Source organism: Triticum urartu, chromosome 3 (genome assembly GCF_003073215.2).
Source record: "Triticum urartu cultivar G1812 chromosome 3, Tu2.1, whole genome shotgun sequence".
NCBI lineage: Eukaryota > Viridiplantae > Streptophyta > Magnoliopsida > Poales > Poaceae > Triticum > Triticum urartu.
In genome coordinates this window covers 71,554,940-71,627,028 of record NC_053024.1, presented here as the reverse complement: position 1 = coordinate 71,627,028, position 72,089 = coordinate 71,554,940, and positions in this window count along the sequence as shown.

Sequence of the window (72,089 nt, the reverse complement as noted above, 5' to 3'; positions counted from 1 at the left end):
GAGTAGGCCAGCAATACGTCCAGCCATAGAAGGAGTCGATAGCGTAAATGAAGCCCTTGTGTTCAATGGCATCAGAGAACCATGGAGGATGTATGATCCTGCGATGGACGTGCAGATTTATCCACTTACCGCAGTGACCTGTCAGATAGGCGAGACCGCGGTTGAAGAACGCAATTAGCCTGGAGTCTTTATAATTCACAGATCTTGTGGGCACTTGGCAGATTACAACCTTGAGCAAATCAAACTTGGTATCATGTTGGCTACTGTAAGATTCTGAGTATTCTAGCTGCGGTGCCAAAGCAGTACAGTGTTAATCGAAGGAAGGGGGATCAATCGCCGGGTGTAGACCTCCACGAGCATCCAGCTTCCGCGACCGTCGATGAGCACCATCCAAGACATGTTCATGCCGACCCAGTACATACCGTTAATGTAGTTGAGGGTGACGGGGATCGGATCACAGTCAATGGGGTTGATGCTCGCCACCCTACGATCATTATGCTGCGTGACACGCCGTTTCTGAAGATCAGGCGGCATCAGCAAGCAAGGAGCTAGCTTAAAAAGCTCCGGCCTAAGGGCTTTGAGTAAACGGTACAGCCCCGACGAGCACGTGGCGAGCGGCATGGTATTGAGATTGTCCACACGCGAAACAATGAGCTTGATTACCTCTGTGGGGAACGAATTCCAGCCACTCTTTCGGAGACGCTGCTCGGTTATGCCATTGTTAGTGCTTGGGTTTCGGACGAGGGGGAGGCGCCTTAGCGGGGATGGAAGAGCGGACAAAGATGGAGAAGCGAATATGTGCTACGGGAAGTGGACAGGTGATGATGACTACAACACGCTGCTTGACTTACGAGACACATACCAGCAGCGTAGGGTCATATCGAAGTCAGAGAACTTACTTGAGTGATCACAGTACTGGTACTCCATATAGTACCTACTACTATGCCCTAACTTGCTTGCTTGAGTAGAGTAGTAGTGGAGTAGGACTCTGCTCTACTACTAGCACCAGAGGAGTAGTATATTCTAATCTAAAATAGTTACAAACTTCAATGCCCGGCATGGAACGACTATGAACCGCCATCGGTGCTAACTCCAATCCCCAGTAAACGTTCGCTGGGAGACATGGCAGTTGCAAACGCCCGCGATGCAATTACAGTATGTGTGTAAGGGTGGAGGTTTTGTCAAATACTATGGCTTAAAAATAGGCCACCGTTGGATGGAAATCTGACGGTTATGTGGGATTCGCCAGGATTGAGCTCGTGCCGAACAATCGCCAGATATCATTACTAAAAAAAGGTTAAAACACCCAGGGCTATAACTTGCACCGGCTGACCACTAATAATGACACTAACATAGTTGTAAAATGGTCAAAGACCATGTCTACGTGGTGTTTGGAATTATATGCAAAAAATAGCAAGATGCCCATGCATTGCACGTCACACCATCATCACCAACTCGGTTTTTTCTCTACTCCTACTCCTATAAAACACTCAGTTGGTGATGATTGAGGCGAGGAGGCGTGTTCAGCCGGGCGTGCAGCGGACGGTGCAATACTATTCAATTTGTTATAAAAACAAAGAAAAGTAGTAGAGATAGAGATAAGAGTAGAGATAGAGACTTAGTCCTTCCACTATGTAGGCCAAAAGCGGTGCTAAATTTTCTTTTTGGGTATTTGGCACCGATGCCCTACATTGCCCAAGCGATGCCAAAAAAAATTTCTGGGCACCGGAGCACCATCTACTGCTTCGTGTGCTACTCCTACGCTCCATTCGGCGGCTGCAACATCCCCTACAGCCACACCCTCCTGCGCTCCATTCGGCGGGCGTTGTTGAAATTTGGGGAGCGCACTCTCGCGACTGCTAGCAGCCACGACTTCACCGACGACGAATTCTTCCCCGACCTCGGCAACCTGTTCCTCAATGACATGGGCGACAACCTCTGCGCCGACGGTACTGCTCCCGTTGCACCGTATGTGTTTTTGTCCTTCCTGTTCGAAATCGTTGTAGAATTCATGTTTCTACTCTGTATCCTACTAGATTCTATCTGTTCATCTACTATGCTAGTCCACATGATTAGTTTAATCTCTATTATAGCCGTTATGATTTAATTTGTGCTTATTCGGATTAAATCTCGTAGTAACTTGGTCATATATTCAACTGGCGCAATGTCCCCTAAAACCACTCCTGTTTCATGGACGGCCTGGTCGATGCCTCCAAGGAGCCCTTCGTCTACTGCTATGAGTGCCCGATGCCATTTTGGGGCTCGCCGGCGGACATCGTGCATCACCTCACGGATGCGTGCAGCGGTCACTACTGGCCCTTGGCGGAGAACATCAAGTACGAGATGTGCTACCCGTTCACCATGGTGGAGTCGCTGGAGGATGACCGCCGCCTGCTAGTCTCGGAGGAGGACGACAGCGTCTTCCTCTCTTGATTGTGGGCACCGGCGAGGCCCACGTAGGCCGCCGCCCCATATCTGTAGTGTGAGTCAGGGGCGACGCCGCTGACGCTGACACTGACACAAGGCCGATGTATGGGTGCGTGCTTACTATTACTACCCCTCCGAGGTACGTGGGCGGCGACACCGACTCCATCATGCTGACTAGGACTGTGTAGAGCTGGGACCTTCCCACCGATGTGGACATGGAAGACGCATGGTATGATTTACCCCCCAACGCGGTGCACGGGGACTCCAAGGAGGTTCACCTGGACATACGCATTATCAAGTTAAATGTTGATCATTAGTCTTCACTCAGTGTAATCCGCTGTCTAAGCATGTGGAGACTTCCATGCATGATCTTGCTCTATTGGAGTATCGCGCATGAATAAAAGTGTATCCATATATAGTTTAGTCTAGAATCTTCCTTGTATGAATTTTTACTACAGTACTGGTGAAAGACTTACTATGAACCATTTCTTACATCTCCTCTGCCCCTTCCAAGTCATCCTGATTTAATCCCTCTGTCTAGGTGTATAAAGGCATGGTTAATACTTAATAGTATAGCCAACTGTTGACTATAAGAAAGTGCCATGTCATCTGTAGCCAACATGTATAACAATTGATACTCAAAAACTAATTCTTAAAGATCATTTCTTGCAAAGCACAATAAGTATTATTTCTTCACAAGTTTTGGATGTAGGTTGAACAGTTGAATGCTTTTGTTTGCAAAAGATACCTTTTTATCTATTTCACCTGGATGTTTGTGAGCTCTAGAGATGACCCCCACATCCTTTGTCAAAATAAATAACTCCCCGATCATTGCATTTCACTCTTCCGCGCAATGCACGGGCACCTTACTACTATAGATTAGTTCGGCAAAAAATTGAACTAACATTATATATAGTACGATAAATACTGATGCATGTCACCTAAAATTATATCATTGAAAACTATGTTCAAATATGAATCCAACGATATAGTTTTTGTTGACATGCACTAACATTTTGTCAGTTAAATCTTGAGTCAAATTCAATGGGGGACTAATAAACCACGACCGATGTAGTACAAGTGTAGAGGGCGGTGCTGCATGGGAGTCTTACTCTCACCCCGCTCGTGGCGCGGCAGTAAAGCCGTCATATCACAAAACCCAACCACTGCTAGTAATAAGTGGCCTGGTAAAATAAACGGACAAGCAACCATCACATCCCTCCGTCTTTTTTGCATTTCATCTCTCTGCATTTACTTTCTCTGGTTCATCTCGCACACTCGATCCCTAGCTACTACTCCTAGTATCCATAGCTACTACTCCTAGGGCCAGTTCTTTTGGCGGCTTAAAAAATAAGCCGTCTCTTCCCCAGCTTTTCCCATAAGACTAGTCACAGTGTAGAGTAACATTAAGGCGCCTCACTCATTTATTTGGGATTCTAAACTACTACTAGTACCTCCGTCCTGGTGTATTCGTCACCATTGTAATTTGTGGTAAATTTTGACCAAAGATTTAACTGATAAAATGTTAGTGCATGTGACATGCACAAACATTTCATTAGTTAAATTTATAATCAAAATTTGACACAGATTACAATGGGGACCAATAAACCAGGACGAAGCTAGTAGTAATGGGATTACTACTAATCTAGGAGCCTAAACAAACTGGCCCCATGGTACTCCTACTAGTAGTACTAGTACTCAAGTTGAATTCCAATTGCACGGCACAACTTGTTAGGCAAAAAAATCGATATAGGGTGTAGGAAGCGGTTTGGGAATTTGCATGCCTTTCCGACCAGTCAGATACTCCGTACAAAGTATGACAGAGAAATAACCACAGAGAAGGAAGCTAAAGGTAAATAATCAAACGAACATTTTTGCATTGAATCGTTTCACAAGCTTGAGTAGTGCTGTTTTTTCTACTTTTACAAAAACCGCATCATAATGTTAAAACGTGCATTTGCACGTACATAAGTAATAGTAGTACTCCCTCCGTCTAGGTGTATAAAGCCTTCCCTCCTTCTTGGTCACAGTGCACAACCAAAGATGACTTATTCACCTGGACGGAGGGAGTAGCATAGTCTGCAAGCATATATAGAGAGAGACGTGTAGTGCGATAGTATATAGTAAAGTTTGTGCTATATGCACCTATTTACAAAATGCGTACGGATACACAAGGTTTCCAAACTTTCCCTCTTACATACTTAATTAAGGACGCTAATAATTCCTGAACGTTCGAGATTTATCATTTGCATCCCAAAACTAATGAGATCACCTTACAAAACTAAATTATAGTCCTACTAAAAGCCACGACGGTCGCATGAGTGCTTGTGGCACGCCACGAGTGCCCTGGTGCGCGGCCGTTTCCAGCGCGCTGACACAACGCTTGTTCCTCAGCCTCGCAACTCACGAGGTGATGATTGGCGGCTTGCCGGCAGGCGAGCGTGATCTCACCGGTGTGGTGATCCGGCGCCAATAGGTACTCCTCCTTGCTGGAAGTGTGCACCCGGTCCACGTACCGCCAAGCGTAGATGAGGCGCTTGGGCCCGACTACACTCAGGGCTTTGGCACGGGCGTCCTCCGCCACCCTCACGGCCCTTGCACGAGCCTTTTGCCAAAGAGCCAAATGCCTGACTCTCTCGGACGCGACATACACCTGCCAGGCAGCTTGCCCCGTGGCGCGGTTCTCTTCCTTGGCCTTATTTTCTGCCTCTATTTTGGCTTTCTCTGTCGGCGGCAAAGCCTCCCACATGGCGACATCCATTTCTTTCCAAAGCTCCTCAAGGCTGGGGGGGCTCGGCGGGCGGCGCGACATTCTCCTCGTAGCGGGGAGTCGATGCGAACTCCGATGCGCATGCTAGCGAGATTGGGAACACCGACGCGTCAACCCCGACGCGTCACGGCGAGGAGTGGAACACCAATGCGTCCTCCTCGACTAGTGGCGGCGGGGAACGGAACAGCGACGCGTGACCGTCTAGGCGGTGCAGCGAGGGGCGCCTAGGGCTTGGGAGGGGCGATTCCATGATGGTCGACGTGAGAGGGAGGGGGAGGAGATAGTGATGAACGTGAGCGTTCTTCCGAATGCCGTGGGAGGCACAATATTTATAGCAAGCAATGGCACACCTACGTAAGATATGGACTGAGCTGCACTAACTTAACTACAGGCCCAGTTGCGTCACTGACATGTGGGCCAGACCCCTGTTGGGCCCATATGTTAGTGACCCGATGCACCTGCAGTTAAGTAACTGAAGCAACGTCCTGGAAGATATGTTGCGTGATTAACGTAACTGCTACTCCCATCACATGCTCAGATTTCAAGGTGCATTAATTCATTGCATGCGAGGATTATGAGAAACTTGACCAATGCATGTACTTCATGCATGCATGCATGCATTGCAATTAATGCATTGGTAAACACAATTCTTTTAGAAAAACGAGCGAATTAATTGAGTGCTTTTATAAACCATGAAAATTATTCCACCACTCATCATCTACCTTGGTTGGTGAGATTTTTGAATTGAGCCCTATAAACCGGAAAGGAGGTAGTACGTGGGCATATTTGTTGGAGTAAATTATGGGGGAGGGAAGGGGTGGAAATATTGCTGGTCACAACGGATTGGACGAGCGCGGGGGGAGGAGAGTCATGCATGCAGATTTTTTCCACATGGGGTGGAGTGGTGGGACCGCTGTAGGGAGAAGGAGAGTCTGGCTGGCATATTGTTTCCACACATGGAGAGGAAAAGATTTGGAGACGAACGGGCTTCTTGCAGGTATGGGGAACGGTGCATAATAAGTCTCATCTTGCATGCCGGGCTAGGTATAGTCTCAACTCATTAAAAACATACACGCCCCACACATGTTCATATTTCAAGGTGCACTAAATTATTGCATGCGATGATTAGGGCTAGCCATAATGGTGGTATCTTAGCTGGTATCATGCACACGGGAATAGCAAACATGCTGATGTGGCAAAGAATTAAAGAAGAGAGGGGGGTTAGAGTAACTAGTGTTCATGCATGCATTGGTAAACACATTTTTTTGTGAAGAACGACAACATTAGTTGAGTACTTCTGCAGACTACAAAAACTATTCCACCTCCTCTATCTTGCTAAGAGTAGGTGAAATTTTTGAATCGAGCCCTTTAAACTAGAAGGGAGGTAGTATTACTGTAATAGCTCTTGTTGTGATGACAAGATAGGACATGGCACGCACCTGGATGGAGGAACCAGTCTGCATTGTGCATTTAAGTTTTGTCTGAAGTCAATGTACCTCTATTTTGACCAAACTTATAGAAAAATGTATCAACATTCACAATGTCAAATCAATATTTTTATACTCATTATAAAACATAGTTCTTATATTCATTATAATCAGTATTGTAGATATTGATATTTTTAGTATAAATTTGGTCAAACACTTTGCAAACGATTGATGGAAGTAAAAAGGACCAGAGGGAGTATCATGCATGAGGAGTAGGCAAAAAAATTGCTCATTTATAGCCGGTCGAAGTCTCAAAGGGTGCGACCGTGCGAGGGAGGCGAAGGTCGTGGGAGGCGTGACGGTTGATGGAATTAAGTGAAGTTACCCACGCGCCGGCATGGCATGCGATCAGGCAGAAGCTATACCGTCAGGCCTACGATATGGGTCTAGTAGACATGACATCTAGTGGGTCCCACATAGTTCTCGAGAACTCTTTGGGGGCTTGCAGCCGTTTATCCACCGGGCAAGCCAGCAACCCCACGCCGTTCGCACACCCTACTCATCCCCGTATTTTACTAGTACAGTACCTTACAATAGTTCGCTCCCAGTCGTCCCGTCCTTTAACATTACACCAGTTCAACTTCTCCTAACCCTCCTCCAAAATCCATGGCCTCCCAAATCTCCTTGGTCGCCGCTGAGTACCAGGTTAGATCCATCACCGGCGATGAGTTCATCGTCATCTACACACATGGATCCGCGAAGGTGAAAGCATGCCTTGCTCGCTTCCTACGCATGTTCAACAGTTCAACGGATGAGTTGGTCGCTGGGCTAGATGTTGAGTACACCACAGTCCTGCAAAGAGAGAAGATTCTAAAGGAGATAGAGAAGAAGAAGCCCACTGTGATCCAGGTTTGCGTACATAACGTGTGCTTGGTCTACCACATATACCATGCCGACGTTGAGTGGCAGGATTTTAAGAACTTCCTCAAGGACGAAAGAGTGAAATTCGTTGCTGTAGACTTTAGGAACGACAGGGATGTCCTGGGTCGGTGATACGTCTCCGCCGTATCTACTTTTCCAAACACTTTTGCCCTTGTTTTGGACTCTAACTTGCATGATTTGAATGGAACTAACCCGGACTGACGCTGTTTTAGTAGAATTGCCATGGTGTTATTTTTGTGCAGAAATAAAAGTTCTCGGAATGACCTGAAAATCAACGGAGATTATTTTTGGAATATATAAAAAATACTGGAAGAAGAATCCACGTCAGGGGGCCCACACCCTGTCCACGAGGGTGGGGGGCACGCCTACCCCCTGGGCGTGCCCCCTGCCTCGTGGGCCCCCTGACGCTCCACCGACCTCAACTCCAACTCCATATATTCGTGTTCGGGGAGAAAAAAATGAGAGAGAAGGATTCATCGCATTTTACGATATGGAGCCGCCGCCAAGCCCTAAACTCTCCCGGGAGGGCTGATCTGGAGTCCGTTCGGGGCTCCGGAGAGGGGAATCCATCCCCATCGTCATCATCAACCTTCCTCCATCACCAATTTCATGATGCTCACCGCCGTGTGTGAGTAATTCCAGCGTAGGCTTGCTGGACGGTGATGGGTTGGATGAGATTTATCATGTAACCGAGTTTGTTTTGTTAGGGTTTGATCCCTAGTATCCACTATGTTCTGAGATTGATGTTGCTATGACTTTGCTATGCTTAATGCTTGTCACTAGGGCCCGAGTGCTATGATTTCAGATTTGAACCTATTATGTTTTCATGAATATATGTGAGTTCTTGATCCTATCTTGCAAGTCTATAGTCACATATTATGTGTTATGATCCGTTAACCCCAAAGTGACAATAATCGGGACCATTACCGGTGATCACCATAGTTTGAGGAGTTCATGTATTCACTATGTGTTAATGCTTTGGTCCGGTACTCTATTAAAAGGAGGCCTTAATATCCCTTAGTTTCCAATAGGACCCTGCTGCCACGGGAGGGTAGGACAAAAGATGTCATGCAAGTTCTTTTCCATAAGCACGTATGACTATATTCGGAATACATGCCTACATTACATTGATGAACTGGAGCTAGTTCTGTGTCACCCTACGTTATAACTGTTGCATGATCGATCGCATCCGACATAATTCTCCATCACCGATCTAATGCCTATGATATTTTCATATATTGTTCTTCGCTTATTTACTTTTCCATTGCTACTGTTACAATCACTATAAAACCCCAAAATATTACTTTTGCTACCGTTACCATTATTATCATATTACTTTGCTACTAAATACCTTGCTGCAGTTATTAAGTTTCCAGGTGTGGTTGAATTAACAACTCAGCTTCTAATACTTGAGAATATTCTTTGGCTCCCCTTGTGTCAAATCAATAAATTTGGGTTTAATACTCTACCCTTGAAAACTGTTGCAATCCCCTATACTTGTGGGTTATCAAGACTATTTTCTGGCGCCGTTGTCGGGGAGCATAGCTCTATTCTTTGAGTCACTTGGGATTTATATCTGCTTATCACTATGAGGAACTTGAAAGATCAAAGAACCAAGATTTTTCCCTCAACTACGAAGGGAGGTAAGGAACTTCCATTTAGCTCTGTACTTGATTCACCTTTTGTTTTGAGTAAACTTGCGACACCTACACATGCTATTGATTCTGATAGGTCGCATGTTATTGATGATGTCACTTCTGCTTTGCATGATACTTATGATGAAACTACTTCTATGCTTGATACTACTGTGCCACTAGGTGAACTTTTTGATGAACAACTTGCTAGGGCTAGAGAGAATGAAATTATTGAAACTGATAATATTGATGAAAGTGATGATGGAGATTCTCCCTTTAGATATGAATTGCCTGTTGTTCCTGAGGGTTATGTTATGGATGAAGAAACTGCTAGAGACTTTATTTCTTGCAATGATAGATCTGATCTTAAGAAATTATTGGCTAAGCTTAAAGAAAAGTCTTTGAATGCTAGAATGAAATATGACCCTGCCTTTGCTACTTCACCTATCTTTATTACTGATAAGGATTATGATTTCTCTGTCGATCCTAAGTTAATTACTTTGGTTGAATCTGATCCTTTTTATGGCTATGAATCTGAAACTGTTGTGGCACATCTTACTAAATTAAATGATATAGCCACCCTGTTTACTCATGATGAGAAAACTTGCTATTACTTTATCCTTAAGTTGTTTTCGTTCTCATTAAAGGGTGATGCTAAGACATGGTTTAATTCTCTTGATCCTGGTTGTGTGCATAGTCCCCAGGATATGATTTATTACTTCTCTGCTAAATATTTCCCCGCTCATAAGAAACAAGCTGACTTAAGGGAAATATATAATTTTGTGGAAATTGAAGAAGAAAGTCTCCCACTAGCTTGGGGGAGGCTTCTCTGATTACTTAATGCTTTGCCTGATCATCCTCTCAATAAAAATGAAATACTTGATATCTTTTATAGTGGACTAACCCATGCTTCCAGAGATTACCTGGATAGTTGTGCTAGTTGTGTTTTCAGGGAAAGAACTGTTGATCAAGCTGAATTGCTATTGAATAATATGTTGACTAATGAAAATAATTGGACACTTCCTAAACCAACTCCTAAGCCAACTCCGAAGAAAAGGGGCATTCTATTTCTCAGTCCTAAAGATATGCAAGAGGCAAAGAAATCAATGAAAGAAAAAGGTACTAAAGATGAAGATGTTAAGAATTTACCACCTATTGAAGAAATACATGGTCTTGATAACCCGACATAGGTAGTAAAGGTAAATTCTCTCTATAGGTTTGATAAATGTGAAATTCCATTTACTAAGTTTGCTAGCCAATGCTTGGATGAGTTTGATGACATTATGGTTAAACAAGAAAACTTCAATGCTTACATTGGTAGACAATTAAAACACAATGCTGATATGCTTGAACACTTGAGTGATTATATGGCTAGTGTTAAAGGTGAACTTAAACTTATTAGTAAACATGCTTCTATGGTTACCACTCAAGTAGAACAAGTACTTAAGGCTCAGAATGATTTGCTCAATGAATTAAATAATAAGAAGAATGATAATGCTACTAGAGTTATGACTAGAGGTGGTAAAATGACTTCGGAACCTTTGTATCCTGATGGCCATCCTAAGAGAATTGAGCAAGATTGTCAGAGAACTAGTGTTGATGCACCTAGTCCTTCTAAGAGGAAGAAAAAATGATAGGACTTTGCATGCTTTTAGTGAACCTATTGTTGACACACCTGAGAATCCCAATGATATTTCTATTTATGATGCTGAAACACAATCTGGTAATGAACACGAACCTAGTGATAATGTTAATGATGATGTCCATGTTGATGCTCAACCTAGCAATAATAATGATGTAGAGATTGAACCTGCTATTGATCTTGATAACCCACAATCAAAGAATCAACGTTATGATAAGAGAGACTTTGTTGATAGGAAGCACATTCAAGAAAGAGAACCATGGGTTCAGAAACCCATGCCTTTTTCTCCTAAGCCATCCAAGAAAAAGGATGATGAGGATTTTGACGCTTTGCATAAATGATTAGACCTATCTTTTTGCGTATGCGTTTGACTGATATGCTTAAAATGAATCCTTATGCCAAGTACATGAAAGAAATTGTTACTAATAAAAGAAAGATACCGGAAGCTGAAATTTCCACCATGCTTGCTAATTACACTTTTAAGGGTGGAATACGAAAGAAACTTGGAGATCCAGGAGTACCAACTATACCATGCTCCATTAAAAGAAACTATGTTAAAACTGCTTTATGTGATCTTGGAGCCGGTGTTACTGTTATGCCTCTCTCTTTATGTCGTAGACTTGATTTGAATAAGTTGACACCTACTGAAATATCTTTGCAAATGGCTGACAAATCAACTGCTATACCTGTCGGTATTTGTGAGGACGTGCCTGTTGTGGTTACAAACGTTACTATTTTAACGGACTTTGTTATTCTTGATATTCCCAAGGATGATAGTATGTCTATTATCCTTGGAAGACCCTTTCTGAATACTGCAGGGGCTGTTATTGATTGCAACAAAGGCAATGTCACTTTTCATGTTAATGATAATGAGCATACGGTACACTTTTCGAGGAAACAACCTCAAGTCCATAGTATCAATTCTATTTGAAAAATTTCAACAATTACTATTGGAGGTTTTGAATTTTCTCTTCCTACTGTCAAGAAGAAATATGATATTCTTATTGTTGGGGATGTGCATATCCGTGTTGAGGTAACCTAGTGTTATTCGAAATTTCTCTAGTTTCATGTTATTCGAAATGAGTTTGTTAACAAGACCTGATCAACCTTGTTAGTGGATTCCTTTTGATGAGCATGAGATGGGTGAAGTTAGAAAACACAACTCTCTGTACCCTCTTTTTACTTTCTGTTATTTATATTAAGTAAAGCAAAAATAGTATTTTCTGTATGTTTTCTGAACTATCAATGCAATAAAAAAATACCCCAAAAATAAAAGTTCTCCAAATGCCCTGAAATTTAAATATGATTTTTCTAGAATATTTGAGAATATCTGGCACTGAAACACAGCAGGGGGAGCAGCCACATGCCCACGAGGGTGGAGGGCGCGCCCACCCCCTGGGCGCGCCCCTGCCTCGTGGACCCCACGTGGGTCCCCTCCACTTATTCCAGCCACCACACACTCCTTCTTCCTCCCAAAAAAATTAGTAGCCAGCTCAAACCCGAGTTCTTGCTCATCTTGATGCCATTTTCGATCTCCTTGCTCAAAGCTCCATTCACAAAACTGCTTTGGGGGATTGTTCTTTGGTATGTGACTCCTCCAATGGTCCAATTAATTTTTGTTCTAGTGCTTTATTCATTGCAAATTTTTGCTGCTTAGGTGACCCTGTTCTTGAGCTTGCATTTCAAATTTATATGGTCAAAAGTAGTTTTAATGCATGATATAGCCTCTAGGAACTTGTAGGAGTAGTTGCTATCAATTTTGTTGAGTTTGGCTCACTTTTATTTTAAGTTACTAAAAATTTCAGAAATTTTCAAAAAAAGATGAAGATATTTTTGAGGGGCTCATCGAGCCGAAGCTCGAAGGATAAGCAAAGTGAAGAGAACAACAAGCCCAAGTATAATATCCCTCGTACTGCGGAGGTTCGGCCATGTGAATGGCCTTGTGATGAGTTCTTGAAAGAGGCCGAGATTCATGAAGATTTTTATCATTTGGCTGAGAATGCAGGCCTCACCGCCTTCCTCCATGACCAGCGTGAACAGTATCTCTTACTCACCAATATCTTTGTGCAAAATTTTCATTTCCATGCTAGGAGATCACCACCTTCGGTGGAATTCTATTTATATGATGTGCATAAGGAGATGTCACTTTATGATTTTTGCCAGGTCTGTTTGATACCCTTTGAGGGCAGCATAGAGGAACCACATCGTAATGATGTGGAGGGATTTATTGATATGATTGCTGTAGGGGAAATGAGGAAAGTTTCCGATGCGAGAATCACTAGCATACATTTTCCTGTTCTACGTTACTTCGCAATATTTGCTAGTAGATGCTTAATTGGTCGCGGGAACTATGAGAACCTTAGTGCTCCTGATATTGCTATTTTGAGCCATGCCTTGTTTAATGATACTACTTTCAGCTTAGGCGCTATTGTTGCTAGGCGGTTAACTCTGAACCGTACAAAGGGCCCCGTCCTCGGAGGCATCTTTGCCTCGCGCCTTGCTGCACACTTTAACATACCTATCAGGCAATATGAGAAAGAGGAAAAGTTGCGGCCTCCTATTGCTCTAGGTTATAAGAGTATGGTAGCACATGAGTTTATTGTTAAGGATAGAAATAAGACACTCAAATATAAATTTATATTTAACAAAAAATATTCTGAGTTTATTACCTTGCCTGTGCCCTCTTTGTTTAACATATTTTCATGCATATACCTTGTTTCGCTGGAGGACATTCTTGCCTACCGGAACCAGATGTCAGCTACAGAGCCGGAGCCACCATCTGACCCTCACTGTCAGTCTGTTTACCAGTGGAATCCGGAGGAGATCGCCAGCCAGTGGCAATCTGAGGACCCTTCTCAGTACGACCCCAACTACAGTTTTGATCCATGGGCATAGACCAACTTAGGACAAAAGCCTAAGCTTGGGGGAGTATGTATCTCTCACCGACATTACATTCATGTTCACACACTCATGCCAGTTGTCGGTGCTCATACTTTTTCATTGTATTATCCATGCTAGTTTATTTCCCTTTTAAGCTTTCTTCTTGTGTGTTTGAAAAACCTTAAGAAAAACCAAAAAATTAGTTGTACCTTCTAGCTAGTTTACTTTCCATGCCTGTAGTAGTAGTAACTAAAAGAAAACCCAAAAAGATTTCTTGTTCTTCTTTTGCTTGTTGGGAGCTTTCCCATGTAAATAGTTTATTTCTGTTCTTTCCTTTGGGAGTCGAGAGGAGAAGACCATGATGAAAATGTTGAGTGGCTCTCATATGCATTATTGTTGATCTAACAAAGAGCCCATATTACCTTGTCTTCTCTATTGAATTGAATGCTTGCAGATTCCAGCTTAGTCCAATGCACGTGCACTATTATTATTATTATCCACACCGTTCGGTCGTGCAAGTGAAAGGCAATAATGATGATATATGGTGAACTGATTGAGATGAGAAAAGCCGGTATGAACTCGACCTCTCTTGTTTTTGTAAATATGATTAGTCCATTGTTCCTGATTCAGCCTATTATGAAAGTAACATGTTTGCAATGACAATTAGAGATTGTAGTTGCTTATGCCATGCTTAATTAGCTGGGAGTTTATAATGGTTTACCTTGCGTGCCAACATGCTATTAAAATGGTTGTGATGTGGTATGATAGGGTGGTATCCTCCTTTGAACGATTCGAGTGGCTTGACTTGGCACATGTTCACGCATGTAGTTGAAACAAAATCAACATAGCCTCTATGATATTTATGTTTATGGTGGATTATATCATACTCATACTTGCACTCAGTGTTGATTAATTTTAATGTATGTTCATGACTGTTGTCGCTCTCTAGTTGGTCGCTTCCTAATCTCTTTATAGCCTTCACTTGTACTAAGCGGGAATGCTGCTTGTGCATCCACTTCCATAAACCCCAAAGTTATTCCATATGAGTCCACCATATCTTCCTATAAGCGGTATCTACCTGCCGTTCCAAGTAAATTTGTATGTGCCAAACTCTAAACCTTCAAATAAACATTCTGTTTTGTATCCTCAAATAGCTCATGTATCAACTAGGGCTGTCTGTATCTTCCATGCTAGGAGGGTTATTCTCAAGAGGAGTGGACTCCGCTCCTCATTCACGAGAAAATGGCTGGTCACTGAGATGCCCAGTCCCATGCTCAAATCAAATCAAAATAATTGCAAAAAAAACTCCCCCAGGATTGTTGTTAGTTGGAGGCACCTGTTGTTTTGGGAAAGCCATGGATTGATGCTTGTTGGTGGTGGGGGAGTATAAACTTTACCATTCTGCTTGGGAACCGCCTATAATGTGTGTAGCATGGAAGATATCGAGATCTCTCGGTTGTTATGTTGACAATGGAAGTATACCACTCAAAATATTATTCATCTTTATTTCAAAATTGAGCTCTGGCACCTCTACAAATCCCTGCTTCCCTCTGCGAAGGGCCTATCCATTTACTTTTATGTTGAGTCATCATCCTCTTATTAAAAAGCACCAGTTGGAGAGCACCGCTGTCATTTGCATCCATTACTATTAGTTTACATTGAGTATGACTTGACTGGATCTCTTTTACCATGAATTACAATGTCTAGTCAGTCCTTGATCTTTAAAGGTGCTCTGCATTTATGTTTTGCGATCTCAGAAAGGGCTAGCGAGATACCATCTTGTTATATCATATTATGATTGTTTTGAGAAAGTGTTGTCATCCGAGATTTATTATTATTGCTCGCTAGTTGATTATGTCATTGATATGGGAAAACATGAGACCTAAATGTTATTGTGAATATGGTTAGTTCATAATCTTTGCTGAAAACTTTAATGCTGGCTTTACACATTTACAACAACAAGAGCAAACCGAGTTTGTAAAAGTTTTTCTTTATCACTTTCAGTTTATCGACTGAATTGCTTGAGGACAAGCAAAGGTTTAAGCTTGGGGGAGTTGATACGTCTCCGTCGTATCTACTTTTCCAAACACTTTTGCCCTTGTTTTGGACTCTAACTTGCATGATTTGAATGGAACTAACCCGGACTGACGTAGTTTTCATCAGAATTGTCATGGTGTTATTTTTGTGCAGAAATAAAAGTTCTTGGAATGACCTAAAAATCAATGGAGATTATTTTTGGAATATATAAAAAATACTAGAAGAAGAATCCACATTAGGGGCCCACACCCTGTCCATGAGGGTGGGGGCACGCCTACCCCCTGGGCGCGCCTCCCTTCCTCATGCCCCCCTGACGCTCCACCGACCTCAACTCCAACTCCATATATTTGTGTTCAGGGAGAAAAAAATGAGAGAGAAGGATTCATCGCGTTTTACGATACAGAGCCGCCGCCAAGCCCTAAACTCTCTCGGGAGGGCTGATCTGGAGTCCGTTCGGGGCTTCGGAGAGGGGAATCCGTCACCATCGTCATCATCAACCTTCCTCCATCACCAATTTCATGATGCTCACCGCCGTGTGTGAGTAATTCCATCATAGGCTTGCTGGACGGTGATGGGTTGGATGAGATTTATCATGTAATCGAGTTAGTTTTGTTAGGGTTTGATCCCTAGTATCCACTATGTTCTGAGATTGATGTTGCTATGACTTTGCTATGCTTAATGCTTGTCACTAGGGCCCGAGTGCCATGATTTCATATCTAAACCTATTATGTTTTCATGAATATATGTGAGCTCTTGATCCTATCTTGCAAGTCTATAGTCACCTATTATGTGTTATGATCCGTTAACCCCAAAGTGACAATAATCGCGACCATTACCGGTGATGACCGTAGTTTGACGAGTTCATGTATTCACTATGTGTTAATGCTTTGGTCCGGTACTCTATTAAAAGGAGGCCTTAATATCCCTTAGTTTCCAATAGGACCCTGCTGCCACGGGAGGGTAGGACAAAAGATTTCATGCAAGTTCTTTTCCATAAGAACGTATGACTATATTCGGAATACATGCCTACATCACATTGATGAACTGGAGCTAGTTCTGTGTCACCCTATGTTATAACTGTTGCATGATCGATCGCATCCGACATAATTCGCCATCACCGATCCAATGCCTAGAAGCTTTTCATATATTGTTCTTCGCTTATTTACTGTTCCGTTGCTACTGTTACAATCACTATAAAACCCAAAAATATTACTTTTGCTAACATTACCAGTATTATCATATTACATTGCTACTAAATAACTTGCTGCAGATATTAAGTTTCCAGGTGTGGTTGAATTGACAACTCAGCTGCTAATACTTGAGAATATTCTTTTGCTCCCCTTGTGTTGAATCAATAAATTTGGGTTGAATACTCTACCCTCAAAAACTGTTGCGATCCCCTATACTTGTGGGTTATCATTCGGATAGGCCTCGTTGTAGGCCAACCCTTCGATCTCCAGAAGGCAAGCCTGGTGTCCTCCTCTCAGCCTTCAATGCTGACCCTGCCAGCAGCCATGATTGATCCTTCATACACTAAACTGAAGAAACCTCACCACGAGTTTCATCATGCATGGAGTCGAAGACATTAGATGAAGATCACATCCTGTATGCAGCAATGTATGCCTACCTTTGTTTAAATATCTACGAGGATTGGATGAAGAAGCAGAGCCCAGTGTCTGGTTCAAGCAAAGAAGCGTCGATGAAGAGTAAGAGGAAGAGGGACGAGGACGAAGTCAAGGACATGGACTCGGACTCCGAGTAGGTGGCAGTGCCATCGCTCATGCTGGTTCTGCTGCAGTGTCAAGCGGACTAGTTGCTTAGTTTATTTTCAAGGGTGTGTTGTGCTGAGGCCCCAACAGAACTATGTTTATGTTCTTTCTCGTTATTTGAACTCTTTAGTACGTACAGTAGTACTAGTACTATGTCTTACTACTGTTCTTCTTGTAGTTGGTACTACTGCTCGTATCTTCATGTTCCTACTATACATAATACGTTCATACTAGTAGTATAATTTGGGTCAGTCGATTTGTGAAAGAAGTTTGACGGAGCGAATGAAGAAGACGATAGAGAAGCTACCCCAGTATCTATATTAGGGTGGCAAGGTGCCCATGATCTATCATATGTTGTACGCCCCAAGACCGTTGCGCCAGGTGTCTCCCAGTTATTCACCATTGTTGCCGTGTCTTTGGCTTGCGTGTTGCATCTTGCCATGTCATCATACAGATTGCATCATCATGTTTTCAAAACTTGCATCCGTCCGGGTTCCCCAGTTCCGTCCGTTGTCCGTTCTGAGTCCAACCACACTCGCACGCGCCCGCGTCATGTCCGAAATATTATTTCATAAGTGGCCGAAAAATGTTCTCGGAATGGGATTAAAGTTGGTGTGTGGTGTTGTTATGTTGTCAGTAGGCCGCCTGTCAAATTTCATCGCGTTCAGAGTCCGTTTGATGCCCCAATGAATAACTATAGCGGCACCGCTGCCGGTCTAATGTTGGACGTTTTCGGTCTTCGAAAACTGCTGCCGGGCCCTCACTATCTCTTCTCTCCTCTCAGCCTGGCCACAACACACCTAGTCCATCCACCTACCCCTCTTCGCGTCCGGAGTCGTCCGATGCGATCGCACGGTCCGAAAACCCTCTCTGCGTAGTGCATCGAACCCCTCGCGCACGCCCGGAAGTTGTCCCGAACCTGACCCGGGGAGTCGTCACCGTTGGGTACGGAACATCCCCAAACATCTACAAAATATCATCGTTTTATTTATTGGACTCTTTAGCATATTTATTCTCGTCCGTCGAATTTCGATCCGATGATCCAGATCCCTCTCTTTTCACCTACATGCTATATATAGCCCCTAACCCTAAATTCTAGGGACCTTGTCCCATCCATCCCATCCCTCCGCCGTCGCCTCTCCACCAAATCCCCCTCGAGATCCTCTTCGCACCAACCAGCAACCACCGAAACTTCCAAATCCATCAATCCCTGCCTCGCCTCAAATTCCAGCCACATCCCCGCTCGATCTCGTCGGGATCGAGGCCACCAGCACGCCCGCTGCGGCGACCAGGCCAGCTTCGTTGCCTCGTTCCTTCCTTTTTCTCCCGTGATTTTGCCTCGTCTCATTTCTCTGTCTCTCTCACCCTGTTCAAGCAGGAAGCAGCCAACGCCATGGACGTCGTGTCCTCGAGTAGCAGCAGTCCCGAGTGTCGCCCGACCCCGCCTCCACCTCGTTCCCACCGGAGCAAGCCCCACCACACCCACCTACGTCAGCCGCCAGAGCGTCATCCGCCCCGGCGAAGCTCAACCTCCTTCGGAGCCATGGCGCCTCCCTGCCGTCCCTGACCTCTTCTGCTGCATCTAGCGTCCCACCCCGTCTTCCTCCCGCGCCTCACGCCAAAGCCTGCTTCCACCCGCGCAGCTGCGGCATCCTCTGCCTCGGCCCCTCGCCGAGCTCCTCGAGTCTCGCTCCTGCCTCAAGTTCCCCGCCACCGGAGTCCTCAGCGCCACCGCGACTGCCGCTTGCGTCTTCCCAGCGAACCTCGCCGACCCATTAGCTTCCTCTGTTTCCTGCGATAGGATGCGCAGCCTTCGTTGACCTCCAGCGAGCGCCAAGTCTGCGGCGTCGTCGGTCTCCAGGTCGAGCGCCTCGCCTCGCGTTGACCGCGCCTCCAGGTCGCCACCCTCCTCACCGGAGTCCCTCAAGCTGCTGCCAGTCCCGCTGCTGCGGCCTCCTACATCGCCGGCGTCCTCTGCATCGAAGCAGATGCAGAGGAGGACGAGTGTCTCGACCCCCTGTTTCGCTAGCGCATTGACCGCGCCCTGCTTCTTGAGTCGCCAGGGCCCAGCGCCCCTCCTGCAGCCTCCCTCCCGATCTGGGCCAGGCCCACTGGGTGAGAACCCCCCTGTGCACTTTGGGCCAGCCAGATTCGGCCCAGATTCTTTTTTAGGCTCTGGTGATTTTGTCTTTTTTCCCAGAGGCTGCCAGTTTTACAGAAAAGCCCCTGGAGTTCATGCATATAATAACTCATTAACCGTGCATCGGATTAAAACAAATTTTATATGTAAAATGTCTAGAATTTTGTCTAGTTTAATAATATCAAACTTTTATCTATGTTTAAAATGTTTAAAATGCTGTTTGTAATTTTGTCCATATGCCATGCTAAAATGCTTTAATTCATAACTTAATAACCGTAGCTCCAAACCTAACAAACTTTATATGTAAATGGGTTAGAAAAATGCCTAGTTTAACATGGTGACCTTACTTTGCATGTTCAACAACTCTAAATTTATGTTTAGGGCAGAACAGTACCAAATCTAATATATGCACATGAGGAGTTTCCGGACTTGTTGTTTTGTTGTTCTGGCCACATTTAAACTTGCCTAGATAGGTAGTTTTCTTTTGCTTCACCTCTTGCCATGTTAATCAACATTTAATATTGTTGGGTACATAAACGAGATCGAACTAAATAACTTGAATGTGGTGTTTCATCAATATGCAACGGAGCTGCATGTTGAGCTCCACTTAATTTGCAGGATTGTTTGTGCATTTTTCCATGCCATGCCTCGTTAAACTGGACATGCATCATACTTGGTTGTGCGTCATGCCAATTTTATGTGGTGGTTGTTTACTATGTTTGTTTGCTTCTTTCTGGGTTACTTCTCGCGTTAGCTTCGGTTTCGTTCCAGAGTTGTGAGGATCCGTTCATCTACGTCCGTTTGTCTTCTTCATGGACTCGTTCTTCTTCCTTGCGGGATCTTAGGCAAGATGACCATACCATCGAAATCACTTCTATCTTTGCTTGCTAGTTGCTCGCTCTATTGCTATGCCGCGATACCTACCACTTGCTTTATCATGCCTCCCATATTGCCATGTCAAGCCTCTAACCCACCTTTCCTAGCAAACCGTTGTTTGGCTATGTTACCGCTTGCTCAGCCCCTCTTATAGCGTTGCTAGTTGCAGGTTAAGATGAAGTTTGTTCCATGTTTGGAACATGGATTTTGTTGGGATATCACTATATCTCTTATTTAATTAATGCATCTATATACTTGGTAAAGGGTGGAAGGCTCGGCCTTATGCCTGGTGTTTTGTTCCACTCTTGCTGCCCTAGTTTCCGTCATACTGGTGTTATGTTCCTTGATTTTTGCGTTCCTTACACGGTTGGGTGTTATGGGGACCCCTTGACAGTTAGCTTTGAATTAAACTCCTCCAGAAAGGCCCAACCTTGGTTTTACCATTTGCCTCACCACCACCTATTTTTTTCCCTTGGGAGTCGCTCTCTCGAGGGTCATCTTTATTTTAAGCCCCCCGGGCCAGTGCTTGTCTAAGTGTTGGTCCGAACTAGAGTCCTTTGCAGCGCCACCTCAAGGAAACTTGAGGGTTGGTTTTAGTTGTACGGAGCGCTCATCCGGTGTTTCCCTGAGAACGAGATATGTGCAGCTCCTATCGGGATGTCGGCGCATCGGGCTGTCTTGCTGGTCTTGTTTTACCATTGTCGAAATGTCTTGTAACCGGGATTCCGAGTCTGATCGGGTCTTCCTGGGAGATGGAATATCCTTCGTTGACCGTGAGAGCTTGTGATGGGCTAAGTTGGGACACCCCTGCAGGGTTTTGAACTTTCGAAAGCCATGCCCGCGGTTATGGGCAGATGGGAATTTGTTAATGTCCGGTTGTAGAGAACTTGAAACTTAACTTAATTAAAATGCATCAACCGCGTGTGTAGCCATGATGGTCTCTTTCCGGTGTAGTCCGGGAAGTGAACACGGCGTTGGAGTTTTGCTTGAACGTAAGTAGTTTCAGGATCACTTCTAGTTCACGACCGTGCTTTGCTTCTCTTCTTGCTCTCATTTGCGTAAGTTAGCCACCATATATGCTAGTGCTTGCTGCAGCTCCACCTCACTACCTTTTCCTACCAATAAGCTTAAATAGTCTTGATCTCGCAGGTGTGAGATTGCTGACTCCTCGTGGCTCACAGATACTTCCAAAACAGTTGCAGGTGCCGATGATACCAGTGCAGGTGACACAACCTAGCTCAAGTGGGAGCTCGATGAAGTTTGTGTTCATTGTGTTGTTTCGTTTCCAGTTGATCAGTAGTGGAGCCTAGTCGGGACGATCGGGGATCTATGCATTAGGGGTTGTCTTTCTTTAGTTGGTTCCGTAGTCGGACCTTAATTGTATTCTGGATGATGTAATGCTATATCCATGTATTGTGTGAAGTGGCAATTGTAAGCCAACTCTTTACCCCTTTCTTATTCAGTACATGGGATGTGTAAAGATTACCCCTATTGCGACATGCCTACTATGCTGTTATGCCTCTAAGTCATGCTCCGACACGTGGGAGATATAGCTGCATCGTGGGTGTTACAATATGAGTGTTGGGTGTGGAATGCAGTTCGCCAGAAAAAAATGGATCATGCCCAGGGTTAAACAGATGGCGGGGGTGGGGGGAGCTTGGCGGTGGTAGGAGGTTCAGGGGAGGGCGCAGCAGCGGCGGCAGGCGGTTAGGCGTGTGGCGGGCTGAGAAGATGAACCGTGCATCAATTTCAGAGGTTGAAGAAGCCCTTCTAGCCATCCATGTTGCATCAAATGGCTCACAAGAGTTGACTGACCCAAATTTCTCCTTCAAATTGCAGGATCCACGTGGTATTCAAGGTCTCGAAGGTAGATTCCGCGTCCGCACCCAGTTTGCGGTCTCGACGCGCGCATGAACAGCTTTCGCCGTGACAGCCACCATGCGCGCCTCCTCTGCGCGGGCGGAGACGACAATGACACGCTAGTTCCTCCTCGCCGGCGTGCTGGAGCACGCGCTCGTCCTCCTCTTCGTACGCTGTGTGCATAGACGCGGCTCCACCAGCTGCTCGCGTTCTTGGCAGTGCGGCGGCATCGCGAGGAGGGACTATAGACGACGTGAGCGGGTGAGCCTTCGGCTTCATGGCACAGGGATGGCAGCGACATGGCGGTGATGGGCAAGAAATTGTTGGTCAGAGCAGGCGGGCGCCGGCATGCGCAACGGCGGCGGCATATTGATGAGTGCGCGTATGGAAGCTTAGTTTAGTTTTATATAGGGTTGGTCAGACTTAAAAGAAAACCATACTAGTACACGTAAACATTAGACTTAGGCAGAGCTTTTATTAGTTACCACAGCCACAATACGGAATCCTGTGCAAGCATGTGAACTGCAGGCATGCGGTCGATCAAACGGTGCGTCACCGTGTCGCGCTCGAAGGACATCCACCGAACCTTTTTGTGTGTGTGAAAACAATCCCCGAATATTACTCAACTTTTTTTCCCGGAAAAGTTCTTGACGCTACAATATTTCCATATATTTGAATTTATCTCCAGTTCATGTTTATTTGGATTTGGATGTTTTAGGTGCACCCTAGTTTTTTTAATACTGATTTTGTGTGTGTGACTGAGAGAGAACGTGTGTATGTGTCCATATGTGTGTTGTGGCGGAAGAGCAATGTGGAGACGGTGTGCGTGTGATAGAGACATAGAGAGGTGTGAATGTGCAAAGGATCATGCATGAATGAGACATAGACAGATGCCGATACGTTGTGTATACATGAGAGAATGGTCTTCTATTTTACTTGTGTGTGTGTGTGTGAGAGAGAGAGGAGCATCTGTAACACAACAACCATCTCTCTTGATTTGTCTGTCCCTCACACAATCGCATGTAACACATGCATCAATGCGTACATTTTGACACCCTCACCCGGCCCCTGCCCACCTCAAGGCTCGCACATCGCTCTCTATCTCGCACGCACAATCTCTTCGTGAATACCCTGTCTAGTATGTAGCTTTCTTTCCATCACATACACACACATTTCTCTCCTTAGGTTTGTTTTCTCTCAATATCTGACACGCACACACACACACACGCAACACACAACACACACACCCCTCCCCCGAGCACACAATCCATCCCCATCCAAGGTTATATGGCGACCACTCTCGCTTGTGCTTCTCTGCACCCCAGCATGCACAACACCTCAATCTTCAAAGAGGGCATCGATGAGATCGAAGACGGCGACCACACTGTGCTAGAGAATGCGGGGCCATTTGGAAGCAGGATGATGTGACGACAGCTGACTGACTCCTCCCCCACCCTCTCTCTTGCACAAAATTACCAATCCCTCTCTCCCCCGCACAAATTTATCAATCCCTCAACCCACGAGATCCTTCCCCTCTCGTCCATGTTTTTCCAGCTCTCTCATCAAACCTGTTGTCTCTTCTCCTTCCACATGTACATAATCTGGATGCACACGCATCTCATGTATATTACATGTCTCCATCTTTCTCACAGACCTAACTTCTTCCTCTCTCTTCCACTCTCTATCTCTCTCTATTTCGTTAGGTTTGTCTCCCACTCTCTCGTCCACATATATACAATCTTTCCCGCCCTATCTGCTCCATCTTCACAAACTCTCTCTGCACGTTTCATTCACACATTGGGATATGTTCAAAATATTGCTTTTATAATGGCTGATGTAGAGTTATTGTTTGTTTTGTTGCATCCTACAAAGTAATAACTATGAAATGCATTTTGATTGTCATTTGACTGGGATTATGTGAGTTTGAGCATGTTGTGAAGTACTATAGACCTCGTATACATCTTGGAATTCGACAATGATTGTAACTATTGAATTGTATAGACCATTACATTCGAAGTAAGTTGCCTAATATATTTATTTCAAAATTAAAACAAATGATTAATTCACTACATACTAAGAAAACAAATGTGTACACCCTCCGTTTTTATTTAAGTCCGCGTATTAGCATTGGTCAAAGTCAAGTTTTGTAAACTCTCAGAAAGTTTATAACAAAAAATATTAACATATACAATAACAAATAAATACCATTAGATTCATTATTGAATGTACTTTCACATCATACATATCTGTTATGGTAAATGTTTATATTTTTCTATAAACTTGGTCAAACTTTAGGAAGTTTGACTGTGGTCAAACCTAATATGCAGAGTTTACTAGTACTACTCGCTAGTTGCTTAGCCGAATCACCCAACACGCCACACGGGGAGTTCAGTGTCACGAAATTTTGAAGCCGGCGGGAAAATCTCCCGTGACCCTGATTCGAGCTGTGGGAAGTTACCATCATAGCCTTTGAAACAAGCCTACGGATGACGGTTGGTAGGGGGCTGTTTTCGTAACTTCAGGTTCACCCTACCCAGCCAACCCCACCCGGCACCCAGAGTAGTACACCTGAATACTCCCCATTTTCTATCCCCACCACAAAATAGACTTCTCCACGGCACCGCAGCCTTCGTGCTCCTCCCCTTCTACATCGACGCACTCGTCCACCGCAGCGCATATGCCTCATCAACGACCTCATACGCCGCACTGGAGCTGGTCCACTGTCGTCGTCATACACGGAGCCTCTTCCCCGGCACCGTCTTCCACCGTCTCGGATCTGCTTCCCGGAAGCCAACACCAAGTGCAGAAGCACCACCGTCGTGGACAATGAACTGACTCTCGTTGCCGACCATGACTCACAGAGGCTGCTGTCAGTGTCAAAACCGGCGGATCTCAGGTAGGGGGTCCCGAACTGTGCGTCTAAGGTTGATGGTAACAGGAGACATGGGACACAAAGTTTTACCCAGGTTCGGGCCCTCTTGATGGAGGTAACACCCTACGTCCTGCTTGATTGATATTGATGGGTATGAGTATTACAAGAGTTGATCTACCACGAGATCGTAATGGCTAAACCCTAGAAGTCTAGCCTGTATGACTACAGTATTCAATATACTCTATCCGGACTAAGTCCTCCAGTTTATATAGACACACGGGGATCTAGGGTTACATAGAGTCGGTTACATAATATGGAATCTTCATAGTTGTTCGCCAAGCTTGCCTTCCACGCCAAGGAGAGTTCCATCCGAAAACGAGTACAATCTTCAGTCTTCATATCTTCACAACCCATCAGTCCGGCCCATAGATAATAGACCGGGCGCCCGAGGACCCCTTAGTCCAGGACTCCCTCAGTAGCCCTTGAACCTGGCTTCAATGACAAGGTATCCGGTGCGTAGTGCTGTCTTCGGCATTGCAAGGCGGGTTCCTCCTTCCGAACTCCAAAAAATAGTCTTCGGATGAAACAAATGTGTCCGGACCTGTAAAACATACCGCAGAGAGAATATAATAACACACAAGTCCCATCTACTGACAACTTTAGAAATTTTACGCCACGCCTGTCCGGTTATAATTTCCAACTGTTTTTGCCCCATGTTTAGAGACGCGGTTGTCATTGGCACGTCTTGTCAAAGCAGAGATCGTGTCCCCTTATCACGGGATTCTCATCAATACAGGTGTGGGTAACCCAACCGTGCCGTTTTACACAGCCTTGGGAGCAGGAGAATTTTAAGGGGAATGGGGGGGGGGGGCGTTCGATATTCACCGCCCTTATAAGGAGATAAGATTCCCCTTTCTTCCCCCACGCTTTTCCTCCAGCCTCTCCGCCCTTGAGCTCTAGCACCCAGGTTTCCATTCCCCTAGTCTCGAGAAAGCACTCAACCATGTCCAGATCCGGAGGTCAAGGCAAGTGGATGGCCTCCTCCGTTAAGGAGGAGAACGTCGCCGAGCTTCGGGCGGCCGGGTACCTGGCGAAAGAAATCGCCCACCGTCTTCCAGCCCGGGGACAGATCATCCCCACACAACGAGAGGGTAGTGTTCATCCCTCACTTCCTCCGTGGGCTAGAGTTTCCACTCCACCCCTTTATCCGTGGGATTATGTTCTACTACGGGATATATTTCCACGATCTATCCCCGAACTCCTTCCTCAATATCTCGGCGTTCATCGTCGTGTGTGAGGCTTTCCTCCGCATCCACCCCCACTTCGGGTTATGGCTCAAAACCTTCAACGTGAAGCCCAAGGTGGTGGACGGACAGCACGCAGAGTGCGGGGGCGCAATGGTGAGCAAGCTCACCAATGTTTCTTGGCCAAAAGGCACATTTGTGGAATCTGTCAAGGAATGGCAGAAGCTATGGTTCTACATCACCGAACCCCGTGACGCCACCTGGGCCGCAGCTGCCGAATTTAACTTTGGCGCTCCCGTGCGGCTCACCTCTTGGGTCGAGAAGGGCCCAAACTGGTGTTCGTCGGACGAGCTGATTGCGCTACAAACGCGCATCCAAAGCATGATCGATAGGGATATCAAGCTCGTCGACATAATCCTAGTGATGCTGGTGCCCCGAATCCTCCCCTGCCAGAGCCGAAGCCGTCCTCTATGGGACTTCAGCCCGAAGAAACACCATACCTTGGTGAGGCTCTTCAGAACAACTCATGAAGATGCCTGGAAGTTGCTTTTCAAGGGCAACGAGATACCGCCGACCACCGATTCGGATTGTGGCCACGACATAAATAACCTCCCCAACGAGGTATGTCATTTTCAACGCATCCCTTACTTGCTTGCTTCAAGGGTGATATCTAATGCTTTCATTTCAGTACTGGTTGAAGCAAGCGAAGAAGATTCGGTGTCCGGCTCCCCTGCCCGAGGAGCCAGTCACTCCGCATTTAGCGAAGATGCTGGAGCCGGCGCCTTACAAGGCACCAGAGAAGAAGGCCATAGGAAAGGCCAAGGGGGTCCGAAGTGGCCCCCGCCGCAAGGGCACTTCGGACGCGGCGTCCGAAGACAAGGCCCATTCCCCGCCACCGAAGACGACGCAGATGAGGAGGAGGAGTAGGAGAGCGACTCTCCCCCCGATGGGGGAGGAAGAAGAAGGCGGCCTCCACAACTCTGGAGGCGAAGGCACCCAAAAAGGGGAAGGTCTCCCTAGCAGGTTACTCCGCATGGGACGTTGATGACAGTCCAGAATGACGCCCCCGCACTAAGCCTCGGGCCACATCATAATTACTATTACCTTTTCGACCCATAAAGTTTCTCCTCATTGTATTGAAACGATTGGCAAATGTTATTGTAATCCGTCCCACAATAGCTCCCAGCGATCTTCGTCAGGAGGCTCGCTGGATTTGAAGGCGATGGCCAGCGACTCCCTGTCGGAGGCACACTCCCCCAAGACCAAGGAGGATGTGGAGGTGCTATCCAAAAGGACTGTCTCCGGCAGGGGAGAGGCCCAGGAAGCACCCGAAGGCGAAACCTTCGTCGCCGGACACCAAGGGGACTCAATCCCCAATGAGACTGGCGGTGAGTGCCGTACACAGTTCGGCCCTCTACCGGACTCAATTCCGGAGACCGAGGCGGCTCCGGAATCCAGCACGCAACCTCCTTCGAAAGAAGGGGGATGCCTGTTGTGCCGGTGGGCCCTGTCCAACCAGGGGCACCGGATAACCTGCTGGAGGCGCTACAAGGCGCTTCCATTATGGATGAGCACCGTGCCTTTATGGGCATGGTGATTGAAAAGGTTCAGTCGGCCAAGAGCGGATAAACCGAAGCCTGCAACAGCTTGTTGACAGGTTTTGAGGTAAGAGACGCCGAACAAGGAGAAAATCCTAGTGTACACCAGTAGCCCCTCAGACACTGTCCGGTGTTCAGAAAGAAAAAGCTGGACAGAGGATCAATCTCGTTTTAACAGGAAACTAACTTAATTTTTCTGAAATGCAGGCGCCATTGCTAGCCGTGGCCTCGCATACTGCCGAAGTTTCTGGACTGAAGCAGAAACTGGCGGATGCCGAGGAGGAGCTGGGCCAAGCGAAGAAGTAGCTCCAGGAGAAACAAGGTAAGCAATAACCTGTTATATATTTGAAAAGAAGAAAATTGTATGCGATGAACAAAATGCCATGATTTGTGTTGACACACGAACACGTCACGTGTACCCTCGACGCCGGGGGTGATGCACTGCAGCTCACGTCGAAGGAGACCCGACCGACAGCGCGATACGCAAGACAGTCGGCGGGCGCTTTTGCAGACCCGAAACCCTGCGGACCCGGGAGGGACCCCGTCAGGGATTGCGGCGGCTATGGGCTGCCCTAGGTCGATTCGCTCGCCCCTAGAGCCTCGGGATTCGCAGCTCTCAAACACGAAGAACATCGAAGAATGAGAGAGAAAAACGGTGGAGAGATAAAACGTAGATAAAAAAGTAGTATATTGATTTGTTCGATTGTGTGTTGTTCAATCGGCCATCACCCCCAACATATATAAGAGGCGGCTGGACTTCTCGTACAAGCAAAGGATTCATCTAGGCTTTCCTTACAAGAAAATTACATCAATTCACGACCTAGAGTCCTAGTTCTGGTCCCACTTGGATTCAGCCCAAATCTGATCCAATCTTCTGTCTTGCTCCTTGCGCGGGCCGTGGAATCTGCATATGACTTCCGATGGAGACGGTTCAAATATCAATTTTGTACGCTTCGATGAGGCCAACAATCCGTATGTTGATCACTTTTCCAAATAAGGCCATCTTGAATACTCCATGGGGTCATCTTTAATTTCGAGTCGGACTCGGTCATGTAGCTGACTGGATCATCCGACTCTTGTAGCGTCTCTGCAGGTCGTATACTACGTCAGATGATGATGACTCCAAAATCAAAGTTTACCATTTCGACGTTACGAATAACTTTCATTTTGAACACTTCTTCATCCGAGTCCATCTAGATAATCATTTGAGCCCATCTTCAGCTTCTAGTCGGATTGGCCTTGACAGTTTCCACCCAGCAAGCTCTTTCCCGGCAAGCTTTTCAGCCCCGGCAAGGTCTTCGCCCGGCAAGCTTTTCCCCTCGGTAAGCTTTCCTCCCCGGCAAGGTTTCACTCCGGCAAGCTTCTCCGCCGGCAAGCTTTCCACGCCGGCAAGCTTCTCCGCCGGCAAGCTTTCACGCCGGCAAGCCCTCACATCGGCAAGGTTTTACCCCGGCAAGGTTTCATTCAGCCAGCAAAGGCCGAATACTTTCTCACTCAGGGCCGGCCCGCGAAGTGTTGCCTCTAACTTTTGCATACGAACCCGAATTCGTGACCATGCCAAAATCTGGTGTCAACACATGCCCCCCTGTTTTTCGGCAAAGCTTGTGTGCCGAAAAATAACTTGTATTGTGTTTGTTCTAAGGACGATGTCAACACTCCATCGGCCATTTATGTTCCTTAGGACGATAATCAGGTATCGGCCATGTTTGTGCTAAGGGCAATAATCATATACCGGCCATTGCCCACTTAGGCTTCTTGCCACACACTTGGGTGGTATTTCTTCAAGTACTTGCCATTGAGAGCTCGAGGTAACAGTGCCCCTTGTACGGATTCCACCAAATAAGAGTTTCCGGGAACTATTCTTGCAATTCTAAAAGGACCTTCCCAACTTGGAGACCACTTCCTGAATTTTCTATCCCTTGAACCAATCGGGAGAATTACTTTCCATACGAGATCGCCAACTTGAAAATTCTTCAACTTAACCTTCTTATTGTAAGCCCTTGCTACCCTCAACTTGTCCCTCTCTATGGCCTTCAAACCAGCCAAACGTTTATCGGCAATCTCATCAATATTGTCCACCATCAAGTTATAAAAGTCTACTGCCGATAAATCATTTTGTTTGGCTATTCTCAAAGCATTCAAATTCACTTCCACCGGTAGAACAACCTCTTGACCGTATACTAGCTCATATGGAGTCACCTTTGTAGCACCATGTCTTGAGATCCTATGTGGCCATAAAGCTTCAAACAACAACTCATGCCATCTCCTTGGATTATCCTCAATCTTCCTCTTGATGAGCTTGATTAAAATTTTATTGCTAGACTCAGCTTGTCCATTGGCTTGGGCATAATATGGAGAGGAATTGAGCAATTTTATGTTATAAGATTCGGCAAATTCTCTAACTTGGTGTGACATGAAAGAGGAGCCTTGATCTGTAGTCAATGTTTGAGGAATGCCGAATCTATGAATAATGTGCTCGGTTATGAATTTAATCACCTCCGTATGTGTCATGTTCTTGAGAGGTACTGCTTCAGACCATTTAGTGAAATAATCGATTGCCACCAATATGAACCGATGCCCCTTTGAGGAAGATGGATGAATTTGTCCAATAAAGTCTAAACCCCATCCTCTGAAAGGCCAAGTCTTGATAATGGGATGTAACATAGCAGCAGGAGCCAACTGAATATCACCAAATTTTTGACAAGCTTCACACCCTTTGTAATATCTGAAGCAATCATTAATCATAGTCGGCCAATAAAATCCAGGACGTTGTAGCAACCATTTCATCTTGGGAGCCGATTGATGAGTGCCACAAATACCTTCATGGACCTCCCCCATAGCAACTCTCGCTTGGTCCTCGTCCAAGCACTTTAGAAGAACATCATCAACCGTTCGGCAATAGAGATCATCATCTCTCATTGTATACTTGAAAGCCATCCACCGAACAGCCCTGTCCACCCTTCTACTAGGATCACACAAATAATCAACAATGGGTTTCCTCCAGTCTTGACTTTCTCCTGCATTGAATATTTCATTAATGGCCGAAACGGTGGGCTCCGGTTCGGCCTCCCCTACGTCGGCTAGACTAGACATCGGCTTTTCAGAAATATGAAACACGCCATGATCAATATGGTAGCCGGATGCCTGTTGTGCCAACTCATTTGCTTCCCAATTGTCATGTCTAGATATATGAGCAATGCTAAAACAATCCAAAGTAGAAATTATATCTAGACATTTATTAATATAAACATTAAGTGATTCGTCCAAACACTGAAAGACTTTGGATATTTGCTGCACCACTAGTAACGAATCACCATAAGCCTCAATATGTGTAACACCTATAGCAAGCAACATCTCTAAACCGAATAACAATGCTTCATATTCGGCTTGATTATTTGTGCAAAAATATTCTAAGCGGCATGAGGCTTTAAAAACAACACCATGAGGAGATATGTAAACAATACCAACACCTTGGCCATTGCTACAATCTGAACCATCAAAATATAATCTCCACGGTACTAAGGAGACAAGGTTTATATCAATGTCATACTTGTCATCAATCCGATGTTCAACAATAAATTTAGCAACGATTTGGCCTTTCATGGATTTTAGAGATTCATAAGCCAAATCATATTTAATCAAAGCATAAGCCCACTTGCCAATTGTACCACTAAGAATTGGCCTATGCAACATGTATTTAATGACATCGGTTTGACAAGCTACTATACAAGCACTCGGCACTAAATAATGTCTCAATTTTGTGCAAGCATAATATAAGCATAGACATAGTTTCTCAATAAATGTATACCTTGTCTCGACGCCCAACAAGCGCCTGCTCAAATATGTAATAGCATGCTCTTTTCCCTCGGTTTCTTGAGTCAAAACAGCACCAATAACTTCTTCTACTACTGCAATGTAAAGCCTGAAGGGTTCTAAGGGAGTCCTGGATTAGGGGGTGTCCGAATGGCCGGACTATACCTTCAGCCGGACTCCTGGACTATGAAGATACAAGATTGAAGACTTCGTCCCGTGTCCGGAAGGGACTTTCCTTGGCGTGGAAGGCAAGCTTGGCGATACGGATATGCAGATCTCCTACCATTGTAACCGACTTTGTGTAACCCTAACCCTCTCCGGTGTCTATATAAACCGGAGGGTTTTAGTCTGTAGGACAACATACAGAACAACAATCATACCATAGGCTAGCTTCTAGGGTTTAGCCTCTCCGATCTCGTGGTAGATCTACTCTTGTACTACCCATAGCATCAATATTAATCAAGCAGGACATAGGGTTTTACCTCCATCGAGAGGGCCCGAACCTGGGTAAAACTTCGTGTCCCTTGCCTCCTATTACCATCCGGCCTAGACGCACAGTTCGGGACCCCCTACCCGAGATCCGCCGGTTTTGACACCGACATTGGTGCTTTCATTAAGAGTTCCTCTGTGTCGTCACCGTCAGGCTTGATGGCTCCTACGATCATCAATGGCGATGCAGTCCAGGGTGAGACCTTCCTCCCCGGACAGATCTTCGTCTTCAGCGGCTTCGCACTGCGGGCCAATTCACTTGGCCATCTGGAGCAGATCGAAAGCTATGCCCCTGGCCGTCAGGTTAGATTTGGAAGTTTAAACTACACGGCTGACATCCGCGAGGACTTGATCTTCGACGGATTCGAGCCACTGCCGAGCGCGCCACACTGTCACAATGAGCATGATCTAGCTCTGCCGCCAAACAGTGCCCTGGAGGCCGCACCCGCATCGGCTTCGACCCTTAATTCGGATCCAACTACGCCGATCGAGGATGGGTGGTTGGACGCCGCCTCGAGGGTTGCGATCCCAACAGCGATCAAGCCGAACACCAGCCCCGCACTCTGCGAGACTCGTGACTCCAAGGAGCCGGACTCCTCTCTGGACTCCGAACCCTCCGCGCCCCTGCCGATCGAATCCGATTGGGCGCCGATTATGGAGTTTACTGCCGCGAACATCTTTCAGCACTCGCCTTTCGGCGATATTCTGAAGACACTGAAGTCTCTCTCTTTATCAGGAGAGCCCTGGCCGGACTATGGTCAGCAAGGTTGGGATTCGGACGATGAATAAATTCAAAGCCCACCCACCACCCACTTTGTAGACACTGTCAACGACTTAACCGACATGCTCGACTTCGACTCCGAAGACATCGACGGTATGGACGCCGATGAAGGAGACAATGAAGAACCAGTGCCTATCAGGCCCTGGAAAGCCACCTCGTCATATGACATATACATGGTGGACACCCCAAAAGAAGGAGATGGTGATGGAACAGCGGAGGATGACCCCTCCAAGAAACAGCCTAAGCGCCGGCATCAGCGGCGCCGCTCAAAATCCCGCTAAAACAAATACGATGATTCCAGCACGGGAGATAATAATACTCCAGAAAGTGCCGAAGAAAACTCCCTCCAGCAAGATTTAGCACAGGAGGATGGAGAAACCAGCCCTCATGAGAGAGCGGCAGACAAAGAGGTCGAGGACGATAATTATATGCCTTCCTCCGAAGACGAGGCAAGCCTCGACGACGACGAATTCATCGTGCCAGAGGATCCCGTCGAGCAAGAGCGTTTTCAACGCAGGCTTATGGCCATGGCAAGAAGCCTCAAGAAACAACAGCAACAACTTAGAGCTGATCAAGATTTGCTAGTCGACAGATGGACTGAAGTCCTTGCGGCCGAAGAGCATAAACTCAAACGCCCCTCCAAGAGCTACCCAAAGCGCATGTTGCTACCCCGATTAGAGGAGGAAGCACTTGATGCGGCCGACCGGCCACCTCATGGCCGCGACAGAGAGGCCTCTCGGCCCTCCACTCAAGCCGAACCCCGTACCAAGGCACGGGAATATGCGCCGGACTTACGAGATATGTTGGAGGACAAGGCAAGGCAAACAAGATCGATCTACGGATCGCGTGGGCGCCCCACGGCTCGAGACGGTAACCGTCACGCCAGCCACAAATTTGGCAGGGCCGAACACAATAGACAAAGCTCATTGGAGCTACGTTGTGATATAGCCCAGTACAGAGGCGCCGCACACCCACTATGCTTCACAGACGAAATAATGGATCATCAAACCCCCGAGGGTTTCAAACCCGTAAATATCGAATCATATGATGGCACAACAGATCCTGCAGTATGGATCGAGGATTATCTCCTTCATATCCACATGGCCCGCGGTGATGATTTCCACGCCATCAAATACCTCCCACTCAAGCTTAAATGACCAGCTCGGCATTGGCTTAACAGCTTGCCAACAGGATCAATTAGTTGTTGGGAGGACCTGGAAGCCGCATTCTGTCGTGGTTCTAAGTCTGACAGTAGTGTAGGGGGGTAAGTATGGAGAGGCAGGATCTTAGCTATGGAGAAGTTGTAAGAACAAGGTTTACGAGTTCAGGCCCTTCTCAGAGGAAGTAATAGCCCTACATCTTGGAGCCCGGAGGTGGTCGACTGGATTATGTGAGTATGAGTTACAGAGGTGCACACCCTTGTCTCGGAGGAGAGGGGTGGCTTATATAGAGTGCGCCAGGACCCCGGCCAGCCCACGTTACAAAGGGTTCAATGTAAATTAAGGCAGAGCGTTACTGGTAACACTAGTAATAAAGTGCTATGATGACCATAAAAGCTACTTAATGACCGACCGTTAGCGTGCGGAGTGACTTCAAGTCTCCTGTCCGTCGAGTGGTTGGATCTTGGTCGAGTGATTGTTTCTTGGTCGAGCGTCTTCGAGTCTGTCGAGTGGAACACCTCCAAGTCGATTGAAAGGTGGTTTCTTCTAGAGATGTCCTTGGGTAGGGTAGTTAGGACAGGTCCATGACCCTACCCTAGGTACATAGCTTCATCATTAGCCCCTGAATGGATCGAGGTTTGAGTGGGGAAGGAGTCGAGAACCTCTCCGACTCGTTTTTCAGGCCGTGAGCATATCTTGTTCCGGATCAATGGACCTGAGTGATGACAGCAACTTCCTTTTCAGTCGCCTTGATCCATTCTTAATTCTTCGTCGAGTGAGTTTCTTCACTTGTAAGGCTCCGAGTGACGGTGCGGAGGAGATCTTTTAGTCTGACAAGTTTGTTTGCTACTCGCAGATTTCGTGGGATCCGAATTTTGGGAAGCGCGCGGGACAGGGGAGGCCGCAGTAATCGGATGGGATAGAGCGGAGACGCCTCGATCCCCGCGCCGCCTTTTTCGCCATGTATCGCGCGCGCGATCGTTACGGGATTTGACAGAGCCACCTGGGTCTACCCATCAGCCACTCGGAAGCGGCCTCATATAAGGCGTTGGACCGGGGTCTCCCGAACAGTGTGTTCCCATTTCCTCTTCTCCTCTTCACGCCCCTCCGCTGTGCTCGCTCTCGCCCCAGCATCACCGCTCCATACGCGTCTCATCGGCGACAATGGGGAAGGAGAAGACGGTGGCTCTGGAGTGGGCAAAGAAGGCGACGGCGAGGTCGAAGGGGAAGGCGACCAGCCGGGGCGGATCTTCCTCGCGGACCGGCCTACCGAGGGACTGGATCCAGGGCGACTGGATCCACTCGAGGATCACCCAAGAAGACCTCGACGACCTGGCCGAAGGGGGCCTGATCCCCTATGACTCGGTGCGGCTTCCGGGGAAGGAATCTGAGCCGCAACCTCGGGAGGGTGAGCGTGTTCTTCTTGCCACCCACGTCGACCATGGATTTTCCTTGCCTCCTCACCCTTTCTTTCGAGGGTTTCTGAACTTCTTTGGGGCACAACTCCACCATTTTACCCCCAACTCGATCGTTTATCTTGCCTCTTTCATTTCTTTGTGTGAGAATTTCCTGGGTTGCCAGCCTCACTGGGGTCTTTTCAAGCATATTTTCACTTGTCGCTCCCAGACAGTGAAAAAGGCTAATCCGAGTGATGAGAGGATCCAAGTGATCCAGATGTGTGGGGGTCTTGGCATCCAGACGAGAGGGAAAAGCTCCTTTCCGGCCATGATTCTTCCTGACTCGGTTCGCGGATGGCAGTCGACCTGGTTTTACTATAAAGACCAGTCGACGCCAGGGCAATCGACTGGCCTCCCTCCCTTTACCATGGAACGAGTGGAGAAACCCTCCCCTTTGAAGGTGCTCCCGGAGGAGAAGGCGCACGTGAAGCTGTTGGTCGATCGAGTGGTCCAGCTTATTCGTGACGGGGTCACTGGTATGGATCTCTTGGGGGTCTTCCTTCAGCGGCGCATCCAGCCTCTTCAAGCTCGAGACCATCCGATGTGGATGTATTCGGGTCTTGAAGACTCCACCCGGAGGAGGTCGACGATGACACACTGGAGAAGTGGCTGTCGGGCATTAGCGGGAACAAGGACAATCCTAGGGGAGCTAGGAGAGTTCCCCCATTCGACCAATCTCATGCACCAGAGCAGGTCTGATTCTGAGTTTTTGCTTGTAATCTGAATTCACTCGCGCAGCTGCCTATATTGCGTCGACTAACTTTGTTCTCCCTGCTTCCTTTCAGGCTATTATTGAAATGTATTCAATGCCCAACGGGGAGCAAGAGCAAGCACTGGAAGGCGAGGCGAGTGGCGGCAACAGTGGCGAGTGGACTTTCGATGGTGAAGGGGATGGAGGAAGCGACGACTCAAGTGATGGAGAAGAAGTCGAGTCGCCCCCTCGCAGGGAGAGGCGATCCAAGCTCGACCAAGAACGGCCGAGTGCCCGCGACAAGGCAACTACTCAGGCTGGTCAGTCTTCGAAGCGTCCTCGGATCTCTTCACCAACCCCGACTGAGAAGGCGCCAAAGCACCCCAAAGTTGCAGAGCCGAGGACTCAGAAGGCGTTGCCGAAGATCAAGATTGATATCCCCGTCGCATCCGCGTGAGTGTCTCTCTTTGTATTCACTCGACGCTCCGCGCTGTTTGTTTTTCTTGTTTTGACTGGACGAACTTTGGAATTCTCAGCGCTGCCACTTCCGGGACCTCAGCTTACAAGGATGATGATGAGGTGATGGAGGATGCAGTCACTTCTAATCTGGGTCGATTCAACTGCAATACTATCTTTACTCGGTCAATTCAACTACAATGTGCATCATTGGGTGACGTGATTTTGGCAATTGAACTTTGCACAGCTCCCAACATTATTGACCTCCCTGATGATGATGAAGAGTCTGAGAGGCCTTTGACGAGGAAGAATAGGCGAGCTCTTGTAAGTGAGGCACTACAGTCGACGCCAAGGGTGGATCCAGTCGTTCAGGACACTGGCAACATCAATCGGGGTTCTGTTACCTTCGCCGAGCCACTGTCGAGTGCCTTGCCTTCTTCGTCGACTGCTCGAGCCCCTGTCGACCTGCCTTCACTTTTTGCGACCCATCATGTCCCAGAGGACGAGGTGAATGCTGCTAGGGAAGCCATACGCCAGGCGGGCATTATGATGGAGAAGATGAAGACGGTGCGGGACGCCAGCCAAGCCGCCTATGATGCCAGCTCGGCTCTCCAGAGCAACGTTCAGGTTAGTTGGTCGCCGCTTGTTCTGTTAGGATATGCTACCTGAAGATTCTTTCCGAAAACCTTTGCATCTGTACACCCACTGGGTGCGTTGATTGAATTTTTGGACTAGTGGGGGCACGCTAAGTGCACCCACTGGGTGTAGTCCCCGAGACTACGGTGGACTGCTGGCAGTCGACTGTAGTCTTTGTATTTTGCCGAATGTATAAACCAAACTAGTAGTTTGTCTCTTCCACTCGGTCTGGTCGAGTGGGATCAGAACTGGTGGGGGCACACTAAGTGCACCCACTGGGCGTAGTCCCCGAGACTACGGTGGACTGCTGGCAGTCGACTGTAGTCTGAGTTCTACTTTCTCTCTTTCTGCCCCCTTTTTTTTGGACTCGACTTCGGCGGGCCGGTCGAGTGGGATCAGAACCGATGGGGGCACGCTAAGTGCACCCACTAGGTGTAGTCCCCGAGACTATGGTGGACTGCGGGCAGTCGACCGTAGTCTTAGTATTTATTGCCTTTGTTGTTTTTTGCTGTAAAAATAACTTCTCCCCTTTGATTTCAGAAATCTTGTGATCTTGGAGCTCGCTTTGCTGACTTGGAGAAGCAGCAGATTCAACTGAACCTTGACTTGGAGCTGGCTAGGACAGAGCTGCAAAAGGTCAGAGACGGCGCCGCAGGTAAGACGAGTCTGTCGACTGGTCAGTTTTAGGCTTGAGTACCCTTCTGCTATTTCTGAATCAATCATCATTTCTTTGCAGAAAAACTGAGAGAAGCTCTGGCGAAGAAGGATCAGGATTTGGCCGCTGGTCGTAAGGAGGCTGACGACAAGACTGCTCTGGCCGAACAGAAGCTGGCTTCGGTCGGCCAGTTGGAAGAAGAGAATACCAGGCTGAAGACCGCTCTGAATGACTCCAACAAGGAGTGCTCATGCTGGAAGAAGGCGAATCTCGTCCAGGGCGAGAAAATGGAAGGCATTGCTCGCAGGAGGGATGATCTGGAGAGCTATCTGAGAAGTCTTGCCAAGAAGTTGTTCATCAAGCTTGAAGGTGCACATTCTATTCCGACTGATTTTTTTGTGTCGACTCAGTGTACGAAAATTGACTTATCCTTGGATTGTGAATGCAGAGTTTTGCCAGAACTTTGAAGAGGAGACTGGGCGGATTGAACCAGGTTTGGATCCAATCAACTCTCCCATGAAAGATGAAACTGCCATGAATCTGCTCCGTCTGGAATCTCGCATCGACAGTGCCGTGGACTACTTGGCTCGACTGAAGGTTGCCATGTCGCGGATTGACCCGACACTTTGGCCAGAGGCTGTGCTCCAAAATGATATTGAGTCCCTGATGACTTGACTAAATGAAATCCCCGACCGAGTGCAGGAGTGGAAGAAGTCTGCTGCTCGGTGTGGCGCTGACGTGGCTCTGTCTTTGGTTCGTGTCCACTACAAGGAGGTGCGACAGGACAAACTGGCAGCAATCAAGGTCGCCAACACCCAGAAGCATGACTTCCAAACCTTTATGGAGACTTTCATCGCTGCAGCCACTCAGATAGCCGACGGCGTCGACCTGGATGAGTTCGTCGAGCCTGCCAGCCCTCCTCCCGCGGAGTGAACAAACTTTAATGTCCCACCTTAAATTTGCCTCGGAATGCCGAGTGGTTTTTGTAACCGTTAAACTTTTTCGGGCTGCATGCCCGAGTACTTCGATCTGTGATCTAGAACCTTTGGAATTTACCCGAACTTGGTTTACCGTTGAATATCTTTATGAATCTCCTACTGAGTGAACCCATTCTTCATTCCAGACAACTTTTGCATTCGCAGCGCAGCTCCGAAGGAGAGGGAAGCAGTCGACCCATGTCTTGTATTTGTGGCGAAGCTCCCCAGGGGAAGGCGGCGGTCGACCCACACCCTGTTACTGCAGAGTGGGACGGAGCGCACATTGTATTTGTGGCGAAGCTCCCCAGGAGAAGGTGGCAGTCGACCTGCCCCTCGTTGTCCTTGAGGAATGAGATGTGTTTCGTGCTTAGGCGAGTTCTGGATTGCAGCTAAGCCCCCGAGTGGGAGGATTGCTCTCCACTTGGTAGGATTTTTTTCAAACTTAGGCGAGTGCCGGACTGCAGCTAAGTCTCTAAGTGAGAGAACTTAGGCGAGTACTGGATTGCAGCTAAGCCCCCGAGTGGGAGGATTGCTCTCCACTTGGTAGGAATTTTTTAAACTTAGGTGAGTGCCGGACTGCAGCTAAGTCTGTAAGTGAGAGAACTTAGGCGAGTACTAGACTGCAGCTAAGCCCCCGAGTGGGAGGATTGCTCTCCACTCGGTAGGATTTTTTCAAACTTAGGCGAGTGCCGGACTGCAGCTAAGCCCCCGAGTGGGAGAACTTAGGCGAGTACTGGACTGCGGCTAAGCCCCCGAGTGGGAGGATTGCTCTCCATTCGGTAGGGTTTTTTCAAACTTAGGCGAGTGCTGGACTGCAACTAAGCCCCCCGAGTGGGAGAACTTAGGCGAGTACTGGACTGCAGCTAAGCCCCCGAGTGGGAGGATTGCTCTCCACTCGGTAGGATTTTTTTAAACTTAAGCGAGTGCCGGACTGCAGCTAAGCCCCCGAGTGGGAGGATTGCTCTCCACTCGGTAGGATTTTTCCAAACTTAGGCGAGTGCCGGACTGCAGCTAAGTCTCCAAGTGAGAGAACTTAGGTGAGTACTGGACTGCAGCTAAGCCCCCGAGTGGGAGGATTACTCTCCACTCCGTAGGATTTTTCCAAACTTAGGCGAGTGCCGGACTGCAGCTAAGCCCCCGAGTGGGAGGATTGCTCTCCACTCGGTAGGATTTTTTCAAACTTAGGTGAGTGCCGGACTGCAGCTAAGTCTCCAAGTGAGAGAACTTAGGTGAGTGCTGGACTGCAGCTAAGCCCCCGAGTGGGAGGATTGCTCTCCACTCGGTAGGATTTTTCCAAACTTAGGCGAGTACTGGACTGCAGCTAAGCCCCCGAGTAGGAGGATTGCTCTCCACTTGGTAGGATTTTTTCAAACTTAGGCGAGTGCTAGACTGTAGCTAAGTCTCCAAGTGAGAGAACTTAGGCAAGTACTGGACTGCAGCTAAGCCCCCGAGTGGGAGGATTGCTCTCCACTCGGTAGGATTTTTTCAAACTTCGGCGAAACGGATTCGCAGCTAAGCCCCCGAGTGGGAGGCTGGCTCGCCACTCAGTAGGGGACTGTTTTTACAAACTTAGGCGAAGCGGATTCGCAGCTAAGCCACCCACTGGGGGATCTCTTACGCAAACAAAAACAATAATAATCACTGGGAAAATTATAACGCTCTTGTCTTTGATAAGTAAACTACATGAGTTTTTCTTATTACATCTCATCCGAGTGAGAATTCAAGTATAAAAGGGGCGGAGTAGCTTCGCATTCTAGGCTCGTGGCTCATCAATCTGGCGATCGACATTATAGAGGTGGTATGCTCCATTGTGGAGGACTCTGGTGACTATGAAGGGGCCTTCCCAAGTAGGAGCGAGCTTGTGTGGTTTCTGCTGATCCACTCGGAGGACTAAGTCTCCTTCTTGGAAGGCTCGGCTCTTCACGTTTCTGGCATGGAATCGACGCAAGTCTTGGTGATAGATGGTCGATCGAATCAAGGCCATTTCTCTTCTTCTAGGAGGTCGACTGCGTCCTGCCGGGCTTGTTCGGCTTCATCTTCTGAGTAGAGCTCGACTCTGGGAGCGTTGTGAAGCAGGTCACTTGGTAAGACTGCCTCGGCTCCGTAGACCAGAAAGAATGGGGTTCTTCCGGTCGATCGATTCGGGGTTGTCCTCAATCCCCAAAGGACTGATGGAAGCTCGTCGACCCATGCACCTGCTGCGTGCTTGAGATCGCGCATCAATCAGGGTTTCAGTCCTTTGAGAATTAGGCCGTTTGCCCTTTCTGCTTGCCCATTCGACTGGGGGTGAGCGACCGAAGCATAGTCGACCCGAGTGCCCTGAGAGGCGCAAAAGGCCCTGAATTTGTCGGAATCGAAGTTTGACCCGTTGTCGGTGATGATGCTGTGTGGGACTCCATATCTGAATATCAACTCTCTGATGAAACTGATAGCGGCGCAAGCATCAAGATTCTTGATAGGCTTGGCTTCAATCCATTTGGTGAAGCCGCTCCTGCCTATTCTCAGTGGTCCAACCATGTCCAACCCCCAAACAATGAAAGGCCAGACGAGTGGAATGGTTTTCAGGGCTGACGCGGGCTTGTGCGGCATATTGGAGTAATACTGACATCCTTCACATTTGTCGACTATCTCTGGCCATCTCATTGGCTCTTGGCCAGTAGAACCCCGCTCGGTATGCTTTAGCCACAATGGTCCGAGAGGACGCATGATGACCACAGGTCCCCGAGTGGATATCGTTAAGGATCATCTGACCTTCTTCTGGTGTAATACACTTCTGGCCGACCCCAGTCGCGCTTTCTCTATATAACTGTCCCTTTATGACTGTAAAGGCCTTGGATCGACGGACGATATGTCGAGCCTCTTCTTCGTCTTCTGGGAGTTCTTTCCTTAGGATGTACGCGATGTACGGTTCTGTCCAGACGGGAGTGATAACCAAGAATTCCATGATCAGGTCGACCACAGCTGGAACTTCAACTTCAGTCGGATCCGTGGCACTTTTTGGCTGCGGGGCCTCTTCAGTGAAGGGATCCTCCTGGACTGATGGTGTGTGGATATGTTCCAAAAACACATTGCTGGGAATGGCTTCTCTTTTGGAACCTATTTTTGCCAGATCATCAGCTGCTTGATTTTTCAGTCGGGGTATGTGATGAAGCTCTAACCCCTCGAATTTCTTCTCCAGCTTTCTCACTGCATTGCAATAACCAGTCATGGCTGGATTTCTGATGTCCCATTCCTTCATTACTTGATTGACCACCAAATCTGAGTCGCCATAGACCATGAGGCGACGGACGCTGAGTGAAATGGCCATGCACAACCCATATAAAAGTGCTTCGTATTCTGCCTTGTTGTTAGAGGAATCAAAGTGGATTTGAAGAACATATCTGAGTTTATCTCCTCTGGGGGAGACCAACACCACTCCGGCGCCGGAACCATTTAGCATCTTGGAACCGTCAAAGAACATGGTCCAATGCTCCGAGTGAACCTGAGTCGGCAGTTGCTGTTCAATCCACTCGGTGACGAAATCCGTGATTGCCTAGGACTTGATAGCTTTCTTTGCTTCAAACTTGATATCTAGAGGAAGAAGTTCAATTGCCCATTTTGCCACTCGACCAGTTGCATCCCTGTTATGCAAGATCTCTGACAACGGAGCGTCGCTCATGACTGTAATGGAATGATCAGAGAAGTAGTGGGCAACTTTCTTTGTGGTCATGTAAATCCCATATACGAGCTTCTGATAATGAGGATATCTTTGCTTCGATGGGGTCAAGACTTCAGAAATATAATACACTGGGCGCTGAACATTGAAGGTTTTCCCTTCTTCTTCCTGATCGACCGTAAGTACCGTACTGACGACTTGTCCTATGGCTGCAATGTAAAGAAGCAAAGGCTCCTTGCTGATTGGGGCAGCAAGCACCGGCTGGGTGGTGAGCAGAGCTTTGAGCTCTGCGAACGCTGCGTCAGCTTCAGGAGTCCACTCGAACTTGTCAGACTTCTTCATCAATCGGTAAAGAGGCAATGCCTTTTCACCGAGACGAGATATGAATCAACTTAGGGCGGCCAAGCAGCCAGTAAGCTTCTAAACATCGTGCACTCGCACAGGACTTTTCATTCGGAGTATAGTACCGACTTTTTCTGGATTGGCGTCGATTCCCCGTTCGGAAACGAGAAAACCGAGTAACTTTCCGCCAGGAACCCCGAATGTGCATTTTGATGGATTAAGCTTGATATCAAACCTTCTGAGGTTGGTAAAGGTTTCAACAAGGTCAGTCAGCAGGTCGGAACCCTTCCGTGACTTGACCACAATATCATCCATGTACGCCTCCACATTCCGACTGATTTGGGTGAGCAAACACTTCTGAATCATCCTCATGAATGTGGCTCTACCATTCTTGAGGCCGAATGGGATGGTAACATAACAGAAGCACCCGAATGGAGTGATGAAAGCTGTTTTGATTTCGTCAGGCCCATACAGACGGATCTGATGGTACCCAGAATAGGCGTCTAAAAAAGACAGTCGCTCACATCCCGCAGTCGACTCGACTATCTGGTCGATGCAGGGGAGAGGAAAATGATCTTTCGGACATGCTCGATTGATATGTTTAAAGTCAATGCACATGCGAAGTGACTTGTCGTTCTTGGGGACCATGAAAACATTGGCGAGCCACTCAGAGTGGTAGATTTCTCGGATGAACTCCGCCGCTAAGAGCCGAGCCACCTCTTCGCCAATGGCCTTCCTCTTCTGGACAGCGGACCGTCGGAGATGTTCCTTGACAGGTTTTACTTTTGAGTCGACTCTTAGGCGGTGCTCAGCCAGCCTCCTAGGAACACCTGGCATGTCAGAGGGCTTCCATTCGAAAATGTCCAAGTTCTCACGGAGGAACTGGATGAGCGCTTCTTCCTATTTGGAGTCGAGTGTTGTCGAGATATGAGTTGGAGAAGCACTGGGGTCAGTCGGGTGGATGTGAGCTGTCTTCGTATCGCCAGTCGACTGAAAAGCTGACTCTATAGCGGGTTTCTTGGCTCACAACAAATCCCTCGGGTCTCCAGTCTTCTAGTATTCCTGCAACTCCACCACTGCCATCTGAGCATCGGCGATCTTCGAACCTTTTTGAAAACATTCTTCCGCTTTCTTCCGATTGCCTGTAATAGTGATCACACCTTTGGGGCCAGGCATCTTCAATTTGAGATACACATAACATGGTCGGGCCATGAAGCGTGCATAAGCCGGCCTGCCCAAAATAGCGTGGTAGGCACTCTGGAAGTCTACAACTTCAAATGTCAACTTCTCTTTGCGGTAATTCTTGGAATCACCGAAAACCACATCAAGAGCAATCTGGCCGAGTGATTCAGCCTTCTTCCCAGGAATGACTCCATGGAAACTCATGTTGCTGGCACTGAGTCTGGACATCGGAATGCCCATCCCTTTCAACGTCTCTGCATACAATATGTTCAAACCACATCCACCATCCATCAAGACTTTGGTCAGTCGAGTGCCTTCAACCACTGGGTCAACCACCAGAGCTTGCCTCCCAGGGGTGGCAATATGCGTTGGGTGATCGGACTGGTCGAACGTGATGGGAGTCTAGGACCATTTCAAATAACTTGGTGTTGCCGGAGCAACCATATTCACCTCTCGTTTGATGACTTTCAGTCGACTTTTGCTCTCAACATCAGCAAAAATCATCAGGGTGGAATTGACTTGAGGGTATCCGTCATCACTGTCCTCTTTGTCCTCGACCTTGTCCGACTCCTTTTCCATACCTTTGGGCTGCTTGCCCTGGAACTGCTGGATCAAGAGTCGACATTGTCGAGTGGTATGTTTCGGGTAAATGAAATTACCCTCTTCATCTTTCTTTGTGTGGACGAGACATGCCAAGTCCAACACATCATTTCTGTCCTCGTCTTTAACCTTTTTGGGTTTCCAAGGCCCTTTAGGTTTCCCTTTAAACTTTCCTTGGGTTAAAGCCAAGGCTTCCCCGGGAGCCGCTGGCTCGGCTTTTCGCTTCTGTTTCCAATTGGAATTGCCTCCGGTTTCTTGGGCGACTGACTTGAGCTTGTCACTCCTGAGTCGATCCTCATCTTCACCATTAGCGTACTTGGTGGAAATGTCCATCATCCGATTCAGGGACATATCCCCGTTTCGACCGAATTTCAAATTCAGTTCTCTGTACTTGACACCTTCCTTGAAGGCACAAACTGCTTGGTGGTCAGGCACATTCTCCACCGAGTGGTGTAACGTGATCCACCTCTGGATGTAATCCCTCAAAGTTTCATTCGGCTTCTGCACGCAAGACCGGAGTTCCGTCAGTCCTGCCGGTCGCTTGCATGTGCCTTCAAATGTGGTGACGAACACTCGGGAGAGATCTTCCCAAGTGTAAATGCTGCTAGGTGCTAACTGGTTCAGCCACGCTCTAGCCGAGCCCTCCAACATGAGAGGCAGGTGCTTCATGGCCACTTCATCATTGCCGCCGCCAATCTGGATGGCCACTCGGTAGTCCTCAAGCCAAGTATGGGCTTGGACTCGCCAGTGAACTTACTGACTCCCGTCGCCAACCTGAAGTTGGGAGGAATCACAGTGGCCCTGATGGCTCTACTAAAGCACTCTGGCCCCGAAACATGTACTCTATTGCTAGTAGGTGCATCTCTGTCGTGACCTTCTCGGTGAGCCTTGTTCCTGTCGACCAAACCCTGGACGAGAATGGATCTCGCGTCAAAACCTGGCCCTCTGGGGTCGACTGGAGTCCTTCGCCCACCACTATGAGGGCGCCTGTCATCCTGCTGGCGAGGCACATATGACCCGCTCCTCGGGGGAGGCGTGGGCACTCGACGTCGACCATCACGATCGACTCGGTGATCATACTGCTCATGGTTCCCATACTGGTCACGCCGGTCTCCACGCCCCTCACGCCTCGGGGGCGATCTCGGGCTGTGAGCCGACTGGACTGTGTCCGCGGCAACGGATCTGCTGTGAATCCTGTTCCGCGACTGAGAATCAACGGAATTCTGATCTCCTGCTGCCCGGAGTAACGCTCTGATCTGCAGTAAGACTCTGCCAGCTTCTGACTGGGAAGGCTGAATTGACTCTGCTATACGGGCCGCAGCTGCTAAATTCTGAATCGGAGTTCGATATACCTGTGGGGGCGGGAAGAGCTGAAGTCGACTAGATTCGGGAACCCGTTGTCGCGCACGCTCGTCGAGTGCTCGCTGGAGGTTCTCCTGTCGAGTGCGCTCGGCCAAGTTTGCCAGGCGCGCGTCCTCCAAGGCGCGAGCCTCGGGGGTTTCTCCAACGATAGGAGTGTGCAGTGCATCCACGTTCCGGCGGCGAAGTTCTTCTCTCTGCAGCGATGTGAGAGGCTCGGGAAGATACTCCTCATGGAGACGCGACGGGTTGCCTCCACCCGCGCATCCGTCGGTGCGGGGAAAACCAGGAGGACTGGGCGGTCCATCGACCATCAGAACCTCCGCCGCCGGATCGCTGCTGTCGCACTCGGATGCAGTCTCTATGGAGCCAGTCGACAGGTCGAACAGGCCGTAGAGGGATTCATCGGGCTCGATCGCCGCAACTTGGGGGGTGGCCGACTGACGTGCCACCGCGTGCCTCACCCACCGCTGAAGTCTCGACCGACCGGAGCGCTTGCGCCGGCGGGAAACGGGGAGGGAGGACAACACAGGAGCCGACCGGTAGGGGGTCGACGGTTGCCGCAGGAGAACACCACGGACGCACGCTCTAAAGTGCGTCGCCCCGCGAGCAGGGAGTGCGTCCACGTCGAGCGGAGCCTCCTGTAGCCAAGTAGAGTCGTCGACGATGAACGCGAGTGCGCCGAGACGGATCTCGCGGCCCTCCATCGAAACTCCGCCGAAAACCATGATGATTCGGGTCTGAAAAGGTCGCAACTCCTCCAACAAACGCTAAAACACCTGCCCCACGGTGGGCGCCAACTGTCGTGGTTCTAAGTCTGACAGTAGTGTAGGGGGGTAAGTATGGAGAGGCAGGATCTTAGTTATGGAGAAGTTGTAAGCACGCAAGGTTTATGAGTTCAGGCCCTTCTCGGAGGAAGTAATAGCCCTATGTCTCGGAGCCCGGAGGCGGTCGACTGGATTATATGAGTATGAGTTACAGAGGTGCGAACCCTTGTCTCGGAGGAGGGGGGTGGCTTATATAGAGTGCGCCAGGACCCCGGCCAGCCCACGTTACAAAGGGTTCAATGTACATTAAAGCAGAGCATTACTGGTAACGCTAGTAATAAAGTGCTATGATGACCATAAAAGCTACTTAATGACCGACCGTTAGCATGCGGAGTGACTTCAGGTCTCCTGGCCGTCGAGTGGTTGGATCTTGGTCGAGTGATTGTTTCTTGGTCGAGCGTCTTCGAGTCTGTCGAGTGGAACACCTCCAAGTCGATTGAAAGGTGGTTTCTTCTAGAGATGTCCTTGGGTAGGGTAGTTAGGACAGGTCCATGACCCTACCCTAGGTACATAGCTTCATCACATTCCTCGACAATTTCCAGGGCACTTATGTGCGACCCGCACACGCAGATGACCTAAGTCACGTAATTCAGCAGCCAGAGGAATCGGCCAGGCAATTCTGGACACGGTTCCGAACAAACAAAAATCAATTAGTCGACTGTCCGAACGCTGAGGCCATAGCAGCCTTCAAGCACAATATCCGTGACGAGTGGCTTGCTCGGCTCCTTGGACAGGAAAAGCCGAAGTCTATGTTAGCACTCACGACACTCATGACCCGCTTTTTCACGGGAGAAGACAGCTGGCTTGCTCGTAGCAACAATATGACCAAGAACCCTGGTAATTCGGATACCAGGTACAGTAGTGGCAGGTCGCGTCGCAACAAGCAGAAGCGCCGAATTAACGGCGACAATGCTGAGGATATGACAGTTAATGCCGGATTCAGAGGCTCTATATCCGGTCAGCGGAAAAAGCCATTCAAAAGGAATCCTTGGGGCCCATCCAGTTTGGACCGAATACTCGACCGCTTGTGCCAGATACATAGCACCCCCGAAAAGCCGGCCAATCACACCAACAAGGATTGTTGGGTGTTCAAGCAGGCAAGCAAGTTAAACACCGAAAATGAAGACAAGGGGCTGCATAGCGATGACGACGAGGAGCCCCGGCTGCCAAACAACAGTGGACAGAAGGGTTTTCCCCCACAAGTGCGGACGGTGAACATGATATACGCAACCCACGTCCCCAAAAGGGAGCGGAAGCGCGCGTTAAGGGACGTATACGCGGTAGAGCCAGTCGCCCCAAAGTTCAACCCATGGTCCTCCTGCTCGATCACCTTTGATCGAAGGGACCATCCCACTAGCATCCGTCATGGTGGATTCGCCGCATTGGTTCTAGACCCAATTATTGCCGGATTTCATCTCACTAGAGTCCTTATGGACGGCGGCAGTAGCCTGAACCTGCTTTACCAGGATACAGTGCGGAAAATGGGCATAGATCCCTCGAGGATTAAGCCCACAAAAACGAACTTTAAAGGCGTAATACCAGGTGTAGAGGCCAACTGTACTGGCTCAGTAACACTTGAAGTGGTCTTCGGATCTCCGGATAATTTCCGAAGCGAGGAGTTAATCTTCGACATAGTCCCATTCCGCAGTGGCTATCACGCACTGCTCGGGCGAACTGCATTCGCCAAGTTCAATGCGGTACCGCACTACGCATACCTTAAGCTCAAGATGCGAGGCCCTCGAGGAGTAATTACGGTCAATGGAAACACCGAACGCTCCCTCCGAACGGAGGAGCACACGGCGACCCTTGCAGCGGAAGTACAAAGCAGCTTCTCCAGGCAGTTCTCTAGTCCGGCCATTAAACGACCGGACACCGTCAAGCGCGCCCGGAGTAACCTACAACAAGACCGCCTGTCACGATCCGAGCAGGCGTAGCAATGCGGCCCCAACCCCAGCCCTCGCAAAAATGCAACACCAGTACTTCGCGTACATAACTACGCTCTAGAAATACCATGGGTACAGGGGAAGGAGCACCATCACGGCACGCCCGAAACACGGCTTAAACCGCACCAGGGGCTGCCGATTTTTTAATTTTCTCTTACTTTCAGGACTCCACACTTCGGAAGGCCTGTTCGGCAGTTCAATTGAGAACCAGGTGGTCTCTATCACGAGCAGTATACCTGTTTCACATACTATTCCGCAGCTTGCCCCTGGAACGGACATGTTACATAGTCCAACCTTTTGCTTATCACATTATTTGTATCGTTCTGCTTTGATCGCAGCCCTCTTTAATAAATAGTGCATAGCTTTTGTCTATTTTTTGCATTACTCTTTTTTTATATATATATGTTCCTTAACGACATATTGCACCCGTACACTTTGGTACGGCCTAAATACGCCAGGGGCTTTAGTACCCCTCAATATGGTGTGAGAAGTCCGAACACTTTAACAATTACGGCACCCCGAACTTATAGCATTATATGCATCGGCTCCGAATCATGTCTTGGGTCAATAGTTGGGTTTTCCCGGCTCCTATGTTTTGGTGCCTTACGTTCCGCTATATCGGCTAAGGTAGCACTAGGAGAACCACTGCGATTGTGCCCCAGTTGAGCTGGGTCGAGCACCTCAGTGGAGAAAGCTAAAACTGACTGTCATGATGAAGCGAGAGCTGGTCGCTGTTCGAGACGTTTTTCGAGTCCCTAAAGACTTATGCTGCTTAGAGCGAGGAGCCGGCTCTGTCCGGCCAAGGCATGGATAGCGCCCCGAACTCGGTCTTCCGAATACCAGGGGCTTCGCTGAAATTTAAAATTATAGAATTCTATGGCTAAGTGAGAGTGTTCACGCATTATAGTCTGATTGCCTCGTTCGTTGGGCTGAGCACCTCCCTCGAAGGACCCAAACATGGGAAAAAGAGCGCTCAGGTTTATCCCCGAACACCCCAGCACTAGCGGCACGGGGGCAGAAGCCGACGACTTGCCATCTCTCAGAATTGATAAACAGCCGCACAGAAGGTAATATTTTAAATTCCAAACAGCATTGCTTAGCGCATATGAACAAGTTTTCAGCGCATAGGACAAAACGAGCAAGTTTCACTCAAAAAATTACATCCCTAGAACATTCATCCGCCACAAGGCAGGCACCCTTCAGAACATCCTTATAATAGTTCTCGGGCTTGCGATGCTCTTTCCCCGGCGGTGGCCCATCCTTCACAAGCTTCTCAGCATCCAGCTTGCCCCAGTGCACCTTAGCACGGGCAAGGGCCCTACAGGCACCTTCAATGTAGACGGAGCGCTTGATGACTTCGAGCCTTGGACAGGCCTCCACCAGCCGCCGCACCAGCCTGAAATCGCTCCCAGGCAGAGCCCCTCCAGCCCACAGCCGAACTATGAGGCCCTTCATGGCCTGTTCGGCCGCCTTGTGGAGCTCAACCAGTTGCTTCAGCTGGTCGCTCAGGGGCACGGGGTGTCCGGCCTCAGCATACTGAGACCAGAACACCTTCTCTGTCGAGTTGCCCTCGTCGGCTCGATAGAATGCGGCGGCATCGGACACACTCCGGGGAAGATCTGTGAACGCTCCTGGAGAGCTCCGAATTCGGGTAAGTAACAAGTAACTCACGTTTATGTGTTTGCTTTGCATAAAGAATGCCTTACCCGCTGCTATCTTCTTCACCTCATCCAACTCCTGGAGGGTCTTCTAGGATTCGGCCTTGGCAGACTTGGCAGTTTCAATAGCCACCGCGAGCTCGGACGCTCGCGTCTTTGAGTCAAGCTCCAAACTCTCATGTTTTGCCATGAGAGCCTGGAGCTCTTTCCGTACATTGCCAACATCGTCCTCATACTTGTCCCGCTCGGTGTGCTCCATGGCCGCCCTCTTCTCGGCCTCGACCAGCGCTTGCTTAAGGGTCGCCACCTCAGACGTGGCCCCTACAATAGCCACGATAATCCTGTCATTTTTTGCAAATGCATCTTTTTATATATATATTTAAACAAGGTATTTCTTACCTTCATTCTCCTTGATCTACTTCTTGGCACGCCCGAGCTCTTGCTCGGACCGCTCGAGGCTCTGCTTTAGCGTGTCCACTTCTGCAGTCAGTGTGGCGGATGCAAGCAGAGAAGCCTGCATACGCATATTGACTCCTTTTTGTTAGACTCCTGTGAATTTTATTTGATCCTCTATTCGACTTTTCTTCCCAAACGCCAAACAGAGCATCAGGGGCTACTGTCTATGCGGCAATATTATTTACACATTCTTTACTTACCTCAAAGCCTGTTAGAAGGCTAGTACAAGCTTCAGTCAGTCCGCTCTTGGTGGACTGAACCTTCTAGACCACCACACTCATAATGGTGCGGTGCTCCTCGTCGATGGAGGCGCCTTGGAGCGCCTCCAACAGATTGTCCGGCGCCTCTGGTTGGACGGGGGTCACCGGCACGGTGGGCTTGCTCCTCTTGGAAGGAGGTCCCCCGCCGGACTCTGGAACCTTTGAAGGTTCCGGAGCAGTGTCCGGCCTAGAGCCGGACTTGGAGCCCTGGGGGGGTTTCATCCCCTTTACTCCTGGAGTCCGGGAGGTCGCCTTGCGGCGCCTCCAGGACCACCTCCTCCCGGCTTGGAACCTGTTGGGACAACACTTCGGTGTCGTCCGTAGGGCGGCGGGGTGGGGGGGGGGAGCTGTCAGAAGAGAGTTCACATCCGACGAGTCCAGGGAGCCGCTCGACGATGCGTCGAGCCGGTCTTTGGGTGGGCTGCATAAACATATTCGACATAAGGGAAAGCTGTGCAATAAACGAACACTATGAATTACTCTGGTATCCGGATACTTACGATTTTGCCAGGGGCTTGGCCCTGGGCGGCCACTCCACTCCGCCGTCGTCAGCGTCGGTGGAGTAGTCCGGAGGAAGGGTTTCCCCTTCTTGGACCCTCCGGCCTCCCCAGAGAGGGTGGCCTTCCTTTTCTTCTCTCCTCCCGCTGGAGGGGGAGAGGTCTCTTCTTCTTCCTCCTCGTCTTCATGGGAGGAATGCGCCTCGAAACCGTCGGATGATGGATCCGACACCTCCTGGCGCCGGGCACTCTTTTGAGTCCCCGTGGCCTTTTTAGCGACCACATAGGGTGCCGGAACTAGCAGCTTCGCCAAGTGAGCGTCTGCTGGGCCTTCGGGCAACGGAGCCGGACAGTTGATCTGTCCGGACGTCACTTGCCAATCCTTTCAACGGTAAGGGAGCTTAGATCCCGCATGGAGTCAAACTATGAAAAACTGATACCCTGTAAAAGGAAAAAATAGCTTACGGCATGAGCGTGACGCTACGTACTGAATCCGCGATCCTCGGTAGCGGATGAAGGGGCCTCGGCGCCCTTGAAAAGCACCTTCCACGCATCTTCGTACGTCATGTCGAAGAGTCTTCTCAGAGTTTGGTGCCGCGCCGGGTCGAACTCCCACATGTTGAATGCCCGTTGTTGACACGGGAGGATCAGGCGGATGAGCATAACCTGGACTACATTGACAAGTTTGAGCTTCTTGTCCACCAGGGTTTGGACGCATGTTTGGAGTCCGGTCAGCTCTCCTTTTTTACCCCACGACAGGCCCATCTCCTTCCAGGAGGTGAGCCGCGTAGGGGGTCCGGATCGAAACTCAGGGGCTGCGACCCATTCGGGGTCGCACGGCTCGGTGATGTAAAACCACCCCGATTGCCACCCCTTCAGGGTCTCCACAAAGGAGCCCTCGAGCCATAAGACGTTAGCCATCTTGCCCACTGTCGGATTTCTGTTTCCGGCAGACCCTTGAGGTTCGAACACTGGGGTGCGCACGGAGATTTCGCCTTCTACCTACCTGCACCCCTCCGCCTCGCTGAGATCTAAGCTATGGAAAGAACAGCACAAGAGACACAGGGTTTATACTGGTTCGGGCCACCGTTGTGGTGTAACACCCTACTCCAGTGTGTGGTGTGGTGGATTGCCTCTTGGGCTGATGATGATGAGCAATACAAGGAAGAACAGCCTCGCGAGGGTCTGCTCTTGGCTGTGGGGATGAACTGCTAGGAGGAGTTCAGTCACCCTTCTCTCTCTCTCTCTGTGATGCTACTCGATCCGATTTTTCTCTCTTTTACAATGTGGGTGGCTAGTCCTATTTATAGGCAAAGGCCCTGGGCCTCTTCCCAAATATTGAGCGGGAAGGGCGCCAACAATTGGCCATTTTAAAGGGGAACATCTGGTACACTTATCCTGACTAAAGTTAGTCCTCGCCTGCCAAAGACTCTGGTGGTGACGCTGGCTTGGGCTCCACAATGACTTCCTCCCTGCCGTTGGACTGGTCTTGGTCTCGTTGCACCAAAACGGGTGCCTTTGCTTGATGCTCTTGCCTGCGCTTGCTCCCTTTGCACCAAAGAGGAAAGGTGGACACTGCACGGGCTGGCGCCCGCCTGGCTCCCTTGGTCGTCATGGCTTGCGTCACAGGCACCTCGTGAGGTACCCCGCCTTGATTTCTCCGCCTCCTCGCGAGCCAGCCTGATGTGGCCGTGCCTGAGGAAGCTCCGTGTCGTCCGCCCCGCGAGGCTTGGCCCCTCGTGAGGGTCTTGGGCTTGTGTTGATGAAGATGGGCCGTGCTGGGCCCCCTTTGAGCCATGCCGCAGGCCGCAGGCAGGCAAGTCCGGGGACCCCCGTTCCCAGAATGCCGACAGTAGCCCCCGGGCCCAAGGCGCGCCCGGACTTGGCCGTGCAGGGAGGCGAAAGGGCAAGGGCGAAGCGCTGCGGGCCCTAATAGCCTGCGGCCTTGGGCGCCGCGTGGCGGTTGATTGGACGTGGGCGTCTCCACTTCCCCATGGCGCCTCGGCAACTGCACGGATCGGACAAGTCCCTGCATGCAAAACGGGTCATGATTACCTGCGATCGTGGAGGTCGGCGGCTGGCCTTCGCCGGCCATAAGTACGGAACGACGCACGCCCTTCCAGTCCATCCCTTCTTGCTTCTCCTTCTTCCCGGTCCTTGCTCCGTCTTGCTGCGATGGCTCCGATCCGCCGGTTCTCATCGGCAGACAAGGGAAAGGCTCACCAAGAGGAACTAGACCCGCTCCCACCAAAGAAACGGCTCGCCCTCCACGGCCGGGACGAGGGGGCCCATCAGGTGGTGTCGAGGCCCTGGTGCGAGCGAGCACCGCCGAGGTTCCCGCTTCCCTTGTACGCCCACATCGAGGGCCCTGAAGGAGTTGATGCCGATCGCCACGGGCGGCGCCGCCGTCGGCGCCGACGGGTCATGAAGGTGTGGGTCGTCCCCCCTGGGGTCCACACCCAGGGCTCCTCCCGAGAGTTCGTGCTCCGCGCCGCCATGCCTCCTCAGTCTTGGATTCGCCTTCCTCCCTTCTTCGCCTCCATCATCCCGCAGGGAGAACTCCTGGAGCTTTGGCTGCAGCACACCGGCTGCAGCACCCTCGCGACCGAAGCAGAGGTCGCGGTCGTTGCTCTGTGCGAGGTCTTCATGACTTGAGGCTGGAGCGAGATCGCCCGGGTTTGCAGGACAAGAGGCGCCTTCATGATCCACTTGGAGTACGACGGTGCTTCGGTGATGTTCTTCAAGGTCTTCGATGCGAACGGGCGCCGGCTGGAGTGCTGCCACGGGAGAGGTGGTCGGGACCCTGCTACGGCGAGGACTAGGCCCGCCGACCGCTCCCTTGGCGGCTCCTTAGGCGGCGGAGGCGGCGGAAGTTCCAGCGACTCCGGCGAGCTCTTCGCGACTACGGAGACGAGCGACGACAGCTACGAGCCCCCGAGCCGGTGCCGCTCCTGGTGCAGGGCGGGCTCGTCAGTCCGTCGCCGACTATGATCTGGATGGGGTTGGCGTCGGTGCTTGACGGCCCACTGTTCATGATGGCGTCTTTTGCAGGGGCGCGTGTAGTTAGCGTCCCTTTAGGATCTGTTCCCTGCGAGGAATCAAAGACGCGTCCCGTGGGGGCTTGTAAGGTGCCTGTGATCCTGTTTTGTTAATATAACCCTTGTCGTAGAACTGTGCAAGTTGCTAATTCCGTTTTAGCTCAGTTCTCCCTTTCGAACCTCACGAGGGCTTGGTGCTCTGCGCCGATAGGTCCCAGTCCCAAGGCGGCTTCAGCCGTCGCTGGTATGCCAGGTCGCGATGCCGTGGTCAAGGCCAGGAGGTGAGCGACCCGGGGTCCGGTAAGAGCCCCTGAGTCGCGATGCTCAGGAGGTCCCCTTTGGCGCTCAAGCAGCCGTTGTTCGGTGAGAAAGGGGAGCGGCGTCGCTAACACGTGATTGCATTAGGTGCGGGGATGGTGCCATGGTAGCTGGTGCTTCCGGGTGGTGACTTATCTCGAGAATCAGGGGCCGTTCTCTGGTGTGTCGCCGGGTCCGTGCATCGGCATGCGTGAGGTTGCTTGGCGAGGTCCTCGCATGTCCCTCCCCTCTCGCCTTTGCTCCCCTTTATTCTCTACGTCCTCGGGTCCCGGCCCTCGAGCGAGTCTCAGCCGTCGCTAGTATGCCAGGTCGCGATGCCGTGGACAAGGCCAGAGGGTGAGGGCTGGAGAGCCAGTAGGAGCCTTGAGTCGCGATGCTCAGGCACCCCCCCTTTAACATGCAAGCGGTTCACGCGGATGAGAGTGAAGGAGACACCGCAAGGGCCTCGCCTGACGCAGCTCCTTTAGGAGATCCTATAGACCTATCATAGAAAGAACGAGGGGTTGCCATGACAATTGACAGTCAGCCGTTGGTTGCTTCCGAGGGGCGATGAGGCACTGAAGGCTTGACGAGGTGGCGCCGTGCAGGGCTGCCACGGCCAGAGCTCAGCAATTCGGGTTTGTCGGCGTTGCAGGGACGGACCAATGCGCAAGCGTCGTGCCGTTTGGGAGCAGCTCCGTCAGTTGGCGTCAGTTGAGCGGGCAACTAGGTCAAACTCATTAGCGGCGAAGGAGTGGATTCATTCAAATAGATGCTGGGAAGTTGGACATCACTGAGTCAGGCCTGAGCGACTTGGGGATGATGCAGCCCGAGGGGCGCCCCCAACAAAGTAAGCTAACGACATGAAATAAAAGGGATACATGCCGTAGGGATGGACCCACGTGGCCTGGGAATAATGCAGCCCTGGGGGGCGCTCCCAGCTGGAAGTGAAACTTGAAAGATGTCACCAGATGATGTTGAGGACGAAGGAGTGTTGGTGTAGCAGACTCGGTGGGCTGCGGAAGCCGATCCTCACGAGCCCCCAGGCCCAGGGGCCTCGGGAGGCTCCGGAGGCGCTGGTGGTTCCTTGCGGACCATCTCCATCTCCGCCAGGGCTGTGGAACGCCTGGCCTCTTGAGCCTCCATGATGCCCCTCGTGAGGCGCTGGTACGTGGCAGCCACGTTCGGCAAGCCGTAAGGCATGCGAACGTAGCTGTGGGGTGGACCTTCGCAGCGCCCCACTCCCGAGGGCCAGAGGCGCTCCAGAGAGGCGACTCGATTGAGCCTTGGTATGTCGATGCAGACGCGCAGCCCACCATCCTCGCCTGGATGGGGAGCCACAGCTGGTAGGCGGCGGCGGCCTCTCATGACTCTTGACTCCTGTAGCTCCTGAATGGCCTTGCTGACGAACTCCTGAGGGTCTGCCTCTCCTTGCTTTACTCCTTCCTGAGGGAAACGTGCTTTGAAACACACCTCCATGTGGTGCCCAAGCGCCTTCCTTGTGACCTTAGCCAGGTCGGTGGCCCTCCAGGGGAGAGCCCCCGAGCCCTGCCTGAGGAGGGCGCCGGGCGCTGTGACACCCCAAAAATTTGGCCTTGTTTTAATGAATTAAAATTTTTGCCAGGAATTAAAACTTTGAATTTCTGAGCTCCATTTTGATTTTTTTTAAATCATTTCCTTCCCTGTTATGATGAGTTTTTCCCAAAGTGAAAACCTTTCAAATATGTTATTGGACTTGTTTAACCTCTCAAGAAAAACTTTTCTTTTATCAGTATAACTAGTTACCTAATTAAATTGCTTGATCTTTATTTTCTTGAAAAATGATTTTTCAAGGTTATATGGCCATATTTGAACTACAACCATTTGATAAATTCACTTAAAATTCCAACCAAAATTTGGAGATGTCATGTGTTGTTTTTAAATCACTTTTATGCAAAAATATATTTTATTCATGAAATATTTTGAGCTCTACACTCAATTTTTCTTCTCTGGTCCAGAGTGCAATTTGCACTACAACCCTTTTAAATAATTCTTTCTAGCCTCCACCAAAATTATGGGATATTGGTAGTATCATATGATTCAAGTTTATGCAAAAACCTGGTGTTGTTCTTTGAAAATTTTGAGTGAATCAACCTCATCTTCATTCTGGTCCAGCCTTGTGATTTCTACTACAACCCTATTTAATTTTGCTCCAATGATCTTGTGCTTTCTCCCACTTGTAGGCAGCCCTACCAAACCCCTAAATCCAGGAGCATGCACCCATTGGATTAATTTTGGTTCATGAAATAATGTCATTTATTTCCTGTCCAGAATTGTAGTTTTGCAAAACTTGCACTAGCAAGTTTCTGCTTTTGGCCAACTCACCTCACCACTCTCTGTTGCATCTAAAGAGACCACCATCTGGAAGTTTTGGCCACCCCAAGAGTTGCCTAGGTGCATGTGGCATTCTATCGAGCACCCTGTAGGCATGACCAGTTTTGACATGAGTTTTGGCATTTCACTGTGAGCTTGCACCTCTGATCAAACTAGCATGTCCACTAGACTCCCAGTTGCTCCTAACCTCGATCTGGTAAACCCCAACCTCACCTGCGAACTGTAGCATGCCGCGGCATTGTGTCGAACATCTCCCGTGCGTGCACTGGACGCGCCCAGAGCGCGCGTAATTGCACGATGCCGCGCCCGAGCCGACACGCTGCCCACCCTGGCTTTGGCCCACACGGCAGCACCTCGCCACGCACTCCCCGCCTCGCAGCATCGCGCCAAACCACCCTGGCACGCTACAGCGCCGCTGCCAGGGCATTCTTGGCGGCACTTCGGCGTCCGCAGTGGCTCCAGCCACGGGCAGCGCCGCCCAAACCCCTCCCGCTCGCCACCTGGCCCCTGGAGCAGCGCGAGCTCATCCGCAGCCATGTCCTCTAGCGCTCGTCACCACCACGATGCCCTGCTGCTACAGAACGTCGGTTCGTCGGAAGCTTATCCACGGCCGCCGCGGAACCGCCTTGCCTCGCTTATAAATGGACGCCCCGGGCCGTTCCTGCACACTGGCAACCTCAGGCCACCCCAATGACGCTTCCCCAGCTCGCCAATCGACCCAGGAGAGCTTTCTTCCCCATCTCCGGTAACTCCTGCAGCCGCCACTGCCCCGGCCATTCCGGCACCACCAGGGCCTCCCCCTCTCCATTCTCTTCGCCAGAAACTTCCTCATCCTCCCGTGAACCCATCCCCCTACTCAATTTTGATCGGGAACCACCGTAGCCCCAAATCCATCTTGCTCCCGAAGCTTCCCTCCGCCGTGGAGCTCGCCGCCGGCGATATCGTCCACCTCCGACGACCCTACGACTACCGGAGTAACCACCTCGGCCCCCTGAATCCACTGGTGGCCTCAGCTTTCCGAACGGAGCCACCGTTCGCCGGCGATGATCGCCGGAGCCCCGCTCCACTCGGGCAGAGGAGGGAGACGACGCGGGCGACTGGTCAAACCTGACCAGTGGGCCAGGCGGGCCCACCGTCAGAGACCCAGCGCCGGTCCACGTGGTTAAGTGGAGGCGTAAAGCCTCAAGTACGCCTCCTCTGCATCGAAAGCGTAATCTCGTTTGAAACGTTTTCTTTTTCTATTTTTTTTAAAAACAGATTTGACCAAATCTTTGACTGGCTATAACTTTTTAAATATAACTCCAAATGAGTTGATTCTTTTTCCTACCTCTCTCAAATATTGTCTAGTTTATTTTAAGATTTATTTTAAAATTTTCGAAACAATTTTTTTGTACTGTTTTTGAAATGTGTGTTAATTCAAATATATTTTAAAATAGGATTTTGGAGAGAGAGAAGAAACTTTCAAAAGTTTTGGAGAGCACCTCACCCCTCCACAACTTAAAGGCAAGCATTCTGAACCCTGGCATAATGTTTTTGGTGTGTTATTTGACACGTTTATAACACCACCTTACTTCGAAGGACTTGTTATTTCATGTGACATGATCATTTGCATGGAAGCATATTGGTGATTTCCTCGCTATTGGAAATGAATATAATTGTGATGGTAATCATCCTCATGTGCCTTGCATGCATGCCGGAAAGGAATCCGGGAAAGCCTCGGCCTTGGGTAGGCGTGAGCTTGTCGCCGGTCCCCGTTGGGACGGTTATGTCTGGTATGGCATGGTAATGTATATTGAGTGGTGTTTTTGTTGATTGAAATATATTTGTTTACATGTCATGTAGGGAACTTATAAACCTCCTGGGTCGACCGTAGACCGAGTCTTGTTTCCAGTAACCCCCATACTTGCTATGTACTACCACTTGTCCCTGCCGCAGGTAGGGTATGGTTCAGTAAGTCGTCAACCCCTTTCAAGCACACACCGTATAGAGAGGCCATGGTGGAAGATATCGGTTGTAGCCGGTAGGCATGCCACCTGGTCCGGGGGCATGGGTGTTTCCGGTTGGGACCGAGAGGGGAGGCCACCCCTTAGAGCGCGCGATATAAATTTGATCCCATGCTACGCGAGGTTGTAGCCTCCCCACTTAGAGTTTTGCTTAACAAGTGTCATGGGTGATTCCAGACACCGATGAGTTAAGCTGGTGTGTGCAAGTTAGGCGTGTTTTCTACTAAAAGACCGTAGACGGAATTAGTCCCGATGGACTAAAGGAATCCGTTACTCGTGGGTAAAGAGTACACCCTCTGTAGAGATTAAACCTATTCGAATAGCCGTGTCCATGGTTAAGGATTACAGTCTGGGATGGGTCAAGTATTGGTCTTAGTGTCGGTCTTCGGAGGAGATATTGTTAAACCAGAACTTGGACCGTGACTTGTGACTTGTGAAGATTATGATTATTATCTTGTGATGGACTAACCCGTTGCATTATTTATATTATCGAGTATCCCTGGGACGGTTCCACCTCCTGGATATTCATTGTGATTATTTACTCTAAAAGCCCTTTATGTGGTGTCGCTCAGACGCCCGACTGTGGCATTTCTTTTAAAGCCCTTTATGTGGTGTCGCTTAGACGCCGGACTGTGGCATTTCTTTTAAAGCCCTTTATGTGGTGTCGCTCAGACGCCCGACTGTGGCATTTCTTTTAAAGCCCTTTATGTGGTGTCGCTTAGACGCCCGACTGTGGCATTTCTTTTTAAGCCCTTTATGTGGTGTCGCTCAGACGCCCGACCGCGGCATTTTGTTCTCTCTCTATTACCGCTTATTCATGTTGCATATAAATAACCTGCTTGCATGCATAAAAGATGTTTTATTTATGACTGACGATGTGATCATAAAATTTTTCCGTGCATGATTATCAATTATATTATCCCAGTGTTCATAATGTTTGCGAGTACATTCAAAGTACTCACTGGCTTGTCCCTGGCTATTGTCTTGGCCAGATTTCTGCATGAAGAGGAGCGTTACGGTGACAGCCCCGGAAACTAAGCAACGGTGATAGCAGCCTCGCGAAGATAGGAGTCAACCTGGTCAGCTGTTCCCGTGGGAAATGGAGTCCCATACACTGATGATTCACAAACCGCTTCCGCCATCGACCACTAGAAAACCATTTGATGTACTCATAGGCCACAATGGTCTTATACTACACATTTTGTACTTTTGCTTGGAATTTTTGTAACAAGTTGGTGCCTCATCAGCTAACAGTAATCCTGGGGCTGGTGAGCACAACGGCCATTTTCTGGAAATTTATGTCCGGAAAACCGGTCGTGACAGACTTGGTATCAGAGCCAGGCTGACCATTGGCTAATCCTATCTTAGCCGGGTCTATAAACTTAGGCAAACCAACCCACCAAACCATAACCAAACCCCAGCCAAGCTTCCCGTGCAAGATAGCCACACAGTGACCCAACACCTTTTTGGCAGTCGGTGCCCAACCTATCAACCTAACCTGTCACTCATGCGCCAGTGATCGAATATTAAATAGTCCTTTCTCGCAAGCGTGCAAGGGAAGACTCCGTCCCCTTTTTCCTATAAAAAGGGGCACGCTAGCCCCAACACAGCACAGCACAGTCTCTACCCCAAACCAAGCCACAATGCCTGGACCTGTCGTGCACAACGAGACCACAGCAACCAACCTTGGAGGTTTTGTGACCATACTCGCAAACCTCACCCGTCATGCCTATGCGTTAGAAGAGCCCCCAGAATATGTTGTGTACCAAGGACCCATGAGCGGTGAGAACCGCCAATTCTGGGCCACTGTACACATCTACGGTAGGGGTCTAGAGCCCGAGCGCCCCTACAGGTTCACCGGAAGGACAACTTCCTTTGAGCTTCAAGCCATCCAACTAGCTGCTCGAGAGGCTATAATTCATCTCCGGCACTTGTCGCCCAGAGTTAACTGTCGCTCGTTCCACTACTACCCCAGACGTGAAGGGTATGGTAGGCCACCCCAAGTTACCAACGGAGATCACGAGACGGATCCTGCACTGTTGCACCTAGTGCGCTATGTAAGTGCACTAGAGGAACTGTGCGATCAAATCACTATTGATCTAATCGTAGCTCGTGGAGAGCTGGTTCGTCGAGCCACGGCGAGAGAAGAGAACGAGCCCAACACCGACAACCCAGTCGTGCTATTTGGACACCCGATCGAGTCCCTGAGATCTGCCCCAGCCATAAGCCAAGGTGCTGCAATAACCCCAGAAGTGCTTCGTCGCATATTGGGAGCACACTCCAACGGGATTGTGGCCAACAATCCCCGAGATGGTCCTCATCGCTACCCCGAGCCTGCAGCCCCTCGACCCACTCCAGCTAATTCCGACAACGAGACCCGTGGAGGAGCCTCAAGGCACGCCCGCTTGGATGTAAACGAGGTAGAATAGGTCACCCGAGTTGTATCGAGTCCCAGTGTACCCTCGCTTTGTAATCATGTGGTCTTGTAAGTAAATGCCGCCTGTTGTCGTGCCTCTATTTTAATAGTGGCCTTGCCTGGATACGCCAGTATGCAGTATAAGATTTCTATCCCGGGCATAGTTACCAAAAATCACCCCGTCAACCCCACAGTAACACATCACTATAGTGAAATGTGTGAATCTGTGGCTTGACCCCGACCCTTGGAACAGAGCTGAAAATTTTCTTTACCATTCACCACGGTAAAAATGACCCAGCTCCGGTGCTATAAAAGGCCACCGCGTGACCTTGCCAAGCACCTCTCACCTTGTGCACCACCCTCACAACCATTTCTTGCCATGCCGAGCCCTAGCATTTATCTGAGAACCCCAGATGCAACCCCAGGTAGTTTTGTCAAGATATTGCGGGATTTTACCTGCAGTACCATGGGCGCTACCCAGCCACCCCAGTACGAGCTGTTCAAATCAAGAATTACCCCTTCCACCTCAAGATATTGGGCAGCAGTACACATCCCTCCCGTAAAGTCAAACCAAGACCCAACAGAGGTCTCCTTCGTGGGGAAATCTATGCCAACCTCACAGATGGCCATAGAAGCTGTTGCATACGAAGCGCTTGCTCGCCTTCGATTCGCGGTACCCTATGCCAGCGAACGAGGGTATTATTACTTCCTGAGCCGTGCAGCACCCGGAGGAGTGACATCTTTTCCCGGTGGACGCATTGAGAGAGACCCAGTCCTGGCCAACCTTGTCCAGTACGTCATCGCTCAAGAGCATTTATCCCAACGTGTGATGGGTTATCTTCAGAGCCTCGCAGATTTAAATCCTCAGATCGCCATCGGCAGAGCACTAAGGCCCGACCAGGAGAGACACGTGCATCGACTGGTCAATCCACTTTCCCCGATAGAAGAGGAGTGTATCCCAGTACCAGAGATGTTTTCTAGGGACCCCATCCAGTTACCTTTGCCATTTTAGACGTTGCTGCGGTGTTCATTATTGCGACATTTATTTATGTGTGTGACTTATGCGTGATACCCTGAGTTTGTACGATGAGTCAATTATTTGGTTTCTATTAATGTGTGTAGTTTTTGTTGTGGTTTATGCTCCTTTAAAATTAACTGTTTTTCCCTCGCAAAATTCTGGAGTGAGATTCCTTTTACCTGAGTTGCTAGATCTGCCCCTTCTCACGACATGGATTATTTAATTTCACACAGCACCGCGCAGCAGACTCACAACCATTATCTTTCGGACACATATACTGTTTGCAAAACTTTGCAACAGTGTTGCATCCAGCTAATCACCCCCTAACAACGGTTAGCACCCGGCACACCCCACCTACTCCTCGTGATCACCACCACCGCGGAGAGCCAACCCCCGAGCAGCAGCGTCGCGACGCTCATCGAGGATCATCGCGCACAGGAGCACGGAGAGCCCCAGCAGTGTCGCCAGCCCTACGCATATCAGGATCGCAAACCAGTCCGGCATCGCCTCCGCCATTAGAGCCTAACCCGAGCTTCTGTAAGCAGTAATGGAGGGAGAAGGAGGAGGAGAAGTGAGGCCAGGTGTGAGGAAGAAGAGAGAGGCACCCCGGCCGTTTTTATAGCTCGAGCTCGGTGTACGGTGGGCGAAGTCCACCAACGCTGCTCGTCGCCGATCGCCGGTGTTCGGAGTCGAATCCGCGAGCAGTGCCGACAGCGCGCTGGCCCGCGAGGTGAGTGCACGCTGCACCGGCAGCTAGCACGCCACGCACTACCACGGTACGGCCTAGATGCCCTACGGGCTAGGCGTCGCTGGTGGAGAAAGCGCGCGGGAGAGAGGAAGAAGAGACTGACAGTGGACCCCGGGTCCACCTGTCGGCCAGAGAGAGCACTGTGCTCTCGGGTACAACCAGCGTATATTTAAATTTAGAAATTATTCTAAATTCATATCTAGCATAGAATCTCACGATTTTGTCCCGAACCGTAGACTTTTCCACGCAGCACCAGTTTTCACACTGTGGTTTTTCACCACTTATTGCCCTCTCACTGTAGCCACATTTTTACTGCTTATTGCTCTTCTTAAAACAGCTTTTAACAAATCTCGAGGACGAGATTTTTCTTAATGGGGGTAGTGTTGTGACACCCCAAAAATTTGGCCTTGTTTTAATGAATTAAAATTTTTGCCATGAATTAAAACTTTAATTTCTGAGCTCCATTTTGATTTTTTTTAAATCATTTCCTTCCCTGTTATGATGAGTTTTTCCCAAAGTGAAAACCTTTCAAATATGTTATTGGACTTGTTTAACCTCTTAAGAAAAACTTTTCTTTTATCAGTATAACTACTTACCTAATTAAGTTGCTTGATCTTTACGTTCTTGAAAAATGATTTTTCAAGGTTATATGGCCATATTTGAACTACAACCATTTGATAAATTCACTTAAAATTCCAACCAAAATTTGGAGATGTCATGTGATGTTTTTAAATCACTTTTATGCAAAAATATATTTTATTCATGAAATATTTTGAGCTCTACACTCAATTTTTCTTCTCTGGTCCAGAGTGCAATTTGCACTACAACCCTTTTAAATAATTCTTTCTAGCCTCCACCAAAATTATGGGATATTGGTAGTATCATATGATTCAAGTTTATGCAAAAACCTGGTGTTGTTCTTTGAAAATTTTGAGTGAATCAACCTCATCTTCATTCTGGTCCAGCCTTGTGATTTCTACTACAACCCTATTTAATTTTGCTCCAATGATCTTGTGGTTTCTCCCACTTGTAGGCAGCCCTACCAAACCCCTAAATCCAGGAGCATGCACCCATTGGATTAATTTTGGTTCATGAAATAATGTCATTTATTTCCTGTCCAGAATTGTAGTTTTGCAAAACTTGCACTAGCAAGTTTCTGCTTTTGGCCAACTAACCTCACCACTCTCTCTTGCATCTAAAGAGACCACCATCTGGAAGTTTTGGCCACCCCAAGAGTTGCCTAGGTGCATGTGGCATTCTATCGAGCACCCTGTAGGCATGACCAGTTTTGACATGAGTTTTGGCATTTCACTGTGAGCTTGCACCTCTGATCAAACTAGCATGTCCACTAGACTCCCAGTTGCTCCTAACCTCGATCTGGTAAACCCCAACCTCACCTGCGACCTGTAGCATGCCGCGGCATTGTGTCGAACATCTCCCGTGCGTGCACTGGACGCGTCCAGAGCGCGCGTAATTGCACGATGCCGCGCCCGAGCCGACACGCTGGCCCCCTGGCTTTGGCCCACACGGCAGCACCTCGCCACGCACTCCCCGCCTCGCAGCATCGCGCCAAACCACCCTGGCACGCTACAGCGCCGCCGCCAGGGCATTCTTGGCGGCACTCCGGCGTCCGCAGTGGCTCCAGCCACGGGCAACGCCGCCCAAACCCCTCCCGCTCGCCACCTGGCCCCTGGAGCAGCATGAGCTCATCCGCAGCCATGTCCTCTAGCGCTCGTCGCCGCCACGATGCCCTGCTGCTACAGAACGTCGGTTCGCCGGAAGCTTATCCACGGCCGCTGCGGAACCGCCTTGCCTCGCTTATAAATGGACGCCCTGGGCCGTTCCCGCACACTGGCAACCTCAGGCCACCCCAATGACGCTTCCCCAGCTCGCCAATCGACCCAGGAGAGCTTTCTTCCCCATCTCCGGTAACTCCTGCCGCCGCCACTGCCCCGGCCATTCCGGCACCACCAGGGCCTCCCCCTCTCCATTCTCTTCGCCAGAAACTTCCTCATCCTCCCGTGAACCCATCCCCCTACACAATTTTGATCGGGAACCACCGTAGCCCCAAATCCATCTTGCTCCCGAAGCTTCCCTCCGCCGTGGAGCTCGCCGCTGGCGATATCCTCCACCTCCGACGACCCTACGACTACCGGAGTAACCACCTCGGCCCCTGAATCCACTGGTGGCCTCAGCTTTCCGAACGGAGCCACCATTCGCCGGCGATGATCGCCGGAGCCCCGCTCCACTCGGGCAGAGGAGGGAGACGACGCGGGCGACTGGTCAAACCTGACCAGTGGGCCAGGCGGGCCCATCGTCAGAGACCCAGCGCCGGTCCACGTGGTTAAGTGGAGGCGTAAAGCCTCAAGTACGCCTCCTCTGCACCGAAAGCGTAATCTCGTTTGAAATGTTTTCTTTTTCTATTTCTTTCTAAAAACAGATTTGACCAAATCTTTGACTGGCTATAACTTTTTAAATATAACTCCAAATGAGTTCATTCTTTTTCCTACCTCTCTCAAATATTGTCTAGTTTATTTTAAGATTTATTTGAAAATTTTCCAAACAATTTTTTTGTACTGTTTTTGAAATGTGTGTTAATTCAAATATATTTTAAAATAGGATTTTGGAGAGAGAGAAGAAACTTTCAAAAGTTTTGGAGAGCACCTCACCCCTCCACAACTTAAAGGCAAGCATTCTGAACCCTGGCATAATGTTTTTGGTGTGTTATTTGACACGTTTATAACACCACCTTACTTCGAAGGACTTGTTATTTCATGTGACATGATCATTTGCATGGAAGCATATTGGTGATTTCCCCGCTGTTGGAAATGAATATAATTGTGATGGTAATCATCCTCATGTGCCTTGCATGCATGCCGGAAAGGAATCCGGGAAAGCCTCGGCCTTGGGTAGGCGTGAGCTTGTCGCCGGTCCCCGTCGGGATGGTTATGTCTGGTATGGCATGGTAAGGTATATTGAGTGGTGTTTTTGTTGATTGAAATATATTTGTTTACATGTCATGCAGGGAACTTATAAACCTCCTGAGTCGACCGTAGACCGAGTCTTGTTTCCAGTAACCCCCATACTTGCTATGTACTACCACTTGTCCCTGCCGCAGGTAGGGTATGGTTCAGTAAGTCGTCAACCCCTTTCAAGCACACACCGTACAGAGAGGCCATGGTGGAAGATATCGGTTGTAGCCGGTAGGCATGCGACCTAGTCCGGGGGCATGGGTGTTTCCGGTTGGGACCGAGAGGGGAGGCCACCCCTTAGAGCGCGCGATATAAATTTGATCCCATGCTACGCGAGGTTGTAGCCTCCCCACTTAGAGTTTTGCTTAACAAGTGTCGTGGGTGATTCCAGACACCGATGAGTTAAGCTGGTGTGTGCAAGTTAGGCGTGTTTTCAACTAAAAGACCGTAGACGGAATTAGTCCCGATGGACTAAAGGAATCCGTTACTCGTGGGTAAAGAGTACACCCTCTGCAGAGATTAAACCTATTCGAATAGCCGTGTCCATGGTTAAGGATTACAGTCTGGGATGGGTCAAGTATTGGTCTTAGTGTCGGTCTTCGGAGGAGATATTGTTAAACCAGAACTTGGACCGTGACTTGTGACTTGTGAAGATTATGATTATTATCTTGTGATGGACTAACTCGTTGCATTATTTATATTATCGAGTATCCCTGGGACGGTTCCACCTCCTGGATATTCATTGTGATTATTTACTCTAAAAGCCCTTTATGTGGTGTCGCTCAGACGCCCGACTGTGGCATTTCTTTTAAAGCCCTTTATGTGGTGTCGCTCAGACGCCCGACTGTGGCATTTCTTTTAAAGCCCTTTATGTGGTGTCGCTTAGACGCCCGATTGTGGCATTTCTTTTAAAGCCCTTTATGTGGTGTCGCTCAGACGCCCGACTTTGGAATTTCTTTTAAAGCCCTTTATGTGGTGTCTCTTAGACGCCCGACTGTGGCATTTCTTTTTAAGCCCTTTATGTGGTGTCGCTCAGACGCCCGACCGCGGCATTTTGTTCTCTCTCTATTACCGCTTATTCATGTTGCATATAAATAACCTGCTTGCATGCATAAAAGATGTTTTATTTATGACTGACGATGTGATCATGAATTTTTTCCGTGCATGATTATCAATTATATTACCCAAGTGTTCATAATGTTTGCGAGTACATTCAAAGTACTCACTGGCTTGTCCCTGGCTATTGTCTTGGCCAGATTTCTGCATGAAGAGGAGCGTTACGGTGACAGCCCCGGAAACTAAGCAACGGTGATAGCAGCCTCGCGAAGATAGGAGTCAACCTGGTCAGCTGTTCCCGTTGGAAATGGAGTCCCATACACTGATGATTCACAAACCGCTTCCGCCATCGACCACTAGAAAACCATTTGATGTACTCATAGGCCACAATGGTCTTGTACTACACATTTTGTACTTTTGCTTGGAATTTCTGTAACAAGTTGGTGCCTCATCAGCTAACAGTAATCCTGGGGCTGGTGAGCACAACGGCCATTTTCTGGAAATTTATGTCCGGAAAACCGGTCGTGACAGGCGCGCTTTCCTATGCGATGGACGGAGGTTCCCCTTGGGCAAGCACGGGCCTTGAGGGGCCTGCCTCCCGAGGGGCCGGGCCGGACGATTTCTTCTTCTTCTTGGGGGCGGTCTCGGGAAGCCTCCTGCTTCCGTGATCCGGGTCTTCCAGTGACGCGGCCTGAAAGGCTCGTTCCAGGGAACACACCGCGTCCTTCTCTTCACAGGGCACCGTGATGACTCCGCCACTTCCTGGCATCTTGAGGACGTTGTAGCCGTGGTGAGTTACGGCCATGAACTTGGCCAGCGCTGGGTACCCAAGGATGGCGTTGTACGGCAGGCGAATGTGAGCGACGTCGAAGTCCATGAGCTCGGTGCGGTAGTTGTCGCGTGTCCCGAAGGTGACTGGGAGGTGGACCTGCCCAATCGGGACCGTGGAGCCGTCGGTGACTCCAGAGAAAGGCTTGGTCGGCTGAAGCTAGTTGTAGGGCACTTGGAGATTGTTGAATGTTTCCACGGACAGGACGTTGAGCCCTGCCCCGCCATCGACGAGGGTCCTGGTGACCACCACGTTGCTGATGATTGGGGAACAAAGCATCGGGAGGACTCCGGCTGTAGCTGCACACTTGAGCTGATATGCTGAGCTGAACGTGATGGCACACGCCGACAACCTGAGAGGGCGTGTGGCTTCTAGCTTGGGGAGGACTGCATTCACTTCACGGGCGAACTGCTTGAAGATGCGTTGAGAGGCTGGGGCTTGAGCCCCGCCCAGGATGCAGGCGACTGCGCGCGGCTCCTGGAAGCCCCTAGCCCCCTCGTCCTGATGGCGGCCCTCGTTTCTCCTTGGCTGCGGCTGCGGCGGAGGGAGGCCTACATTGCCTTGCGGGCGATCCTCGCAAGGCTGATCCCTCCAGTCTCCCTCGTGAGGCGGGTCTTGCCAGCGATCCTCGCGAGGTTGATCGCGCCACCCTTGGCACGGGCCTCTGTCTTCCCAGCGTCCTGCGTTCCTTCCTCCTCCTCGACCGTAGCCCCGGTCACCGCGGTCGGGGCGACGACCGGTCCTTCCTTCTCGCACGGCTCGGAGCTCTTGACATTCGTTGGTGTTGTGGGTGTGGAGGTCATGGTACACACAGTACCGACTGCCCTTGGGAGGTTCAGGCAGATCTCTGCCCCGCTTGGTGTCTGGTTCTGCCGCGAGCACGGCAGCCCCCTTGCACTTCACATCCTTGGCCTTGGGCTTCTTCTCTTCCGGGTCTGCGGCAGGCAGCTCGAGGAGGGAGAGACGCCCTTACTCAGCCCTGGCGCACTTGGTTGCCAAGTTGAACAACTCCAAGGAAGTGCACAGGTCTTCATGCATCGCCAGCTCCTCCTTCATCTTGACATCGCGCACGCCGTCGGAGAAGGCTAAGATGATGGCCTCCTCGGTCACCTTGGGAATCTTGAGGCGTGCATTGTTGAAGCGCTGGATATACTTCTGCAGGGTCTCTCCGGGTTGTTGCTTGATGCGGCGCATGTCGCTCACGGCGGGTGGCCGGTCGTGAGTACCTTGGAAGTTGGCAATGAAGCGGGTGCGCATCTCTTCCCAGGAGGAGATCGTGCCTGGGGCCAGGTTCAGGAGCCAGGTGCGGGCCCCGTCCTTGAGCGCCATGGGAAACCAGTTCGCCATGACCTTCTCGTCTCCGTTGGCAGCTTTGATGCCCAGCTCATAGAGCTGGAGGAACTCCGCAGGGTCGGCCGTGCCAACGTAACGAGGAGGCAGGTCTGGCTTGAACTTGCCGGGCCACGCGACGCTGCGTAGCTCGGTGGTGAATGCACGGCAGCCTGCTGTGGCCACGGGAGGCCTTGGGTGATGAAGAGCTTGGTCCTACATGCCCCCACGCGCTGCAGCTGGGAGCAGCGCAGGGTCTTGACGCGCGGGAGCAGGAGCATGGTCGCGACGTGCTGGAGCAGGGAGCGCCCGGGCAGCTTCTTGCGGGCGAGGGACTTCTTGGCAGCTCTGCTCTTGCTGCGCTGGCACCTGACGGAGCAGGTTCCGCCCAGGGGCCACGCGCCTTGGAGCCATGGCGCCTTCTTGAGGAGGAGGCGGCCGGGGCGCCACCGGAGCTTCGTCGCCCGCGCGGGGCGGGGTGCGTTGCAGCGGAACGGACGGCGCATGAGAGCCCCCTGCGGCGCGGACGAGCTCGGCGACGCGGTCGAGCCATTCTTCGTAGACGTCGTCGACAGGATGGTAGCGCAGGAGCTCGTTTGCCGCGATGAGCGCATCTCAAGCCTCCATGGGTGCACGGAGCATGCGGGACGAAGAACCAGCTGGGGTGAGTGAGGGAGTCGCGGTGCGGCCATCTTGCCGCACGGACGGATGCTGAGACGACGCTTGCTGCTCATCCCCCGCCGGGCCGGTGGCGGCGTTGACGGCAGGTGACTGGGAATGGGTGAGGATGCCCGCCGACAGGAGCCGTCTGGGCGACACGGGAAGCGAGAGCGGCCCGGCGCTCGGCGCGGGCCCGACGAGCGTTAGACATGGACACGATGGTCGGAGGAGAACGGGGTGGTGGAAGACGAATTCCGGCGCACCCCTACCTGGCGTGCCAAATGTCGGATTTCGGGTTCCGGCAGACCCTTGAGGTTCAAACATTGGGGTGCGCGCGGAGATTTCGCCTTCTACCTACCTGCACCCCTCCGCCTCGCTGAGATCTAAGCTATGGAAAGAACAGCACAAGAGACACAGGGTTTATACTGGTTCGGGCCACCGTTGTGGTGTAACACCCTACTCCAGTGTGTGGTGTGATGGATTGCCTCTTGGGCTGATGATGATGAGCAATACAAGGAAGAACAGCCTCGCGAGGGTCTACTCTTGGCTGTGGGGATGAACTGCTAGGAGGAGTTCAGTCACCCTTCTCTCTCTCTCTGTGTGTGATGCTACTCGATCCGATTTTTCTCTCTTTTACCCTGTGGGTGGCTAGTCCTATTTATAGGCAAAGGCCCTAGGCCTCTTCCCAAATATTGAGCGGCAAGGGCGCCAACAATTGGCCATTTTGAAGGGGAACATCTGGTACACTTATCCTGACTAAAGTTAGTCCTCGCCTGCCAAAGACTCTGGTGGTGACGCTGGCTTGGGCTCCACAATGACTTCCTCCCTGCTGTTGGACTGGTCTTGGTCTCGTTGTACCGAAACGGGTGCCTTTGTTTGATGCTCTTGCCTGCGCTTGCTCCCTTTGCACCAAAGAGGAAAGGAGGACACTGCGCGGGCTGGCGCCCGCCTGGCGCCCTTGGTCGTCATGGCTTGCGTCACGGGCACCTCGTGAGGTACCTCGCCTTGATTTCTCCGCCTCCTCGCGAGCCAGCCTGATGTGGCCGTGTCTGAGGAAGCTCCGTGTCGTCCGCCCCCGAGGCTTGGCCCCTCGCGAGGGTCTTGGGTCTGTGTTGATGAAGATGGGCCGTGATGGTCCCCCTTTGAGACACGCCGCAGGCAGGCAAGTCTGGGGACCCCCATTCCCAGAATGCCGACACCCACCATGGCGCCTCCGCACTCCGCCTAGTTGCCGCGCACCACCTTCGGCTTGACATTGAAAGTCTTGAGCCATAGGCCGAAATGGGGGCGGATGCAGAGGAAAGCCTCGCACACAACGATAAACGCCGAGATGTTGAG